The 63,507-nt window shown below is 37.9% G+C and overlaps 1 protein-coding gene across 2 annotated transcripts; it reads right to left on the bottom strand.

The window, feature by feature from the left end:
• Nucleotides 1-3,782: 3,782 nt before the first annotated feature.
• Nucleotides 3,783-45,624, bottom strand: plod2 (procollagen-lysine, 2-oxoglutarate 5-dioxygenase 2). 2 transcript variants are annotated; one of them, XM_026200918.1, is made up of 20 exons: nt 45,245-45,624; nt 28,898-28,989; nt 28,658-28,794; nt 26,572-26,735; nt 24,026-24,138; nt 23,567-23,630; nt 23,115-23,212; nt 20,919-21,020; nt 17,990-18,115; nt 17,773-17,894; nt 16,074-16,178; nt 14,791-14,916; nt 14,351-14,492; nt 12,955-13,017; nt 11,680-11,793; nt 11,362-11,427; nt 9,039-9,143; nt 6,666-6,812; nt 5,337-5,462; nt 3,783-5,253 (listed from the first exon to the last, which is right to left on the bottom strand). In XM_026200918.1, exons 1-20 carry the CDS (start codon nt 45,339-45,341, stop codon nt 5,098-5,100), a joined length of 2,265 nt encoding a protein of 754 aa, XP_026056703.1. In that variant the 5' UTR covers nt 45,342-45,624; the 3' UTR covers nt 3,783-5,097. The 2 variants fall into 2 exon arrangements, with proteins under 2 accessions (XP_026056703.1, XP_026056704.1); XM_026200919.1 differs by lacking the exon at nt 12,955-13,017.
• Nucleotides 45,625-63,507: the final 17,883 nt, after the last annotated feature.

The following is a 63,507-nucleotide window of genomic DNA, read 5'->3' as shown; positions in this document are numbered from 1 at the left end:
ATTTATATTTTTCTCTAGTGGTATTAATAGCTATGCCCTCAATTGCAGAATATTTTCAATGCCTAAACTCCAGCCTGTAAGTAAACACTGTTTGGTTAGTCTGCTGTGTTGGATGGCTGGCACTGGTTTGTGGGCACCATCCTTCATTCTGCCAACTGCTAAACAAAAGACTCCATCCTGCTGCTTCAGAAAACAGGGTGGTTCCACACTGTGATAACTCTAAAGACCCAGATTTACCTCTGCTCCTGCCCGTAATAAATGTGTCAGAGTGTAATTAGAGAAATGGAAAGGGTATTTGTGTGTCTGGAATTCTTCTTAGACATAAATAGATGGGTGGCCAAGTTCCTCATGTGGTCAGGCCTGTGTAATCATTACCTGCCAGTAGCCACTGCAGTTAGAGGGACAAGTCAATTGACCTACACGTTAAAAAAAAGATTCTCTGGTATGTCCAAATCACGATTTTTTGGTGTTGACCTTAAATGGACACCATGAATGTAAAATATTTAATAGCTGTTTTAGGAATTACGGTAGGTAAACCCTTCTTAGACTGATTTCCTGAAAAATGGAGCCTGCTGTTTGTCAGAACATGGAAGATTTGGAAAGTTTTAAAGTTTTTTTTTTTTTTAAGCTTTGAGTAATTTTGGAATTTCATTTGGTGCTGCTGTTGTCAGAGAAAAATGACACAGCATTTTTAAAGCTTTACTCACATAACATGACATGTTCAACCCATCGGCAAATCTTTGACTTTTTTTAACCAGGTATGCTACTTTATCAGAGATAATAAGTAACACAAGGGCAGGAGGCAATACAAATGTAGAAAGTTGCAACATAAATTGCAACTAGATGGTAGTGTCTTCCCACATAGTTACATGCATATACACATTTAAGATTTGTCAAACATGGGGGTAAGTTGGAGGATGATACATTTTCTCAGAAATTGCTCAAGCATGTTGCCAGATAATGTGCACTTGCAAAATTCTTTGTCTGTGCCAAAAATGTAATATATGCTTTCAGTGCCTTTTAAATTTTGCTTAAGAATGCATGAAAATATACAATTAGGATGGCTGTTATGCATCAGTTGTTCTAAGAATGAAATGGTATTCCCCATGTGTTTTCGAAAAGTTTTGCATACAGATGACAACATTGCCATGAATAATGAATAAAACACTGCATTATACATGCCAGGGCAGTAGTTGACGATGTCACTTTGTAAAGAAACACTATGTGCTTGCTCACATGTATTCCTATAGACCAATGGTTCCCAGGCAACCAAACACTGCACACACACCAATTTCAGGTCTTACCCTGTGTTTAATTCAGAAGGGATCATCTCTATGCCTTACCCTCCGGAGTGAGAGCTTTGAAGGGTGTAGGGGACCAAACAACTCTTTCTTGAAGTGCCCTTCTGCGTCATCATCATGTGCCCACACAGAGGTGCCATCATCATCCAAAGAATCTGTGCAGATGATCATGGGAGCCCAACATGTCCATCAGTTGTACCCTTCGAAATCCTTCATTCCAAAGGGCCCTTTGAAGTGGCCAGTTTTGAGCACTTTGGTTTGGAACAACACATCATTATGGCATCCATGATTGTTTTCACTCCGAAGTGCCCTTCAGAGGGTGTTATGTTCCGATTAAAATGCACCGTTATAGTTTCTACAAATGAGCAGATAACTTGAATAAGGTGTATTTGGAAACATGCAAAATGTGCAGTGTTGGGGTGCATTCAGGACCAGGGTTGGGAACCACTGCTTTAGACTGAATATGCAATTGGCATGCGCATAGTGCATAAGGAAGTGTATAAGGAACTTGTGTTTTTAAACTAACTAGCCAGTGCCCATACTAATTCTGTCAAATGGAATGGATATGCAGAGTTTTCGCAAGTTATATAGACTAAAAATCCCTGGATAGACGCTCTCTTAAAATGTGCAGTGTCAAGAAATAATCAATCTAACCATGTGGGCTGATCTGACCTTACACTTTGTCTGCTTTCACCTTTCATACTGATCGTCTTCACTACAGCTTTCCCTCTCAGCTCCGTTTGATAAGTTATCCTCAGCAAACCTGTAAGTTTATTAGCCTTGCGAGTTTCCTGTGACGCTGGTCTGCATCAATGTCATCTTTCAGAGCCAAGTACAGGGGGGAGAACAGCCACAAAGAGATCTTTCTGTACCCTGCTGTTGCACTCGTGTCTTTGACCTACATGCCTTCCTCTTTCGCTGCATTTCTCAGCAGCTTCTCAAATCCACAAACCCAGACGGAAACATTGAACAAGTCAGGGAGTTCTTCCCAGCAAACCCCAACCAAGAGACGAAAGCAAGGATCAGAGGGCATATCCGCCACCTTCCTTTGCTATGGCAACTTTCAAACTTTATGTAGTTTGTGTGGTCTCTGAAGGTGCTTTCACACTGGGATTCTTTGTAACTACAAATCATTGTCAGTCATTCATTTTCAGTGACATTTGTAGCAGATCCAAGATAGAAGCTACTGATACAAGTATAACTGTAATCGTGACTTTTATTTGTTGATAATAAAGATTGTTTAGTCGCTTTGCTCACCTTTACTGTTACGACTTATTTTAAGGTTTAAACTCCGCTCTGATTCCAGTTAAGATGATTCAGCTGCATTGCAGGAACTACAGTACATTCATTTAATTGTTACGGTAAAATTCCAACATCTCATCAATCTCACTTAAATATTGGTTCAAGTATGTGTCACTGACCATGTTTCATAGATTGTGTACAGTAAATCTGCAGTCTGCTTCTTGTTTACATGTTCTCTCTCAACACAAGTTTTAATCTGTGCTGACTGATTTTAAGGACACTTGCATGGTTTGAAAGAACAAGTGTCACGAATCATGTTAGTGCTCACATCTGTACTATATTACATTAGTATGACAATCAGATTGTGAATGTTTTAAAGCATGTCATATTTGCTTAAAGGTATATAGTTCACCTAAAAATGAAAATCTTATGTTTATCTGCTTACCCCCAGGACATTCAAGATGTAGGTGACTTTGTAGTCTGTCAGTTTTATAATGGAGGTAAATAGGTATCACAGCCAAAACATACAATAAAAAATAAAAACATTATCAAAACCAAATTAAACCCTGTGGCTTACACATTGATGTGTAAAAACAGAAAATGAACAGTCTGTGCAAGACCGATATGGCAGATCACAGACTTATAAGTTCATTACAGCCACCTGTCTCTCAAATGGACCATTGACGCTCCCAATGAGAGTCTCAATGATCCATTTGAGAGATAGGTGGTCGCAATGCAATTATAAGTCTGTGATCTGCCATAAAGCAAGAAGAAGAAGACGCCTCAAGCTCCTGCTGCTGAGAACGTGCTCAGGAGAGTTCTGTTCAGTTTCTTGCACAGACCAATTGTTTTGTGTCTTTACACATCAATGTATTTTCAAAAGCTGCAGGGCTTTAATTTAGTTGTGTTTATGTTTTAGCCATAATTCCCATTTGCATCCATGATAAGACTGACAGACTGCAACAATTTGTGTTAAAAAATTATGTTTGTGTTCTATTAAAGAAGCAAAGTCACCTACATCTTGGATGCCATGGGGCTAAGCAGATAAAACATCAAATTTTCATTTTTGGGTGAACTAACCCTTTAAGTGTAAAAATAAATGTTTTAATTTTTAAAAAACTTAGCAGTTAAATTATTGGACTGTTCTTGAACTGGCTTGATAATATTTTTGTTTTATTAAAACAATAATAATAATAAATCAGCAAAATGCATTTATTGTTAACTAAATATAGACAGCCATTTCTCTTTAAAAACATCTTTTATTATTTGCACAATTTCAAAATAAGTTAAGAGACTGACCTGGCAGAAACATTTGTATGGAACAAGAGATTGTAAAGCATTTGACATGTCCGAGACATTTTCAGTTCAGAAAATAAGGCAGTTTACAGTAAAGACACCTTCAGAAAACTTTGTCCACACAAAAAAAAAGAAAAAGAAAAAATCACAAAGGATTAATTTTAAATCCTGACGTTTTTTGTTGTGCAAACATACAAAATTATACTTACTTTGTTGACAGCATATTTTTATTTCATATCATGCAACCCTAGTAATTAGGATTCATGTCTTCTAAAAACATGGTCAGCTGCGACATGGAGGAACCACTGAAGTTATATCATTAACACTAACAGCTCTCCAATTTGTAAAAATCTAGTATTTTACAGTACTTTGAGCTCATTTTCCTTTTTACCTATTTTCTTTTTGTGTTTCTGAGCTTATAGCATCTGAGTGCACATTGGGTCAGGGGTTTGCCATTTAGAGAATCCCAACAGAAACTTAAGCTTTTAGACATTTCATATGCTGTTGAGAAAGAATAGCCCAAATGTTGTCCAGAAAGCTACACTTTGTAATGTTTGTAAGGGTAACAGGGTTGCACAATGTTTGCATCATTCTCTGCAGTAACATAAGAATGATTAAAATGCAACAATAAAGTGCAATTACACTAATAATCTGAATATTTTGCTTTTAATTTTGTTGCAATAGCACTAAAATATTTGTGTATTTGTTGGAATGTTAAAATATAAGAAAACATATGGTGTCCATTTTATTCCAATGAGAATAATTTAAATGCATATCATATTAAAATTACAATTTCCAAACTAGTAACAATAATTTTTTTATTTCTTTTTTTTCTTTTTCTTTTTTTTTTTCCTAGCAGGACTTGAAGGCAGTCATTGTGAATGAGTGCTAACGCTAAACACCCTGAAACAAAGTTATTTAAATGAAGAGTTACTGACTTCACCTGCTTTCTTTTTTGCCCAAATAGAAATAAAATGGTCTAATCTCTCATATAATTTTGATTAATGAAACAATGTCGATATGCATGAAATTCTGCCTGCGTGTGTGTGTTTTGTGTGAATGCATCCATAGATTTGACTAAACTTCTGTTGAACAGAATTTTCTCTCGACAGTAGTAAATGTTTCAAAAGACAGCAAATACAAACAGACACACAACACATAATCCATAATCAGTAAAAACAGACCAACAGTTGAAACTACACAAACATATCGAGGCTAGTAAAGTCCTAGTGTAGAACTTCTAGAACTATATATGAGTCTAAGGATCAACGAAGGAGACTGCTATGTAGCGTGTACCGTTGGTGGTAGGTAGTCCTTCATGAAGGTGGGTGAGTCTACCTGGATGCATGAAGCTCCAACCTTTTCTAGGAGACTCTATGGAACAGTTATATCTGTGAAATCGACAACCTCCACCCTGAAATAGAAGAAAATGAGCTGTGATTCTACAATGCATTCAAAACCTATTTTAGGAAATGTAAGGCCAGTGTATCAACTTGCCTGGAAATCTAAGCCCTTGTTGTTGAGGGCAATATTAATGGTGAATGTTGAGGAATCGTGATGTGGTCTTAGATAGGCTTGTCTGTCTGGAGTGTACTTCACCACAAAGTTCATAATCGCATAACCCTGAAAGAAAAACAAAAGGGAGATGCAATCAAAATCCAACTCTCAAAAGTATCTGACAGATTTGGTTATGTTTTTTTTTTTTTTTTTTAACTTTTTTTTACTTTTTCTTCTGTGGGACAAACAATTGGTGCACTATGTTCAAGTAGGTCTTTTCCAAACAGTAAAAGATTATAGATAAAATGTCTGTTTTGTTCCTCACATAAAATAATTCTGTGGCTTTGGAAGATTTGAAATGGTGCAGTATGGACCATATGGAGTATATGATACTGTACTTTTAACAGACTTGGTTACTTTTTACTTCCATTGTATTGAGAAAAAAAAACCTTAGTGAATGTTATTCTAAATTCTACTTCTGATTTCTGCTGAAAACATAACATCGTATGTATGAATAATGTCATATATAAAATTTTTGCGTCTACTATCCCTTTAATGGATGACCCACAAAGAACTCAAACACATGGTGCCAACCAGAGTTCACATTCCATGAGTCAAATCAACCAGAGGACTAACAGCGCTTATCCAGTTAACAGTGGACAGAGCCCTCCTAAAAGAGCAGAGCAAGAGAGAAAGTCGAAAATTACAGAGAAAAAGATGACTTGACTCATTCCATGAGTCACGTCAACCAAAAACCAAATAAAGCTCATCTAGCTGTGTTTTGGTTGGCTGCTTTAATAAACCTTCAGAAATCATGCATATGTCTAATGTACTAAAAAGATCCCGGTGGCTGACAAAATACAAAATTAGTTTAAACTGGGCAAATTATACAAAATAATAATAATGATAATAATAATATGCCCTACTTCGCAGCTCAGTGATTTCAATTGAGCGTGTGAAGCCATGAGTCAAATCAACCAGACTTGATGAACTTCCAGAGGCCAATCAAGATAATTTCTGGGTCATACTTCACCCCACAAAGAAAAAAAAAAAAACAATGTGTTTAACAATATTAGGTTTTCAATTTGCCCACACACAGAGGGCTCTTATTATATTGACCCTAAATCTTAAGATATTCTAAATTGGGGGTGACATATAACCATGTTCTTTACAGGCTTGCTGCGTTTCATCCTAGCAAGCATTAAAGGATTAAATGCCTCACTCAAAAGTGAGGTCGAGGTTGAAGAGAGAAATTCCTCAACACATGATCAGACATTCTGATATAACAGTTCATTATGACTCTGTCCAGACCCATGCAGACTGGCTCACCTTGGTGTAATAGCCAGAGAAGACCTTGAGATTGACAGGGGAGATGAATTCTCTGATAAAGTGCAGCCATTCCTTATCAAAATCGATCTGTTTCATATGAATGTCATCTGTCGGGACACTCTCGTAGCCTCCAGTGATACGCTTGTCCTGCAGAGAGAAAACACAATGACTGGGCAATCAGTCAATGATAAAAAAAAAAAAAAAAAACCTTGAATGTTATCAGCATTTGTGCTACTGTGTAAAGTCATCTAAAAAGTAATGTCCACTGGAATATAAATAAATAAACATCATATATAATTGACTAAATATTTACACATTCTACTAAGAATAAAAATCAGTCACTTTATTTTAACTGTCCATGTTACAGTGTAATTATACATTTAACTATTGAGTAATATTAATTATCCACATGTACTTACTATGGTTAGGTTTAGGATTAGGGTTTGGCTTATGCATAATTAATTGTTATTATAATAGTAATTACATGTAAAAAAGACACCTTAAAACAGCGGTCCCCGACCTTTTTAGCACCAAGGACCGGTTTAATGTCAGACAATATTTTCACAGACCGGGCTTTAAGGTGTGACGGATAAATACACAAAATAAAATGATATGACAGGCAAAAAAAACTGTGGTAAACTGTAAATATAATAATAGACATGAGTCCACTGTGTATTCGTATGCAACTTTATTAGCAGCATCCTCGTAACATCGCGCCAACAACATAACATGAATAACATACCCTCTGCCCCCTAACCCTAACTGTGTCAAAGTGGCCGGAAGTCATTCATTTTCAATGTGAGCACGGTGAGCAGCGGCGAAGAGTGGCGCGGCGTGACTTGGCCCGTTGAAAGCGGTGAGGAGAGTTGAAATCAGGGCAACTTTATGGTAATGAGCTATGATGCGGTTCGGTGGCAACCAATCGTAATGTAGAAATCCACCGCTTGAGAGGATTCCAGAGAATGCTGCTCAGACCACATCAAGCGAAATAGAGGACAGGTTGATTATTGCTGTGGAGGGTTTGCAATAATCTATGATGTGTCCCTGATTGCGTCCCTGTTAAGGACATAAAAAAAAAAAAAATGATACGTGGGCCAAGGTGTCTGAGATTGTTCATGCTCCTGGTGAGTTCCTGATGTGCAGTAACGAAAAGGAATAATAATCTAATGATATAATAAATAATAGTACACTAGTCCCAGTTTACTTTTAAACAAATTTCCTTGATTATACTTGTTTATACTTGATTATATTTACTTAAGTGACATTTTCAATGCGGGAGTTTTACTTGCGTCAGAGTATTTTAACAGTGTTTTATACATTATTAGGTAAATGATCTTAATACTTCATCCACAACAATATTTAATGACGTTAACTTATAACGTTACCCTCATTGTGGTTAGTCTGCACAAGTTTAACAAGCTTGTTTGCTTTGCGGCCACTTTAAATACAAGATCAGTGTCAGAGTGCTCACAAATCTTTCTGCAGGGCGGCCGGAGCGATTTTTGATGCTCTCGACGGCACTGGTGTGAACTCACAGTAACGCTCACTGACTCTGGTCGCAATGGTGATGTTAAAACATGCATTAAAAATAAGATACACCACAAAAACGAATATAAAGTCCATGAAAATTTTAGCTCATCATAACGCTAAATCAATGGGAGCCTTGAGCTTGTTTCTCTGCAACGAGTCGGTCCCATCTAGGGGTAACGGGAGACAATGACACCCAAAGTGTATTCAGTCTACTCCGTAATTTTGTTTTGGTTGCTGTCCCTGAAGAAAACCCAGATAGGATGTCGGAAATGGCAACATGGTTTTCAGTGCTGTTGTGGCGATCTCAGGGCCCAGAACACCGGCAGAGTTGTTGTCTCAAACATACTTTTAAGGCTGCCATTATTTGTGCCACAGTGTTGTTTTGTGTTGAATATGTAAAAATATATATAATGAGCGAGTACATCATGAATCCATTTTCCAAACCGTGTTTTTGTCTTATCCTGAATTACCACGGTACACCTATAATTATTGTTTATATTCGGACTATTTAATCTGGTTGGGGTCGGCAACGCTGCAGAGTAGCAGAGTACCTGCTTGACTCGCCATAGATGTAAACAGAGAGAAGTAGCTCCTGCTACAATGTTCTTCCGCCAGAAGTTACCGACTGCAGCTTTAATGTAAGTTTATTCTTTCTTGTGTGGCCGGTACCAAATGACCGTTACCTGTCCGCGGCCCGGGGGTTGGGGACCGCTGCCTTAAAAGAAATTGTTACTTAAAAATCTGTTTCTCTTTTCTATTTACACATTTTTTAATATTTTTCATTCATGGCTGATCCCTGTACAAAGTGTGCAGACTGTTTTAAGGCTGGCAGGTTTATCTGACCTTGTGTTTTCCACCAGACCATGAACCATGGTTTTCCATCTCGTCCACCAGCTCATCACAGGCTTTCTCCGAGAGCACAGGGAACCAGAAAACATCAGGGCATGGCTGTAGAAACATAAACAGGTGCTTAGTATCATCAGGTCATTTTTTGCGCTTAAGACCCAGCACAAATTTGGCTATTCAAGCATAACATGCTTTTACACTAAATAATCAAAACTCGTACAAACATCAATGGTAGTGTCTTGCAAAGAACAAATGCTTTTCTTTTCAAAGGTGGCTTCATGCAAAACAATAGTTTCATTAACTTCCTCACACAGTATTCATCTGAAAATCATAACAGAAGTAATTTGCATACAAAAGTCTAAAAGGTACAGTAGCAAAAGCAGCCAATGTAGGGATCAGGTAGATAATGAAGAATGCTCTATACTGTAATATAAAACCAAATCAATTAAACTTTATTAACATTATAAGCATACTTAATGGTGATGCCTCCAGATCATCTGTTCTAGTTCTGTTGCACTAGTTTGTGTCTATTGAGACTGAATCAACAGATCATCCAATCAACCTTCGAAATACTGGAAACCGTTGGTTTGAGTCCTGCCTCCCTTGAAGATTCTTTAGGGCATGGATCTACCACTCCTTCAACTCCTGCTCCTGTAGAGCTACCTTCCTGGTTGATTAAAGGATCTGTGGATAAACAGTCTCAAAAAAGCCAAACTAGACTTTAGAGAATGGTATCTTCAACCTTGCTTCTGGAGAGCTACCGTCCTGCAGACTTCAGTTCCAGCCCTGCTCTAAAACCCGGGCCTGAAAAAAAAATCTACTAAATCCAAACACACCGTGATAAGCTAATTTTGGACCTTAAATCTGCAGTATTGTAGATCAGTGTTTTGCCTCTTTTTTTTTTATATACACAACATTTCTTGAACCCATCATGGACCTATGGATTTTCCTTCCACTTCTTGCCAACAACACATAGTACTGTGATTCTTTTCTGGCTGGACTTCCATCAAGCACAATCAAACCTCTACAAATGATTCAGAATGAAGCGGCACAACTGGTCTTCAACAAGCCCAAAAGAGCCCTTGTTACACTTCTCTTTATCTCCTTGCACTGGCTACTGGTTGCGGATCGCATCAACTTAAAGACATTGATGCTTGCATAAAGAACAGCCTCAGGCTCAGCTCCCAAATACTTCCACTCAATATTATGAATCTACATCCCCTCCAGAAGTGTGAGATCTGCTAGTGAGCGACGCCTCATGGTACCATCACAGAGAGGCTCAAATTTACTTTCCAGAACATTCTCTTTCACCATTCCTGACTGGTGGAATGATCTTCACATCTGGAATGCCGAATCCCTAACAATTTTCAAGCAACAACTGAAAACTCATGTTTTGACACTACTTGACTTCATCATAAATAAATAAAAAATAAATAATAAAAATAAAAATGTATTTTTTCCCTTTCTAGCTTGTTCTCATTTGAACAAATGCTGAACTTGGAATTATAAAACTTATTGTGTCTGTTTGCCTCTTTAAGAAGAACCACTTTATGTATTCTCCAGTTTTAAGTTGCTTTGGACAAAAGCGTCTGCAAAATAACTAAATGTAAATGTAAATGTAACATCTTGGCCTGGTTAAAAGAACATCAGCTCTCAACTCAACCATAGCAAAGACAAAGGTCTTTTTTTTCTAGGAAGCCCATAATTCAGTAACATCGTTCAGCAAGGCCCATCAATGAACATAGCATCCAGATCAGGCAAGAAGCTGAAGGTTTCAACTTTCAACTTGAATGATTGATGACCATTTCAGCTTCGCATACCATTGTAAAGGCTTCACAGTCATGCAGATTTGCACTGTACTTTATCCAAAAGATCAGGTTCTGTCTGGATCCTATCTGAGTACTCTGTACAGCACTTTGTCCAGTCATCTCTATAATATGGAATACTGCAATGCTAATCAAACTTCTGCTATTTTTTCTTTTTGTTTTCTTTCAAAAATATGTTTGTTCACTTGGTCTTCAATCAGACCAGGATTACAGAACAACCAATGGTTCTGCATTTGCTCCCTCCTACCTGCTTCCACTTTTGCAAATCTATGCTTATCCCACAAGTATGAGGTGCGTTTCCCAAAACCATTGTTAGCTAACTATAATCATTAGTTCAATTGAACTATATTGGTAATGATAGGAAACACTCCTGTATGGTAAGTAAATAAACCTTTCCGAAATATTAACTTTAATTAAATCTCCATGGTGGAATGATTATTCTTACTCTACCCAAAAGGCATCTGCTAATTAAATGAATGGGAATGTTTGTTCACCTGCTCCAAAAGGTTGTCAGTGAAAATTCTGGTGTAGTTGGGATGGATGTACTTCTCTCTCCAGTCCTGTGAATAAGAATGAGGATTAGTACTTTTGCCTATTGACTGACCTGCATTGCAAACAGTGCATTCATTCGACAGGTGGACTTAAACCTATATGGAGGTCAACACAGATTTATTGTATATTTACCCTGTCAGCACTCCACATCAATATTGATTTGACAAATGTTGTGACAGTTGTGGAACCTGTTGTTTATGTAGTGTACCAGACACTTTGTACACAGGAAACATTTGATCACAAATCATCTAGTCACTTACCAGTGGGTTTTCAAATATTTGCCAAAGGTCATTGTTATAACGAGATGTGTTATAGTTGGCAGTCGAAATAATCCTTCCAAACTCATGACGATTTGTGACATACATGAAAACTCCCTGTGGCGGACAAAGAAAAGGTAGTTAGATACTACAAATGATGTCTCTAATGCAAAAAGTCGAATGAAAATAAAACAATGTAAAATGAGGAATAAACAAAACACACCATGCAAATAATTTAAAGTCAATGATGAAAACAAATCCCAAATTATCAGCATTGAGGACCGATGTTGGGAAGGGCTGTGAGAAGGATCGGAATGGTGACATAGGGAAGTGCTTGGAAAAGTGCAACTTCAGGAATCAACATTCTTCTTTACTATACTAGAAGCAGGGACAAGGGTTCTTGTACCTAAGTGCGGGAAGATCCAGACTTACTCTCAGTCTAGGCTTTACCAAAACATCTCTTGCACCAGTCTCAAACATATTGGTCTAATTGTTCATTCCAATGCAAACATTCAAATGTAAGTGCTACATAAATACCTAGACTGAGATAAGTCAAGGTAGTGAGGGTAAGTTTCATGTTACTGGTACTAGTGTGCTTGGAAGGGGGTTGCTCTTGGATATAGACGTTACTGCAGGAAAAACTATAATGAAGGAAATCTATTAGACCCTTCATTGGCCTTTCCACCACTGCATAGAATACTGTGTAAAAATGCATGGCTCAATGTATATATAATATCTGGTGCTTTGTCTAGGTTTACCCCATCAGAAAAAAAGAAGATGTAGCTTATCAAACTCATTAGCATCACTTTTCCAAAGGGTTCCGCTTGTTAGGAGAACACATCTGTTAGTGCAAGATGCATTTTCAAAAGTGGCCGTAGTTTTAAATCAAATGTTTGAATGCCTTCCAGCACATCCACATAAATTTATGGAATAGAAAAACCATGAAACAACCGCATTGAGCATGAAATGGGGGTTTATGGTTTTTCCACATGCATAGTAATTCATCTCAAAATGGTTTCACCCAGTCCTCGGGGACAATATGTTTTGTAATCTGACAACAATGCTTGTGATTTTGAGATTACACATATAGTATGAACCCCGAGCAAGCAAATATCAAATGTAAGTAGACGTTTTTCTTCAAAATCTGCCTTATTTACTACAATTGTTAATTTAGTTTGGTCGGGATATCACTTTCTAACCATTTGGAAAAGTGATGCCTTGCTTTAAAACATTTCAATCTTAAATTATGCATGATATAATGATCAAAATAAGAGGAACCTGTGGGGGTCTGAGCATATGGAATGATTCCGGAGAAGGAGATTCTCTTTCTCTCTGTACTGTCTAAAATGAAGGAAAAGCACCATGTAAATTATATAATGAGACATAAACAGAGTAATATACAGAGAGAGAGAGAGATATTAAGAAATTAGTATATTAGGGAAGACAGGGACACAGCACATGTACAATATTAAACTGCATCAGAACAGCAGAGATGCCTGTGCACTCTTTTCTGCTCATACAATTGCTATGCGCTGTCTTTAGGTGTCCTAAGCAGTTAGCTGTAGACAGTTAGAAAAACATCATAGTTAGTTATTAGTGGTGTAGGTTTTTTAAGGAGGAGCAAAAAGCACACAGCCAAACATTCCCATTGGTTCAAGGTCACACTATGAATGTGAAAACTGGAGAAGGGAGAGGATGATGGGCAGAGAACACACTGAATGCTTCACAGAGGCTGCCATAAATGGACAGATGTGCCATGCTTTCACGATAACGCACTGAAATACATAGAATACTTGCCAGTTACATCTTGGTCACAGAGGTGCATCAGATGTTTCAAAGCATTAAGAAATCAGGCTGAATTGTCAAATGCAAACTAATATGGAACAATTGCTGACTTGAACTGCTTGATGATCTACTGAATCTGTATGAGTCCGTATTATGAAAGCCTGTTTCCGCCACAGAGTAAAAACATAAAAAAGCAATTCCTGTTTTTTTTTTCCTACAACCCCAGTTCCAGAGAAGTTTGGATGTTTTGTACAAATGCAATAAAATAAACAATATATGGTTTGTTCATTCTCTGTAACTTTTATTTAATTTACAAAAATACAAAGATTTCTTTTAACTTTTTTGGAGTGTGTTGCAGCCATCAAAATCAAACTTTGTTCATATTAACAAAATACATTTAAGGTGGTGAGTGAAAATTTTGAAATATTTTTTTTGAGAAAATGAACAAATCACAGATTCTTGATTGTATTGCATTTTTATAAAACATATATAACATAACATATATACAGTACAGGTGGAAAAGGGCTTCCATACCTATTCTTCCTCCCTTATTCCAATTACAGCTTTATCAACAAAATCCGTGACGTTTGGTGACTATACTTTTGAAACATTAATTATATATTGTAACAGATGTCTTGGAATCTTCCATTGTAATACAGCATGACTCAATTGATGGAGCTTAAAATAATCCTAAACAATATTAAATTCAAAAACAATAGTTATCATGAATTTACATGTATTATACAGCAACAAATTATATAAAATTACACTGCAAATCTAAATAATTACAACTCTACACTATTATACAATAAATGCTAAGAATGTTGCTGATCTAGATTAAATACTATAACTGCTATAATTATGCAGCTTTGTGTTCCAGCGGTCATACCAAGTCTCTGGCATTCCTGCACAAGGCCATGTCGGGGTCCAATCTCTCCAAGACAAAGACATTCCTCTCTTTGAGCTCATTCCGCAGAGTCTGGCCTCTCATGAGGTAGATGTGGGCCATGAAGGGGATGTTCCAAACACCACTATTTACACAAAGAAAGACAAAAGAAAATAGTCATCTATCACATATTTTCAATACTATTTTAAAATCAACTTTGGTAAAGACACGGCCTGGTGAGCAATGGGCATGCTAAAAAGTAAAATGACTTTGGATAGAATAGATCACTTTTTTAATAATGGACATGCTACAAAGTCATCTGAGTTTGAAAATAGTACTCTTTTTGATTTAGAGAAGAATAAATGCAATTCCGTAATGTTCCAGTAAGATTATATACAGTGAAATATCAGTCATTTCTGGATCAGATCCTCCAAGACACTCACACACGCTTTCCTTGCACGATGTCAATGTAGTCCTCAGACCTCGCATAATAACCATCTAGGCTCAAGGCTCCCCAAAAGTTGGACCACAATTTTCCATGACGGGTGACAAGAGGGCCAATTATTTTTCTAATGTGGAAAAAGGAAAAAATCGGCACAGAAATCAGCAACAGTCCACAAATGTACTATGATAAGCCTAGTATGCAAGAAATAATGCAGTTTTATTTATTTTTATTTTTTTTGCCACCACAAGAAGACACTATTGATGATGCTATTTGATGACCACAAAACACAAAACATGTTTAGATTTGCTGTAGTTTATACTGAAGTAAGTTTCCAGGATGTTTGCATGTTCTCCTTTGTTTCCTATGGATGCTTTCGTTTCCCTCAAAAAAAAAAACCTTTAATATATATATATGTATGTATGTAATTTGGACAAAATAAATTGCCTGTAGGTGCGTCTGTGTGTTAGCCCTATAATGCACTGGCCATCCATTCAGAATGTCCCCTGACTGTAGCCTGGGATGGTGGGAAAGGCTCCAGCATCCCTGTGACCCTACAGAGGATAAGTTTTGTGGAAAATAGGTGGGATGGATGGATTAAAGTTTATGGTAAATAAGTGGTTACCATGATCCAAGTAAGCATATATTCTTGTCAGGTTGTGGAGAGGGCATCCTTTTATTCAGACACATGAGCGCAGTTTTATATGGTATTGTTCCTATAATCTTGAGAGTGACCCTGAAGTAACACAGTCAAGCTCTTCACCTCTGTTGTGACCTTAAACTCAACAAGCATACAGAATATCACTTTACTGAGGTAAACATGTCATTCAAAACACATTAGTGGAAATTATAGTGTTGGTCAACAATGTGAAAGCAAGAAAGTAAAATTCCACATTTCTACAGTTCCCTGATACGATTTAACTCCACAAGCCAGAGGCCGGCAGAAAGAGTTCCCAAGCCTTCTTAAAATATCTGAAAAAGGGCTTCCTCCATACTCATGCGAAAGAGCGCTTAAGGTTGTCACGTTAAATGTGACTGAGTTCAGCCTTGTTTCTTATTTAAAGTCCAGTGGCATTATAAAAGTACATGCGATATAGAGCAGACCGTTTCTATGCACCATGGGAAAACAGGAAGCCACCCGTGCTTATTTTTAAACCTTGAGGGAGTTTAGCTTTAGAGTGGCTTTAGCACCGGAGGGATTCAAGTCTGTTCCCTCAGACAAAACGGTTACTGTGGAAGATTCCAAAGCATTGAAATGCTCGGCATTGATTAAAAGGAAACTACCTGTTTTGCTCAATGAGAAGTTTTAGGGTCTGTCGGTTGGTGAGCATCACATCTGCATCAATGCTGAAGTAATAATCGCAAGAAAGATCCTTCCGGCACAAATCCCTGTTAGAAAATAGTAAGATTGTCAATATTAATTATAGCAAAATTCAGGGCAATGTTGTTTCTGGTGAACAGCAGTAAGACTGAACTGAGAGAATTCTGCTGAACTCTCTCTTTTTTTTCTGTAATGTAAACAAACTGCATTCAAATGTCAGAGATCTGAATAATAACAGACTCAGACAAATAAGGTAGACCAATTAAATACCAATATATGAGCAATATGATGTTCCTCTGAGTATCATTCTTTGAATCTTTGTTAAATATTTGAATATTTGCAGGAAACGAACCAGCATTTTTAGGACCTAGTAATTAAGACAAACAACTTGAATGAAATCACCATGTCAACAGCCACTGATGCCAAACACAGACATGCAGCAAGAAAACAGCACCAGGATGAGCTAAGAGAAACTATGTGTTTACTGCATATCCTGTAGGGCAGCCCTACAATATGTGATGGTATATGACAACATACATCCACTAAAAGTTTATGGACGTCAGTTATTTAAACTTGTCTGTGCCAAACTCATCACCAATTCAACAATCACGTACTGAAGTTTAATATGTGGAGTCACTAACTTACTACTAACTATAATAATAATGACACTAAACTCAACTGTTTTATTCTAGCTTAAGGTTTTCTTTTTTATCAACACTTGAATATAGCTATGTTTCATAAAAAATTATAATTTTGAGCAAAAAGGTGAGAATTTTTATTTATTTTTTTATCAAAAACTACATCTGTATAATATTCAGTACAATTATCAAAGCATAAATCCAGTAAATCACTTCCGTCAACACTTTCAAAGCTTGCGCAACCATAAACCACTTCCTGGATCATCATTTTACGCTGTAATATTATAGTTTTCATTTATATACGCTGTCTATTGTTGATGATCGCATTATATATCATATGCATCTGTTTACATAAGAGATCACTAGTTTTTCTGTCCTGTTCAAGTGTGTTTTCGTTCAGGAGGGTTTTGTAATAATTCAGGTGTGTAATAGCGCCCTCGAGTGTATAACAGTGAAAACACGAAAAACTGTAGTGGAAGCGTTGTCTTCTAAATGACGAGACAACGCATCAATGGCGGTGAAAGAGTTAAACAAGCAGCAACAATTACTATTAGAACCAGCTAGTTAAAGGTAGTTGTAAAAAGTAGCTCAGAAAAGTCAAATGAGCATATCTAGTAGCATTTGTTTACAGATGTCACTTGGTTTGAGGTTGTGATAGTTTTTATGGTAACTGTATGAAAGCAGGAATGTGCAAGCAGATTAGTTTTGGAGCTGGGATGGGAACCTTGGAGACTGCAGCTGTCTTTTGGGGAGTGCTAAACTAAGAGCAAATAGAAGGGTTCACTTCTTCTGTATTTTCTTGGTACGTATCTATCAGAGAGGCAGATTTACTGCTTTGTGGTGAGTCGGATGTTGTCTAAGTGTTTTTATTTGTAAGGAGCTGAAAAGTTTGCAGACATGTGGCAAGGGTTTGCGTCTATCTGTGATCAGGAGCAAATTAGAGCTTGAATTACTCACATTTGCATTGTAATTTGCTTCATTATTTGCATATTTTCGAGAGTTACTAAATTAAAGGGAAGCTTACATTCCCATGTTCCTTGCTTCTCCTTGAGTTAAGTTCTCCTCGGGGCCAACGACTTTAAAACTGCGGAATACATCCTTGTTCGCTTCCCAAAACTTCTGTATGTGCTTCTCATGGTAAACCTCCTGAAGAACAAGATGTGGAACAAGCAAGGTCAAAGACCGACAATCAAATCCAAAATATCAAATGGTTCTCATTGCTTTGTCAGCTAGACACTCACACTGTTATGAATAAAGACATTCAGTTTATCTTTGGGATAATCTAGACTCAGGAGCCTCTCCAGAAACTCTGTCAGGAACGGAGTCGGCTGCTCAATGTATATACCAACAGTCACTTGTGGAAATTCCTGTTTAGACAGAGAGAAAAGCCTAGTCAAACATTACACATTTTTCATGCGTTTGAGTTATTCACAATGTTTTCACTAAGGGTGGGTAATACACCACCAAAACATATCACAGTAAGAGTCTTTGTATTGCAAAGTAGTTGTGTTTTGAAATATATAAATATTTTGCTGAGAATATTATTTACTGTGTATTTTAGTAACTCTGCAAGGTCGTGGAGATGCTGGATCCTATCCCAGTGTCTTGGGCCGAAGGCAAGGAAACAACCCGGATGGATGGCTAGTACACTAATACATACATACTTAATAACCCTGTTGTAGTGATTTTTTTTATTTTTATATATATAATGCAGTGAATAGATTTGACAAATGAAAGATACTTAATCTAATAAAATTTTCTGCCCAGCAAAAACAGTGAAACATTATGTTACACTAAAATGAAACAGCAAAAACTCAAGAGTAAAACAAATCGTATAAAGCTCTTAATTCTGAATGGATGAACTACACATGAACTGCAAAACCAAACTAGTCAAATAGTTAATATACAAATGTGAAATTCCATAACATGCCTTAATATCATGGTTTTCCTTGTCTTGTGTTTTTGCTCTGTATCGTCACATTACTGTTTCTCTCTCACATGTGAATAATATGAATATAGGATAACGGATATATTATCTGCCATGGTTAAAATTATATAGCAAAATAATATACCATCCAGCCTAATTTTTACATTGCAAGAAGCGCTGCTGGAGGTCTGGAAATGTAAAAGTTTCTTTCCCATGACACTGAGTTTAAGGTTATATAGATCTGTCACCACTACTTTTGTGGTTCTTGACCAGTCTACACAGCTCACTAGATGAAACGGAACCTGAGTGGCACCATGTAATTTCCCAGTTCCGACCTTGGCTCTGGGTTTCTGATGGGAGTGTCCTAGAATTCCCGAGCCAGAAGTCTTTAAATTGTTACCGACAGAAGAGCAGGGACTAAACAGGAGACCCAGGGGATTCTGCGGAGTCTAGACCGGTACAGTTTCCTTTAACGGGGCCCTTTCAACCTCAGTATAGGCAGTGTGAGATTCTAAAAACTTTTCCCTTCTTCAAGAACCAACCCAAAACCACTGAGCAGATGAGAGTGGTACGACCCAGCCACTCCCTCGTCCTGACAAACAACAGACTCTGGGCTTCGTCTCATCACCATTTTCAGTGCTTCCTAGAAACAAACCAAATGTGTCTGATGTGTTAAAAAAAGCTTGTTGTTTTACTTGACCAGTCATCTGAGGTTCTAGCAATGATTGCATTGAAAAAGTTCTCCTTCCATTAGTTCTTTATATATATATATATATATATATATATATATATATATATATATATATATATATATATATATATATATATATATATATATATATGTTTTTTTTTTCAGACCAGACAAAGAAAAAAAATATATATATATACTACTCTACTTTTCAATTGCATTGTTTGGTAACACTTTTTCCCTAAATAACCTCCTAATTGATGCTTATTGATAGGAAGTAAGGTAGCTGCTATAGTCGTTAAATTTAGATATGGGGTAGGGTTAATGGATCTGGAATATGGTCATGCATTAATATTTGCTTTTTAAGTACTAGCCTACATACTAGTGATATGGTAATAGCAAAATATGCAAAGAGTTACCCAAAGGTGTTATTTAATGTGTATTAATGATTGTTTCAATTAATTCTTCTTCATAGTACGCAATGTTTTGGAATTGTCTTACTATCCTGAGCTGCATTTACCAAAAGCATCATAAGCCTAAGTAGATGGTAGAACCATTGTCTCCAGTGGTTTCTATACAATCAGCTTATTTCACAATACTTTTGATAAATGCAGCCCTGCACTGATTGTACTGTGGATAGATCGTCTCATACCATGCAGACTGATGGGGACTGATGCTCTTATAGTTTTCTAAGTGACTAGACTTATGATTTCTGTCTGGAGGACCATAAAACAGTCTAAAAATTCTATAGATTTGTGACAGATGGTCCAAGACATAACCAGAGACTAGATTACCCTAGAGATTTGGGATCTTTTGGCTGGGGCTATTGAGCACCTACACAGATCAACCTAAAAAGCTTCTTGCAATGCCACCGAGCAAACAACCTAAACATGTCGACATTAAATGAAAATTCACTGATACAGTTGCATTCATTCTTGATATGAAAGAAAATATCCATTGCTGTATTTCACCGCAACTTCATAACATTCTAGAAATCCTCTAAGACAACCTTAGCAGTCTATGATCAAATGCTGATAAATGTGTCAGTATTATCAGGTCAGCTTGCATCCTGAATTTTGCTCTGGCAAATACTACAACCAAGGAATGTGTTATTTCCACATCTGTAACTCAAACTTATGGGAAAGAACTCAATGCCCTTTTTGCCAATTTTAGCTGAACCCTATGACAAATTTTCGGGACAACCACTTGAAGTTACCCTGTGGATAAAACCCCACACTGAGCCGCCCGCTAAAGAGTGGTCTGGTTGACACCATCACACCAGTAAGTGAAACCGTCCTAAAACCAAAAGCCATTTCCTGCACCACAGCAGTGCACAACTTCCTCTTCCTCAAGTGGATCCTCATGGGCATTTATAATTTAAGGAATGTGTTAAACTAGGAATAGCTAGTTGTTCATTCAGCATATACAGGCATGTTTTAATAGAGCTAGAAATGTTTCATTGTTTCAAATGTGAATTTTAAGATATAACTTTCTGATGCTGAGAGGGAAAAAAAGGAACAAAAACAGCTACTGTTGCTTTCGTTGGATGACTCACTTTAAGCTGAGACAAATCCACCATGTCTTGGTCACAGATGGTACAGCCTTGCTCATAATTCCACACATTCGGGATGTAGTTGGACAAGTAATTGAAGTATATCTGTGGGAGAGAGAGAAAAAAAATACATTTTAGGTATGTTTTTATTTTTATAGTACTATTCAATTATAATAATAATAATCTAAAGCATTAAAAAGAACCTTTAAAATATTTATTCTACAAGGTCGAGATGATGATTTATGATCCAAGATAGGAAATGTACACCCATACTCCATCCCAGCTTCGAGTAGTTAAATCCAATTTTGGTTAGGACAACAAACCAAAAAAATGAATTCTGCTGCCCAATTTTCATGACCTACAGCAACTAGAACTATAATCACAGCTGATCTGTTACTTTATCTCAATTGGGAATTTACAGGACAGCCTCGCAGGGAGGAAAATTTTGCATTGATGTTCATTTTGTATTTAAATAGTGTGACAGATCAAGCAATAAACGTTCCGAAGGGAATGATGTTGTTGTTCTTGCAAAAGCGTGTTGGGTTATGGGAAACAACTATGTTTTATCTTAGATCAGGACAGTGAAACAAATTTACTTGTAACCATAAACAGGTTGCCTCAAATTTTGCTGAAAAAGTAAACCTTAAATATTTACTTTGATGTGATAAAGTTGGGGCACTTTACAGCAACCCAGCCTCTGTGAAACGCCCATGGGACACCACATCAAATATTATTTACACCAACAAACATGCTATATTTACCTTTAAAGTACTGTATATTTGTCATACAGAAGAGAAGGCTACTGTCATGAACTGTAAAACTAAGGGAGTCTGGCAAGACACAATTACAAGATAATTTAGCACTTCTCTCCAAAAAAGTCTTATATATATAATATATGTCATATGTTTATGAATTAAGATTGTGAAGGTATATTGCAACATAATTTGCCTGTACTTGGCCGAAGGAAACCAGCTTTGAGTTTTGATTCCTGGAAGACAAGTCTGTATTCCTTGTTAATTTGTTGACTGGCTGTTGCCAGGACAGCTGTACACTCTTTTGTCATGCTGCTTTCGATTACAGGAAGTTCGACTGCAATAGAAAGATCTTCAGTTTGATCCAGCCTCAACCACAATACAGATGTTATCCAGATGCTGTGTTTCTAATTCATCCCAGGTTCATCCATGTTAGATAGTTGTAGATAGTTTAACGTTTATAGTTTATAGCTGCTAAGACTGAGAACCCCTTAGAGATGTGGGTCATCATCTCAAGTGTTGTGAGGTCAATTGGTTGAACAATACTGACAGAAAACAGGAGTTGCTCACTGATTCCAAATAAAGAGAAGCCATAAACCAATCCACTGGCTTTGCATTCTGGTCATAAACTACTACTGTGTATCTTCAAGCCTTGTTACTTTTATTGGACCTTGTTTGAGTTTTTACGAGAACATGTGTAATCCCCAGGTCATGTTAAAGACCCTGAACGATCTTAGGGATGGACACAAGACAGCTTGAATGAATCATAGAGCAGAAGGGTGAGCTCTGGGTGGATGATTATTCATTAGAAACAACACAGATGGTTGCGTATTAGGAGAAGATGACTCCACACAGTGCTGTGTTTGTTTGATCTGTCAATGAGGTGCAGAAGGAAAAGCTCTGGGTCTGAGTGAGATTACATTATCTCCCAGACATCCAGCTAAAATCTCAAACTCTACAGCTTAACAAATACAGCTGGGCAATGACTGCAAGATTTTTGGCTGAAGTTCTAGTATTTAATTACAAAACTACAATTACTGTCTGGGACAAAATTTTGATAGTAACTCATGTTGTGTTCTAATGGAAAATACTATCAGTTTTGTGCAACATGAGGGAAGTTGGAAGACATAATTTTTCTGTTTAAATTAAACTGAATAAATTCGGAATGTATGACTTGAATGCACATACAATTTAGACATACAAATATGTAAGTTCTACTACTGACAGACATCTGTTTTTCCTACAGTATTTGTGACAACGATTAAACATGCTTTTATTTGGATCAATCCACTGATTGCCACAGTTGAACCAATGTTCAACTGAAAACCCCATTAAACCTAAATTCAGAGGACGCCCAGGACCTAAGTATGTATTAAAAAGGTGTCTGAATAGAAAAAAATACACTGTCCCCATTTTTTACTGACATGAATAGAAGGAAGACATTTACCTTGGTGTTCACATTTCCATGGATGATGGCTGGCAGACTATTGTAGACTGTGTTTCTCACTCGCACACGCTCCGTTCCAAACTTTAGGAGAACTTCATCTAAATTCAGAAATAGATGTGTGCAGTCTTAGATTCAGTACATCTGTCTAATTCTTTTGAGTGTTTAATTGTAAGCCTGGGCCCTGAGACTAGACCTCTTCTCAACTATGCCACATGATTAGAGGCGTTACTCGAGTCTGTGGCACAAAAGGAGATGAGTTACATTTATGGATGTATACAAATCCCTAGTATTAGTGATGCCAAAACCAAAATTGTTATGATGCACAATCTAAATCAAACTCTGACAACAATTTATTCATCAGCTATGCATGATGCAATATATGAAAAATGAATGTTTTTCCATTTTCTTTTTTTTTTTTAGCAAGCTTTATACACCATCTTGGATTGACTCACCCACGGCTCCATTCAAATTCTGGAAAATCTCACACTTGTGGTCCAAGGTCATATTAAGTCTTTCCTAAAATAAAGAACAGAATACAGCAGTGTTTGTGTAAAAGTGACCGTGTGACCTTTGTCCCTGTGTAAACTGTTTATAGTTGTGTATTTTTACCCGGTTTGTTTGCTGTGTTTGAGTGGTATGATACATTCGTAGGCGTTTTATAAGTGCATGTGGTCAAGATGCAAGCACATTTTATGTTCTCACAGAGAATCTCAAGGGAATAGTATAATATAAATTTTGTCATCATGTATGCATCTTCATTGTTCCAAACTATTTCAATCCAAAATTCTACTTCATTTCTCAGAATATCTTATTTTGTTCTCAAAAGAAGAAAGATACTCATATGGGTATGGACCAATTTGAGAGTGAATAAATGATGAAATGATTTCATTATTTATTTATTTTTTACTGACCCTCTGAAGTGGATCCACATAGATCTTTGTGTAGAACAGCTGATCATCGTCATTATCATGAAGGTCCCACTGGTTCACAATCTTCTGAATGTATGGAGCATACCCGATAAGCCCTGTGAAAGACATGCAATGTTTTTATTTTATTTTTTTATTCACAGGCTGTGTGTTGTAAAAGAAAGTATAGGGTTTAAAAGACTATGTTAAGCGTTGACATTGTGGTATGCTTGAATACAATAGTGCCAATTTCAATTACGTCTCCTCCAAGAATGTTAAATCTCACAATTCTGGTGCGGTTCCTCAAACCCTCGAAACAGAGGGAAAAGTCCGGCAGAAGTATCTGACCTACAAGTAACAAGTGTTGTGTGGCCTTGTCTAACCTCAGATGGCACAGACTTCCTACATCTAGTCAAGATAGAGGACTGTAATCAGTATAGGACCTCAGTTATGTGCTTGCTCTCTGTGTTTCTGTAGCAACCTGCATACGGATTTCTCATCATTTTCCTGAAGCTCTGACCACAGATGGAAATTGTAGGGCTTGGCGCCCTAGATACCATCATTTGGCAGTAATTAGGAGCTATGTTAGGTTACCACCCTAGACTATTACGTTTTTAACTCCTAATAACCTTTTTCTATAGCCTACATTCATAAGCTGATCCAAAAGCCATCTTCAACACTGTTTCCAGAGGCTGCAGTAGGAATTATGGACAGTGCCAATCTGTTCACAACCACTATCACATCTCAAGTGATTTTACTGGACATCTAGAATTATCCATCCGCCTAAAAGCCAGACGAAGATAAACAAGGCATCTTTTCAGGCAAGTATGATTTAAATGTTAGTTCATTCGCTAAATTAGCAGATCGTCTTAGTCTGAAGGCGGTCACCTCAGATGTGGTGACACGAATCTTGTTTTATTACAGCGCAATAAAGTAAATCCCTTTGACATAATGCCCAGGTTCGAAAGCAAAAACTAAAGCCAGATGTAAGGCATTATGGCATGTGGTTTTAATCTAGGATCCAGAATGTTTTTCCCACTGATCGAAACAACGCTACCTTCAACAAATCTGAATTTGGGCAAAGCAAGGGATGATCGGAAGGAGACGGGCCGTGCCGTGCAGTCATTCTTATTTCCACAAACACACTGATCCACATGACAATTCTGGTCCAACTGAAACAAAACAGTAGCCACCGCAATCTACGGAGCAGCCGAAGGGATAAGACCAACCTTCAATTTTGGATGTACAGGCTATCGAACAGGAAGTCCAAAACAAACAATCTTGCCCTGTTAATAACATAGACTCAACGCCCTGACAGGACACTACACAAGACAAAGTGACCACCGCAGTCAAAGCAGTAATTGGCCAGATTAAAATAGACGGACCAGGACTTCAGAGTTTAGACGAGAGATGACCACAGGGTTTTTGAGTGAAAGAGGGGCTGACATTACTGTTCTTCAACAGAGAGACTGGGTACGATGGATGGATGCACACGTACACACTCAAATGAAAGCGCTATTCATGAAGACCCCTGAATGAATAGTGCACTATGCCTGGTGGCCCTCAGGAAATTCCACAGGGTGAGTGACCGCCACTTGCCAGTTTACACAGAAAACATTTCCTCTATCTTATTGTAGCGATAATGAAATTCCGCTGTTTGTCCTTCCAGACCTACCAGACAAAACAAACACACACAGAAGTGTCTGGTGCAAACTGCGGTGTGATGATATGGCTAATATGGCAGCTGGCCATGACCTATACCAGTGATATGCTGCCTGAGTCAAATTCGCAAAGAATGACCTCTCAAATGCAGTAAATGTGAAGAACAAATAGCATGTTTACAGACTAAACCAATTTACACATTAAGTGTACACATTCTGACATACCAGTGTCCTTAAACCATATTCAGGTAGCCTATTGTATACATGCTAACTGTTAAAATAACTTGCTTTAAAATGATGTGTAGAAGCTAGAAACGTTTTGTTCATAAACATGAATTATACATTAGGTATTTACAGTACATTTAATAAAATGCAAAATGCATTTACAAAAAAATGAAAAACAAGCTAATTATAAAAATCCAATAACCAGGTACAGTTTTAAGGTAAAAATGTAACCAGATATGTGCACAACGAATAAGCCACCAAATAAGTTAAGGTGTTTACATGTAAAACAAAATGTTTATGGCCTGTTATATGCAAAAATCATGTAAATTCAGATTTGTTTTAGCCCATTGAATATGTAGACCCATTCATCACAAACTTATACCTTAAACACTTTATTCAAGTGAATATAGATGCTTCTAGCTTTCAAGAAAACTTCAATGCTAGAAACCTTTTTGGAGTTTTTATGTATAATCAGTGTAAAATAGTGCATAAAAAAGTTTTGATACTATATGAGAGCTGTGGAAATCCAGTTTAACTGAAATGAATGCGTTTAAATCTGTTTAAATCTTGTTTAAAAATGGCTTTGGGTCTGATGTGTAACTGTGAAGTGACTTTCACATCAAAACATAACATTTTATACAGTTGGTATTTCCTATTTTTACGCACCTCCAGAGTTAAGAAAGCGTTTCCCACTCCGGACAAAAGGATACTTCTCTGCCAGTAGAGGATCTGGCCAGATGATTCCCTCAGCAGCAAACACCAGCTTATGATTGGTCTGCTGGAACTTTCTGAAAATCTCCTCAGGTCCACCAGCAAAGATTAGGTCATAACTAATGAGGGAAAAGATAAATAAATAGGCTGTTCAATCAATCAGCAGTTTTTTTTTTTTTTTTTTACATTCAAGACATACAAACAATGTTTGCTAATCCCCATCCAGTTTATTAAATAAGCTATTTCTAGTTCAACTGAACTCCTGGAAGTGAGGGCAGGGCATTTCGTAGGCATTTAGGTCTTCTATTTCAGACACTATTAATATGCCTGGTAACGTTAGTAACTATAAATGTCATCAGAGGAAGTAAACTGTGAGGAAGGCACCATGGTTTCCTCTCGTCTGGGGAGCACCTGTGCACACAAGTCATTTCCATTTTTCTAGCATGACTTAAAATCCATCTCTGGAATATGTGACACCACTTTAATGTAGCAAAATGGTCTGAACTACACCTCTAAAGGAAATATTACTGAAAAAGATATTTCAGAGACCCTGAACTCTGATTTGCTAGCTTCTTACCTATGTGTTTAGGCTATACATAAGGATAACTATGTCTGTCTTACATCCGTGAATGTTGTTATTCTGAACTTTCTGAACTCTAAGCGGTTTAGGACCTACACGTATAATTCCAGATATGGGTGTGTATAAATAGCTCATTCATAGTTTAGATAGTTCTGCAATGAGGTTTTGATTAGATTTGAGGTGTTTTATATAAATGACCCCTTGATAAAACAGCACTGTATGTGATAGGTACGTGTGAAGTTAACTTCAATCACTAATCTTTTTTTTCTACTTTGTGGTCATAATAATCACTCATTTCTGTAGAACACACCTAGCCCTGCATGACAAAGAAACCCTCTCGCAAACACTTTCATTATAAATTGACGTGCCATATTTTCCCTTGAATGATCAAGTTAAATAACAGCCCATTTATTATGGTTGATTAGCATAAATTGAGTGAAAAGCCACTATTTCAGCAAGAGCGGTGGTTATAAAGGTAGGTCTACAAAATTGTTGAACAAATGCCCAATCGGATTGCCTTCACACAGAGTCTTGCTGTTTCCCATTGAGCTGGCAATGAATACTGTAAGATTTCTCCCACCGAGGCTGTTAAAAAATTGTCATGCATTTAAACCCACGGCACATTTGTTATAATTGATTTATATTGCACAAAGCTATGCATTTAGCCAGCCATTTTAACTATATCTAAACTATATATACTATATAATTGCAGGTCATTATCAAAAAGTATTTTGTTGCAAATTAGAGTCTATTCACAACTAGTCCCTATATAGAGAAAAACGTAATGGTTATATTTCTCTCGTGTACGTGGACCACTATTTTTACAGTACAGTTAATCTGATGCCATTTAAGGGGATTTTCACAAATGAAATCGGGTCCCATATTATATTATGTGGCTGTAACTACTATGTACTTACATAAAATATGCACAGTGAACTTACTGTGGTTATGTTGTATTGCAAAATGCTTTTGCTGATATTGAGGCGGGACAAGGGTAAGGTTAGGGAAAGGTTTGTGGTATAGGTATGTTTAAGGGTGGGTTACGGTGTAAAAGATGGGTACAGAGTGTAACTATACATGTAATTACACAAATTAATAACAGATGTAATTCATTGTAAAAGTAAATATATGTAAAAAAAAAAATTTAAACAAAATAAAAAACTATGTACCCAATAAGTGCATTTTATCACATAGTAAAGTACCTAATATAAAGTGGGACATGAATTATTGGCTGAGCATCCTGAAAAAAAAAAAAAAAAAAAAAGTGCTTCATGATGTAATTTTAATCATTTACACATGGTTGGACTCTGAGAGCCTAACCATCTGAACAGTTTCTTAAACCTCTAAAAACCAATTAAACTATTAAAACAAACCAGCTTTATGGCCAGTTAATATTATCCAACTCCCCAATTTCTTATCTACCCCCCACGCCCCAAAAAAGACCCTAGCCATGCACAATACCTGTCCACAAATAAGATCACCAAGTCCTCTTGGTCAGCCAGAGACTCCATGGCTTCCTTTAGTAGTCGAACCTTCTGGCCTCCACCAATGGATCGACCCACATCCCCTCCCTTCCACTCCTCTCCCATCCCCAGCACCTGTGTTCAGTACATATCAGTTCAAACAGCATCTCAATCAACATACTACATAAACCATGAAGAAATGAAGCATCTACCTAGTGGGAAGAGAGTGTGACCTTACCTTCACATTGAATTTGAAGTAGTTTGCTGACTGCATGAAGCGGTGGAAGCCATCAGTCTCCTGTGTTGCAACAGTAAGTACAAGCAGTTTTTCTGGTGACAAGAAAATTGAGAAATAAAATGTCTTTGTTAGAAAAAAAAGGACGTCTAGCAAAATAAAACAGTATGACCTTTTTCTAAGTGTGGGGGGTGTAAGTGTAGAAACACTACTATTCCTAGACTGTATTCCTCAAAAATCTTTAGATATCTAGGATTCTTTAAGTTGACCAAAACCCTGCCATTCCCTAAAGAGCCTCTTTACCAAACTATATATGTCCCCTTTGGCCTACAGTATGAAGTAGAGGGTGTCTTATTACTCCAAACCAAACCTCAAACCTATGTCAACACTCACAAAACTGAATCCCAAAAGTTCATTCCTTCCTGTTTTGAGAATACATGCACAGTAAAGTTAAAATAACCATGATTTGAAATGGTTTTTGGCAGGACATGTTCTATATTGAGTAGCAGTGTTACATATGATGGTGGTAACAGTGGTGTTGATGGTTAGTGAACAGAAGAGTGTCTTAGTTTCGCAAGCAGCAACTACATTTCCGCTGGACGTGCCAGTGACCAGGTACAGACCCTCTAGTAGAGCAGTGTGGGAAAATAAATTACAGATTGGGGTGTGAAGGGCCGGGTAACTTCAATCATTCGTCATTTCTAGGGTTTGGAAATCAGCCCCAGAGAAATCTTTAATAAACTTAAGAAAAAATATATATATATCAGGATGCGTGTTCATCATCTGTAACTCTCTTAACACAGTGTAGGTTTTACAAATGAAAGAATGCAAACAAATGGCAAGCATGTAGAATAAATCCTCGATTGATTTTGCATATGATGCTGTGGCCTTCAGAAAAATGCTTTGTTCTACATTTAAAAGTAATTTCCAGCGGCATCAGAGTGATTAGTCACAGGATATTTGCCTTTCAGGTGATTTAGGTGATCTTTGCCCACTAAACTGTGTTAGAAGAAACTAGTTTACCACTCACAAAGTAAACACTGAAACTTGAAATGTTTTCTCTATGGTAGGAGCAACGTGGGAAGGTTTCTAAATATCTCTGGTGGAAATTGGGTTGAATGGGAAGGTCAGCGTCCTTGCCTTATTCATTTTGGAATGGAACACATTATTACACATTCACCAATAAAATGGGGAGTTATGGTGGGGGCAACAGGATTTCTCACCTCATGAAATGGCTCAACTAAACCATTTCAGAATAAATTGCTAGTACTCTGTATGTTCTGAGCCAAACATGGAAATATTGTGTTAACAAATAATAATTAAAAAAGCCTAATTACAATTCGATTTCTTAGACAGAACACCCTTACCCCTCTGTCCAACCGTCGGTCTGTGTGAGCAAGAGATAGTGAAGAGGTGCGCAAAAATCAATCCCCCTGCATTCTGTTTCTTCTCATTGAATATTCTGTTTCACTTGGAAATACATCAGAATACTGAAGTAAACTCAGCTGCAACTTCATGCTTACACTAACTTAAAAACCCCCAAAGATTTTCACGCTTAAAGAAAATAGCTTAAAATACTGTATTTTGGATCCCATGTGAACATTTCAGGGTTAGAGGTTTAAACCAGCCCATTTATTGAAGTTGGAACATCAACACTTGAATGATTGTGCTGCATTCTGTTCCAAGGTTTTTTCTTCACCTTAACAAACAATTTTAGGGAGTTTTTCCATAGTCCCTGTTTCCTTTGGCTTGAATTCTGTGGCTCTAAGGTCTTATCAGCATTCAATAGACATATGTTTGCACTATGATAAATCACTAGCATTATAACGCAAATGATCTGCTAAAAAAAAATCAAAACTGACTAATACTTGTTTAAGATTTATTTGCTAGACAGTTAGCAAAGTGGGAGAGATATGGGGGACAAGAATGGTAAAGGTCCATAAGCCGGAACTCAAACTCAGGACGCCCAAAGCACAACAGCTCTATATATCTGTGCATTATCCACAAGGCTATCAGCACTGACCAGGCCATTTACTTTTAAGGGGTCCAGCACCTTCTGTCTGACTGAATTACCTCAACAGTCTGCACTAAACATTTTGAAAAAACTGCAAAGCTTCCAGGGAAGCATATATACAGTATGAGCTAATGTATAAGAAAAGGGCCAGAATATGAATCATAATTCGTCCGAACCCATTACAATGGGTGAGGACTTCTTAAGAAAAACCTGAAACCCTTGGAGACCTTATTGTGTTTCATTGCAATCCATCTGATTTTTGTCTACGTTCCAGACAGAAAGGCCTGGTTCCTCTCACATAAGCTATATGCTGTTCTGTAACATGCTATAAATGTATAATCTGCACATCTGGATGCTTTGACCATAATGTTATATTCAACAGAAGGCCGCTAGAGAGTCATGCCGGTCACGACATGTGCACATGCACACGGCATCCTATACATGCCCAGGTTTCATTGGGCCTTGTTGTCTGAGAAAGCCCCTTTCTGTGAGCAGGTTAGGTATAAAATAACATCTGGGGAATTCATACAATGAAGTGTCTGGACTGTTACTCTGAAATGTGATATCTGCAAGGCTTCATCTAGTTCTTTTTCAATGGTTACATCACGGGTCATGGTAAAGGAAATCTGAAGTGTCTTTAATCATTGTAAAATCCCATAAGCAAGACAAAAAAATCTCTTTATTTTAGTTATTTCTCTAACAGCAAGATTAAATAGTGATCGAATGGTGACTTGCTCAAGACCCCAGTAAACTCAAAATTGATCTTTCTATTAAAATATCTCAATATGAACTCAAACATTTCTTATTAAATTCTTGCACAACCAAATAATCTTGGCTATGTTAGTCACATTATTATAATTATTTAGCTCCATATTCTTCCTTTATCCCCAAAAGTGTCTAATTTGTATCTGTTTTATTTCTATTATGGGTTTTTAGGAGAATTATCTTAGACAATACTGATACTTGAATGAAACATAACTAAGATCTTCATGGCATTTTTAAGGCTTTGAGACAGCAAACTTTTTCCATTTTCCCCTGGGATCTGTAGGATAAATCTCAGATAAATCAATGGTTGCATGTTTGAACAAGATGTTTCTTGGTCAGAACCAACATCCAGATGTCATTATTTCCAGAACACGCCAATGTTTTTTTTTTTATTTTCCATTCTTTGCCAATCTTAAATTTATTACACCTCGGGACTGGTGTTTCTGCATCTGGCATGATTCTTTCAATATTTTCTCCTTGTACTTATAATAAAGTTTCACACTAATCCATTCCAGTGTATAATCAATCACAACATAATATTCATTTGACTCTATCCAATCATGGCTATAAAATCTAAAAAGCCACTCTTTTGCAGAATTTGGAGACTATTTCCCAACATGTCTTGAAATCGAGAGGGGGGGGGTGGAGGATGTTAAATTCTCTCTCTTTAGTCTTCCCATAAGGCCAACAAAAAACCCCACTAATTTCTTTGACCCACAAATAACCTAAACTTTGCTTGAGATATCAAGATAACAGCAAAAAACTGTAAACCTTACTCTAGCCACTGTCTTCTTTTGTGCCGTGCTACAGAGATTGAGAGCTGGATCCAGGCTACCAAACTTAGAGAGAATCAGTTGCTATGGCTACAAATATAAACACAAGTATGTGATGACGCACAGCTCATGCTGTGATGGTCGAACGGCACTGTCTGCAATTATGTAAAGATAAGCAGGTGACTTAGACATTTCACTCAGCTCAAATACAGGATTTGCCAAGAAGATTGCAAAGTTGTTTTGGTTGTTTTTTGGGGGGTTGAAAGGTGACTGCGCAGGTCTTTTTAGTTGCTAATAGGGTGTTCAAAGTGGATCCTTGGTTCTGGTATAGGGCATTTCTGAGTGGTTCTGGATGGTTACTTACTATGTAAAAATAAAAAAGTTTGATCACTTAGAAAAACCTCATTAATGGGCAGTTTCATGTATAATACTTAAAGCATGGTCACATTTACTGTTACTTGGCAAATTTTCACAGTCAAAATTGAGTAATTTGAAATTCGTGTGATGGCAATTTTTCATGAGAGTGGAAGATGTCTCCATGCATATTCTGCATTAGTCATATCACTGTAAGCAGCAGAAAGCTGCTTGGTTTGAAAGTGACCTCTCTGTGAACTGTGCTTCATACATTACTAAACTATTGGCAATAGACAATTGATCTTTTTTGCCCATTTGTGTAATGTGACTATTTTCAGGGGTTTCAGATCCCCAAATATAATTTCTAACTTATGAGATAATAAGATAATAAGCTGTTTCTCCTATTTTTCTATCAAAAGCTACTTTTAAAATGGTAAATAATGATTAATATATCTTGATGGGTCTTTAATATCTGCCATATAGTGAAAGTAAGCTTCACAGGAACTGAGGAAGACATGATTAGTGGTTCTAAAATATCTTCTCAAAGACAGAAACCAAGCTACTGCACAGCATGTAATAACGTTAAGCAGCTGTGAAAAAGCGCTCTGTTAGGATGTATTTTCTTTGATTCATGCAGACTACATGTAAAACAGAAAGAATTACAAAACCAGAGGAATCATATTATGGGAGTGTGCACCCTGTAGGGCAATAATGTGTGTTAATGGAGTCTACAGATTGTGCTTAAAGTAGTGCAAGCAGACATTCAGTGTAGACAGAGAGGTCAGTGTCCAATACTGTGAAGAATTTAATTTATGTATGTTTTTAGAGCTGAAGCAAAAAAATTGTGGAAAAAAAGCTGTTTGGACTATTAAAAGATGGCTATTTTGTATGTACCACATAGGCTGGGCCTACCTGAGGAGACAGTGTTTGACAGATCGGTGTGAACTGCTGAGGTCCAGAGGAATGCTGCTTCAGACAGGCAAGCTGTTTCTTTTCTCAGAGTGGTTCTTTAAAAGTGTTCCTTGCACACAGTGAGGCCCGTCTCTGTAAACTCTCACACTGCACTGGAAGGCCACCGTAATACACTCAGAACTTCTACCACACAGAACACTCAAGTTTCCGTAGGAGACTCAGAGTCAAAAAAAAAAAAGAGAAAGACTCCCCCTTAAAGAAACTGTTTTCTCAACGATATGAGTGGGAAACTAGAGAACACATTTTGTTTACTCTGTGGCCCCCTCAGCTTATCTTCCAAGTAATGCTTGGGGCTCTGGAGACGGAGTGTGTTTAAGAAAGCTCTCAGCCTACAATAACATGGCCTTTCACACTTTTTTTGGTTGGCTCTGGAGAATCAACATACATCAGGTGGGTAAATCATACTGGGGAATGAACTAAGAATGAATTGTACTTTCTAATAGCATCATGTAATAAATAAATAAATTACTGTCCGCATAGTGCCATTTCCCATCTAGTAAGCTTCGTTTTGATTGCTTGATTGTGGAGAATAATGCAGGCTACTTATTTATCTGGGACTGTGGAACATCACTCCACAATTAAAATGCAGGCAATTCAATTGGCTCTTTAAAATGCAGAGTTCTTGACTACCCAGTGCTTCTACACATTTATGATGTTTTTCTCCATTGTTTCATCATAATTTAATGAACTGCTGATACTGTAAACAATATAAAATGTCACAAAATACACATGGCCAACACATGGCCAAATAGTGCAGATTTGTCTGTGTGAGTGTGTGTGTGTGTGTGTGTGGTGTGTGTGTGAGTGTGTGTATTTTATATATATATAGTTTTTTTGTTTTTGTTTTTTTCATAGTACCAATGCCTGCTAAGGCTTAATTCCAAGATAAGCTAGGTCATGCAAACGATTGCGGAAAACTACAATCATATATACACATAAATAAAAGTAAATTAAACAAATCTCGTTTTGATTTGAAATTATTACATTGCAGGGACAATTTTACATTCAGAAAGATCTTAGGACTGGAATTTTAGCATTTATTGCAGAAAACAGGCCTTTAAATTGACTTATTATTATTATTATTATTATTTAAAAGTTAATATTGTATGTGTGTGTGTGTGTGAGACCCTGGACCACAAAACCAGTTTTAAGTGTAATTTTTTCGAAATTAATATTTATACATTATGTGAAAGCTGAATAAATAAGCTTTCGATTGATTTATTGATGTATTGTGGTTTATTAGGTTTGGAAATAATTGAGATACAACTTGAAAATCTGGAATCTGAGTGTTCACAAAAAATCTAAATATTGAGAAAATTGCCTTTAAAGTTGTCCAAATATAGTTCTTGGCAATGCAATTACTAATAAAAAAAAAAAAAATACACTTTGATTTATTTACAGTATGAAATTGACAAAATATCTTCATGGAACATGATCTTAATATCATAATGATTTTTGGCATAAAAGAACAATTTATAATTCTGATCCATTTTTTAAGATTTTTAAATTTTTTGGCTATTGCTAAAAATATACCCCAGCAACTTAAGACTGGTTTGTGTTCCAGGGTCACACACACACACACACATATATATTTTACAAAAAAATTACAAATCCTAAACTGTTATTATTACTATTATTGCACCATCCTGAGCACAAAATTTGACTTTTTTTAGTGCAGTAAGTCAAATTTTGTGCTCATGATGGTGCAACAGGATGGTGCAATAATAGTTATAATAACAGTTGAGGATTTGTAATTGTTTTTTTTTTTTTTTTTTTTTTTTTTTTTAATTAAGCCAAACCTAAAACATCATCTAAATCTATTTCAAACCAAGTCAGTTTAAACAAGTAAATAGAGAAACAGCAGCAAATAAGACGGATAGTAAAAGAGGCGTTCGCACTTAAGGCAGTTCTCGGAAGCATGAAAACTCTACTGAGTCACATAACTGACCTCATTAGGCGGTCTGATCCCTCAAAAGCCAGACTCTACCACAGTGCCCATTCATTCATACCGAAAGTATGTCACTGTGTTTCTCCAGCCGACCAGCACTTCCGAATTGGTGTAGGGAGTACCCTGTTCTGCCCGCTTAACATGAGCATGTTAACACTATCCCAACCAAAATCACCAGAATCAGCTGCCAGAACATAAATACACAAAAATATTTAGAGCTCAGACTTATGCCTCATTACACTGAGAAAACAAAAGCTGATGTCATATCGGAAGAATTCATGTAACCACAGATAGCTGTGACTCGACAACGAGATACTTGTATGTAAACACAGACATGCAGATATTCCATTACCCTTTCTAAATCTTTCTGCCTGAAGCCAGGTGACTGGCAAATGTGTTATCATTTAGCGACCAGAAACCAAATTTGAAGGTTGTGCGCAGAACAAACTGAGGGGAAAAGGGTGGTGGGGCTATTGTAAGTCAGACATTATTTCAGCTGTCCGCAACTAAAATAGGAAAGCTTTCTCTCTTAGGGCTTGGAAATTTCCTTGATTGTTTAAACATGCCCCTGTGTCTATAAGCAGAGAATCTAGTAGTACACTAGCAAGAGGGGATGTGTGTCGATTGCACCCCTCTAGTGCAGCTGTAAATGCCTCAAGAATGGAACATTGCATGACGTCAGCAGCATCTGGTTTAACATGGGCTTGGCCACAATAGTTCAGTTGAGGATTTAACTTACCAGTAACTCTTATTTATTTCCCCATTGGCTGGAAAAACAATCACAAGTTTGAAGAACAAATATATAAAAGGGGGTCACTGGGTTGACATCACCAAAATTGGGCCTGCCGTCATCTTATGCTCACAATTACTGTAGTCACTTCCTGTGCTGAGCGGAGTTGAGAGTTGACTTGGAGTTGGAATGCTATATTGGCCAGAGCAATTACAGAAGCCAAACTTAAGAACAGCTTCAGTCTGATTCTGTAAATCCTTGTAACCTTGTGTTTTGGAGACCGCACACAGTTATAGGGGTTAAATAAGGATATGAAAAACAATGGTAAGCTATCACTGTTGGTTATTCTTAAACTGTATTTAGATTTTGCAGGTTTGGTTGGATTAAAACAAACTCTGGTGCGATTATTCTGTTAGTAATGTTCACTTATATGTGTGAATGCTGTCATCTCAACCAAACATGTGGACCCACCTGGCCAGGACCGAGTGAAATATAAGCACAACCCCCGACCAAAGACATCTATACCAACCAAAAACAGTATGTAATGACACAAGATGCTAACCTAAAAAAAGGACATGGTTTTTCTCTAATCGGCTGTTGCTGGTTACAGTTTGGTTGAGGCATAGGAACAACGGTCTGCTTACAGCAAATCCCCATGTGTGCAACGGAGAAAATCCTGGTGCTTGATTTCTTTACATATTTTCTAAGCCCTTTGTGAGGAATCTATATACAACAAGCACCCAACACATCAATTTTGAATGTTTGGTAAGTTCATAAAAGCTGTCTAATCAACTTGAGACTATATCCTTATGGCTATTGTTTAATATCTTTAGGTTTGGTGTTAAAATGACAGTGTGAATGCTAAGTCTTCTCGTGTCCGCCATAGACCCTCGGCACAAACATCTCAGGTTCCTCGACGAAAACATGAGAGAAGTAAGAAAAAAATAGCATTTTCATTATCAGAGTGGTGCGGATGCAGCCGCCACCACCAACGATGAAGAGGATCCGGCAATGCCCACTCGTCGGAAAAGGCTGAGTCTCTTAAAAAAACTTAGTCTCTTAGCACACCGTTATTTGTGAGTACCGGCAACGTATGTGCCATCAGAGCGTGTTTTTTTGTTCAGTTGTTATGCTTCAAAGTGTTCTTGTTGCATGGTTCTGAATGCTGGAGAGTGTTGCAGAATGATACAATAAATCTGGTTGTCTTCTAAAACTCTTGCTTGAGAAAACAATATGTGGTAGAGAATTTCAAATGTAGAGCTATACAGAAGAACAAAGTGTCACAGTGTGGCAGTTGAGCTCAAGCGCATATGGATGAGAGGGCTTGGACATGTATTAATAATGGACCAGCAACACATCATGAAAGTGACACTTAGATGGACACCACCTGGTAAGAGAAGACAAAGAAGACCAAAGATCACCTGGAAAAGGACAGTGACATCAGAGCTGGCAGAAAAGCACCTCACCTTGGGAGAGGCACAACATGGATGGAGATGATAGTGGCATTATGTCCCTTGTCCACACTAATTTGTTTTCATTTGAAAACGCATCTCCTTTTATGGGTTTAAAGTTTTGGCCTTACGTCAACACTGAGACAGCATTTTTAATCAAGGAAATCTGAGCATTTTGAAAACGCTCTCCAAAGTGGAATCATTTGAAAACACCATTTTCATGTTGTAGTGTGAACTGTGAAAACGGAGGCTTTTGAAAACGATGACGAAAGTTTAGTCATGCGATGCATATTATACCAATAGATATCCGTGTGTTTATACTGGTATTGTGCACGTTATGTGTTATGCTCCTTCCCGCTATTGCTACAGATCTGTTACTTTGTACACTCTTCATATCACAGTTCTGCAAAGATGAAAGCAAATTTACTCATGATTGCTATTTGTGGACAGTTGGGTGTTATATTTGAAGAACGAATGAAATATACAGGAGTATTAACATGACACATGTCATGTACATCACAGATATTTGCTGTTGTCCAGATCCTCATTTGCATACAGCTGAGCTTTCCTCAACTTTTCCGTTGCTCGGATCTTAGGAATTAACTAAAAATTCCCAGAAGTGAATTCACATCGCCATGGGTTTTCCTAAGTTTTGACCAGCTACTCGTCCCAGACCAGATGGTACAGATATGAATGATACCTTAAATTGGATGGCTAATTAAGGTGATGTATATTAGTGTTGGGCGATATGGTCAATTTTCCGATCGTCATATCGTCAGCCCGTGAGATTGATGATACAAGATATTATCGTGCATGGGTGGAGCAAGAGAGAGAGATCTTGTCATAGAATAACTATTTGGTGTTTTAAACGCGTGCAGATGCGCGAGATAGAGCCTATCACCAATAATCAAAAAAATATACTTTCAGACATACTAATAAACTAACGTTAAATATTAAAATACTGTATTTAAACCAGCTAGTTCATATATAGTCAGAAGAAGCGGTCATATCGAGTGTCCAGTGACAAATTTTCCGCATCTGAGCACGAAAGTTATCAGTTTAAATGTTCTGCAAAATCAGCCAACGGTGAAAATCAATAGTAGATTTCATTTAAAGTCCAACAATTTAACACTTACATTGGACATGCACGGACACATTAAATATAAAGTATTCCAAACAGGTAAGTTCAAATATTTGCAGTAAAGTTTAATTGAACTGATTCATTAGTCATACAGCGCTCCGGACCGTGCTCCCCATGGCAAGACCGACGCACCACATCAAAAACAAGAATGAGATGCATTCTTACATAAATGTGGCGTTAGACTCAGTTAGTGAGCGCTCATTTAAAATATTGCACATATATTTGCCATTCAGATTACTTGTTAAAGTACAATGAAATACCGTAATCTGCAAAAGCTATGTATTTTGCATGCATCACATTATGGTGCGGTGTGCATGAAAATAATAAAAGGCGTCAGAGTGAACTTATCCACAGTGGTTCTCAAATAGTCCTTCTATGTCTTCACCACATAGTGTGTGTTATACGTGATCAGTCTTTAAGAGAAGGATTACGTGAGAACCACTATGGATGATAAATTCGCTCTGGCGCCTTTTATTTTTTGTCTTTATTTATTTGTAACGCGAACAAAGAGTTAATATCATGTATGAGAAGAGCGCGTTGCCGTGTACCAGCCATCAAATGTGTGGGACACCAACTCCTCGCTATCTATCCCTTTCATTTCATGGATTTAACGAATTATCAGAGTTAAAAGCGTTTCAACTTCTTAAATGACTAAGTTACAGGCTCTAATCCTCTTTTGCGTGCGGTGTGTGTGTGTGTGTGAAATGCGGTGCTGAAGTGAAATAGCTTGGCAAATTTGATAGCAAAATTATAATAAGGCGCCCAATAAAAATAAAAATAATAATGGTTATTATTGGCTATTATAATCTAATACATTAATAGGTGAATGAGCCTAATATGGTCGATATCTCTGATTATCGTCGATACACAAATCGTCTATTGGCACAACCCTAATGTACATGTTATTAACTTTCAGATCTGATAGATAAAACAGGTGTAAAATCTCACAGACCTACATTAAAGGAACAAACAAGCCTGATCCCCTGACCAGAATATCGTAAATCCCACCAAATAACTTTTTTTTTTTCCACAAAAAAAAAAAAAAAAAAAAAAAAAAAACTGGCCTGTCTTTATTGCATTTAGACTCCTTAAAAATAACTTCGGACATTAAAATGTTCTCTAAAATGATCATCTGTCTATGGAAACATGCATTTTGAATTGTCCCAAGAGCTCATAGTCAATCAAATAAAAGTCACAAGCACAGAAATGCTTATTTCTGACAAATCTGATCAGCTGCCTGCAAAACTTGATTAGAGAATAAGTAAAACCACAGACTAGAGAACAAAGGGTTGTGGCACAAAGTTTGGATGTGACTATACAACTGTACTTTTGTTTGTCTTTTGGCTCGGATAATCATTTAACGGTTTGACAAACACAGCCAACATCCATCTAAACTGCTTATATAAACCAGACTTCTTTAATCAAGTGTGCGGTTGACTGACACCATGTTGCACAAGGCCAATTACAGTCTAGGGCTGCCAGGTCCAGCAGTCAACACTATAGACAAGCATATATGCTCTCTTTTACTGGGACTCGGAAGTCGTAAATCTTACACTGCAGTTCAACTCACAGGCCAATGTTTCATTGTGAAGGGTTCACAGAAGTCTAAACGTGGGTGGACATTGAAAACTCACAGGAGGTGATAGGTCTCCCGCAGGCATTTGAGTAGAGACGACCTCAAGAGACGCGAGGCAGATTGTTCACATTTAAACACTTCAGTTTCTAGGATATTCAGGCTGACGGATGGGTTTAAAGACTGGGTGATGTCATGCCGCAAACGCCAGACGTTTCCTGTGCCGTTCACTCCCTTTCTGTCTACATAAAGGCATGTATTTTTCTTTCTATAGCTTCCCCTGTGTTCAGGACAGCATGCATCATCTAGATACCAACTGTTAATGACTCTAGCTTAATTACTGTGCATAAAGGTACACCAAACCTCAAATCAGGGTCAATTAAGAAACCCATTTAGATTTTAATCTGCTCTGCACCTTAAATTTGGAAATTTACAGCCGCATTTCTTGAGACTGGTATGTGTCAGTGGTTTAATCGACAGCGTGTGCTACGTGGTAGAGTTTAAAGTCAACATAATAGATGGTGTTATTTCTTGTGATTCATCAGTGGACGTAATACCAAATCTAAATTAAATTTTTTGTAAAGGTGCTACTTTTCTAAAACAACTTTTCTTTTGTCTGATGTCATCATGCCCTCTTATTTTACATTTACATTTATTCATTTAGCAGACGCTTTTATCCAAAGACAGTGGAACCAATCAAAAACAACAAAAAGAGCAATGACACACAAGTGGCACAACAAGTCTCAGCCAGGTCAACACAGCACACGTAGCATGGGATTCTAAACAATACAACAAATAAAAAGAAAACAGAATAAAAAAAAGAATATAACAAGCTAGTTAGAGGTCTTTACACATACACACATATATATAATTGCATAATAAATGAAAAGAAAAATAGAAAACAAATATATTAGAAAGGTAGTTAGATTTTTTAAGAATAGAATTAGAATATTGAGTGATAAAGTTAGAGGGTCAAATAAAGATGGAAGAGATGTGTTTTAAGCCGATTCTTGAAGATGGCTAAGGACTCAGCTGCTCGGATTGAGTTGGGAAGGTCATTCCACCAGGAGGGAACGTTTAATTTAAAAGTCTGTAAAAGTGACTTTGTGCTTCTTTGAGATGGCACAATCAAGCGACGTTCACTTGCAGAACGCAAGTTTCTAGAGGGCACATACATTTTTCAGCCACACTCCTGTAATTGGCAATCTAATTGCATTTTTTTTGACAGTTTTAAAGTGTAATGTCTAGTTACTGGTGCTAAAATGTGTTCAATGCATGACTGTGACCACATTTTTATTATGTAGGTACCGATGCATGTTGTTGTGTTTTTATTGCCTTTTCTTCCAACCTGGTCTCATAAAAATACATGCCTCTGGGTACTTTTCTGCAACACCGTTTTTACATAACTTACTGCACGTTTCGCTGTAGTTTCAAAAAGAAATGTCCACTGAGTGGCACTAAGACCTGTAAAACAGTGTTCCTGTAGCTCAACTGGAAGAGCACTGCGCTAGCAAGCAAGCAAGCGCAAGGTTGGGGGTTCGATTCCCCGGGAACACATGATATGTAAAAATTGATAGCCTGAATGCACTGTAAGTCGCTTTGGATAAAAGCGTCTGCTAAATGCATAAATTTAATTTAATTTAATTTAATTTTAATTTAAAACACGGGTTCAATACATGAACCCTGGCAAGTTATTATGACATTGATATAGGTACGTATTGCTGTATTTTTATCACGTAATTCTGGTATGTATCGTGGTGGCTCAGAAGTAAAATATCCGGGACGTGTCACGAAAAGTTAATGCTCTATCGTGTTGGAAATATGCCCTACACAAAACCCAACCCTAAACCTACCCGATAGTGTTAAAGAATGCAAAACTGATTTAAAAACAAAACATTTGTTGATGCAGCATAATATTCTTCAAGTAACTGTGCAAAAATTATGCTTTATTAATTGAAACTGTAAATTTGTGTGAAAAGGAATAAAAGGTGTTGGAGTTTTACTGCCTCTAGTGTTCATTTATTTTGAAAACTGCAGTGATATGTGCTTATTGGTACAGGTAAGTTTTTGCCTTGAGACCAGGTACGTTTATTCAGCAATGTGTTGCGATGCAGAATTCATATGTTCAGGGAGTGTCACTAAATGTCAATGTTCTATCATGTTGGAAAATAACATAACCCCCTACACCAAACCCAACCTTAAACCTACCCGACAGTATTAACAAATGCAGGAGCATTGATGCAACTGTGCTATTTTATCTATTTTAACATTTAAGTTTTAGCGCAGGTTGAGGTGTTTTGTCGAACTAGTTTCACAGGATTCATACAGGAGTGCTTATTTTTTGGAAATACCATACATGGAAGCTTTATATGTGATGATAACATCAAAAGTATAAAAAAATTTAATCATTTTGAGGTCATAATATTCTTCAATAAATTGTGCGAAACTTAGGCTTTGCTTAAATAGAACTCTGGCCTTGTAAATCATAATCTGTGTGAAAAGGAATAAATGTTGTCAGAGTTTTCCTGCCTCTGATGTTCATTTAAACTGGAAACTGCAGAAATTTGTATGTAGAAGTATGTTGTTTTGCCTTGCAGAAATGTAGGAAGTGTCAAGCATTTCCAGCGAACCTGGGTAGCCTGATTGATTAAATTAAGTCCTAGTCTTTCTGGTTTCATTCAAAATTGTTTTTGATTATGGAAGTAAAATATGTCACAAATGGTATTTCATGCTGGGCATCTGTCCATGATGAACAATACAAGCTTCTTATTTATAAAACAGATAGTGTGAAATGGCTTCTTCTTCTTTTCTTTTTTTTTTTTTTGCTATGACAAGGGATGATACTTAAGGTGTCAAGGCTCGTTGATTTGTATTGAAACACCTTCAAATGCATTAAATGTGAAACAGAAGATTAACTCCTTGAAAACAGTGCTTTAGTTGTGTTATATTGAACGCCAGATGTTTCTGCCTCACAGATAGCCTATAAATATGCTGACAAAATACACACCTTTGCCCTCCATCTGTGTGAAACCACAGTCGTACAGTTCTCAAATGTGACACATGGCTGCACTTTGGGATTTTGCTTTTGGAAAGTTTTACCCAGTGAACTTTCTAGAAAGATTCTTCTCAGACGGGAATTCATTAGTAAAGCTTGCAATAAAGTTCTGTCAAAGTTTGATCTCAATGTAATGCTTAGTGTTTAACTGACATTTGAACTCAAGGAAATGAAACATAAAAATTAGCACTGCTTGATTATATTGTGAATTATGACCCAGAGCACAGAGGATTGTTTAGAACATGTTAATGCATCACTCTGTCCCAGAGCTGGCTGGTAGATGGGTTACTTGTATTGCCTTGTATATACAATGCAAAGGCAGTTCTAGAACTTTCAAGAATAAAGATTGCAGCAGTCATGTCTATTTAACTAGCATCTTTATATCCCCATAACTAAAAAGGCACAAGCAACTGTTCTCAAACCATATGTGTTTTAGTTATTTAATAAACACATTTTAGGCTGTAAATGTTTTTATCATCACAAACAAATTACTGTACAACCTAATGCAATCCAGAAAGTAATTAAAAAAGTTGTTATGCTTCAAAGAAATGCTCAACTCATTAGGGTTAATTAACTGTGCATTAACTGTGTGTATTACAATTTTATTACATTTTAGTTATTGCACTACATGACTATAAGCACTGTAGATTGAACAGCATAGTGTTATATCTCACAGGCATAGAGTACATTCCCAAACAGCAAGGCTGTGTGAAAATAGGTCTACCTGACATTCCTCACGTCCCAACAAGAAGCAAGGTGTACTGTAGGGGAATCCGGGGCAAGTTGTCTCACCTTTTTTTCCCAGAATGGGTTATTTATGAAAGTCTTTTTTTTTTTTTAGACACAAAACTTAAAGTCTGGGCTACTAACTGATTAACTAAATAAAAAAAATGAACATTATTGCATGAGTGATGCACATTGTAACACTCTATGAGGTAACCTACCATTAAACAGCCTATTATGGTTTTTCAGTTAAATGTATGGAGTAAAACAGTTATGAAACACACAAGAAACACCTTAAACTTCTTTAAAGTCAACAGAGATTATAATTAAAGTCAAAACTTTTTCCAACAGATGATTTGTTTCATATATGTCAATGAGGTGTTCACTCGTTACGGAAAATATTTTACAGAAATATGACATTGAATCTCAGTTTTCAGAATTCACACACAAACAAAAATGTCCTGAAATGTCCCCTAGTGACAACTTCCCCATGTGACTGTAGCTCTGCTCTCCCCTAACTGAAATGTAACATTTTACAGTAGCCTAGTTTTCAAATATTGAAGATCATTCATGTTCAGTCAAATTGAAATAGCATGCATTTTTTTTTTCCTTCTATTTTTATTTTTTCTTCTATATGTTAAGCTTATTTATATGTGAAAGTTTAATTATTGATTGGTTAATGATTTCAAAGGTTAATAAAGATACATAAGTGTCATCGTCAAATTAGTTAACCGTTTCATAATTAGGCTATTTTATATAACGCGAGCGTTCTAGACTAGTTGCGTCGCGTCGCGTCGCGCTCGGTGAGAATGACGCAGCAGAGTGTGCGTCCCAATGTAACGGACTCTTACCTGCTGGAATAGCCTTATTTCTCTCGATGCTCTGGGAACAATGAACACAGGACATCAGCGTTAAAATAAACGCGTAAAAGCACCAAGGATGTTCCATCGCCGCTTTGGTGAAGTCCTCAGAGACGATGGGAACGAACAAGTTTGCGAAGTTTTGTGTGGTTCTGCTGGTCAGTGCGCGGGGAGTCCTGGAAACCCCCGTGGTCAAGCTCTCTCCTAAGATCACCTAAGTAAAGTCATTTCTAGTGAAATTCAGTAGTAATAAATGTGTTTATTAGTCCCTTAAGAACGAGCTGACTGTGATGGTGCCCTCGATGTTCCCCAGACAGGGTGACAGGAGTGAGTGTGATTGAACAAGTACAGCTGTGTTTGAGCACCCCTCCTCCTGCAGTCCTCAAACACGAGCTCAAATAATGCCCCCTGCACCGCCCTCATTCACACCCAGACTCACGCGCTGCTTTCACTGTAAGAGGAGAGAGATAGAGAATGAGAGAGAAATAAAAAACTATCACGCTAAAATTGAAAATTAGCTCAAATTAAGTCTATTAAAACATATTGCACTTTTGACGACTTTGACCATATTTTGAAGAAAACGAACTGAGGAAAATTTATAAATCTAAGTATGTTTGTTTCTAAAACAAAGATTAGTGCCATCTACCAATAGAATGGGGAATCATCATAAAAAAAAAAAAAAAAAAATACTGTACTGTGTGTGTGGTGGTTGGGGGTTTTCATACATTGTTAGCACCAGATGTCCCCACAGAGACCATAAAACGGGAAATCATATACATTGTGGGGAGCAGCTAACATGGGAGAAACATTATGAGAGAAAAAAAAGAACAAAACTTAATAAACATATACTAATGCTTTAATTGAAATATAAAAGGGTTACATTTAAGGTAGAAAAATTCATTGGCTCTTTATTTTTATTTTTATTTAAGTATGGAAATAAACAGAAGTAAACAAAAAACAAATGTGTGTTTTAGACATACTAAGCAAAAAATATTAAAAGTATGTTTTTTGGATAATACCAGTTTATACATGCACACACACATTTGTTTTTGTGAAAAGTGGGGACATCCTATAGGCGTAATGGTTTTTATACTGTACAAACTGTATATTCTACCGCCCTTCACCAACCCTACCCCTAACCCTAACCCTCACAGGAAACTGTGCATTTGTACTTTCTCAAAAAAAAAAAAAAAAATTCTAATTCTGTATGATTTTTAAGCATTTTGAAAAATGCTGAAATGGGTTATGTCCTCATAAGTCGTCCTCTCCTTGTAATACCTGTGCCATACAGATTATACAGAGTTGTGTCCTGATATGTCACAAAAACAAGAGCACACACACACACACATATACAGTATATAAACATATAAACTTTGTGGATAAAATTGCTAAGATCAGCCCAAATTTTGAGATGTCCTCTAAAGAGAAGGGGTTACAGCTGTTATCAGCTTATTTTAAAAACAAAATCAAATATGTGTTTGTGATATTTAATAACTATGACTATAATTATCATTATAATTATTATATTATTATTATTATTATTACACTATTCACTCTAAAAACACTGGGTTATTATTAAAAAAAGTATGTAGGTACGTATTTCTTTTCTTTTCTTTTCTTTTTACCCAAAATGCTGGATTCAGCCTGGTGTTTTTTATTTTTATTTTATTTACCCAGGTGCTGGGCATTTTGTAAGCATGTCCCTTTTTGACATGGTAGTTTTGTAGTATTATTTGTCATGTACCATGGCACATGAATAGATTAATAATTTACTGTATTATGTTATTTCCATCTGATACCATTGCTGCACCATGGTACAGCCATTTTAACTCTGTAAAACCTGGCATATTGCATAATAATCATTTTTAAAGGAACAGTTTGTTGAATATTTAGACAGAATCTCAATACATAAATATATACAAAGTTGAGATTCATATGTGATACATAAGTGTTTAATGGCTCATATCAGATAATATAGAGTTCATGCTCAAAGAGAAAAGAGAGAAACTCAGTTTCATTAAAGACTGAACAAAAATATGAAATTTTGTATATATATATATATATATACACGTTGCATCTCAAATTAGAATGTCATGGAAACGTTTGTTTCAGTATTTCAACTCAAATTGTAAACACGTGTATTAAATAAATGCACTGAAGTAGTTTAAGTCTTTATTTTAATTGTGATGATTTTGGCTCACATTTAACAAAAACCCACCAATTCAATCTCAACAAATTGGAATAGTTCATAAGACTAATAATAATAATAATAATAATAAAACACATTTTTATTGAGTTGCTGGCCTTCTCTATGTTCATTTACTGTACATGTACTCAATACTAGGGATGGGCTCCTTTTGTTTTAATTACTGTCTAAATTTGGCGTGGCATGGAGGTGATCAGTTTGTGGCACTGCTGAGGTGGTATGAAAGCCCAGGATTCTTTGACAGTGGCCTTCAGCTCATCTGCATTTCTTGGTCTCTTGTTCCTCATTTTCCTCTTGACTTCAAGCTAGTTGTGCTATAAACTTCTCCATCCTTCATCCAGACTCCAGGACCTTGGTTTCCAAATGAAATACAAAACTTGCTCTCATCTGAAAAGAGGATGTTGGACCATTGGCCAAGAGTTCAGTTCTTCTTCTCCTTAGCCCAGGGAAGACGCCTCTGACGTTGTCTGTGGTTCAGGAGTTGCTTAACAAGAGGAATACAACAGCTGTAGCCAAATTCCTTGACACGTCTGTGTGTAGTGGCTCTTGATGCCTTGACCTCAGCCTCAGTCCATTCCTTGTGAAGTTCACTCAAATTATTGAATCAATTTTGCTTGACAATCCTCATAAGGCTGCACTGCTCTCGGTTGGTTGTGCATCTTTTTTCTTCTGCAATTTTCCCTTTCACTCAACTTTCTGTTAACATGCTTTGATACAGCACTCTGTAAACAGTCAGCTTCTTTGGCAATGGATGTTTGTGGCTTACCCTCCTTGTGAAGGGTGTGAATGATTGTTTTCTGGTCAACTTTCAGATCAGCAATCTTCCCCATGATTGTGTAGCCTAAGCCCGGCAAACTGCCGGAACATTGCCATGTCGCCTTCTGTGTGAAAGCAAACATGTCCCGGGATTGATTCCGGCACTGAACCCGGGTCAGGGACCTAGTAACATTGCCGGGTTCAACCCGGGAAGAGCGCTGTGTGAACAAAAGCCAGATCTAATGCCGTATCAAAGTGATGACTCTTTTACCGGCTGTTTTTAAGGAAGATCTACGTTCGTGATGAAAAAATATGTGCAAACTGTAATAAAGCAGAGATCAGTTAGTTCTTCACTTTCTGCGCTGACGCCGAGATCTTTCGCTTGCTTCAGTGAAAGTATAACGTGCCTAACGTTTTTGACTAGTACATTACACATCACGCCCTGATGTCACGTGTCGTTACAGGATCTTTCCGCTTGTGTGTGAAAGCATGTACATATTCCGGGTAATCACTGGCAGTGTGAAAGTGCAAAATCTAGCGAAACAATTGCCGGAACACTTTACCCGTGTATTTGCCAGAATAGCAATGTGAAAGGGGCTCTACTGAACCAAAGTGAGAGACCATTTTGAAGTCTCAGGAAGCCTTTGCAGGTGTTTTGAGTTGATTAGCTGATTGGTATGTCACCATATCAGGATGGTGGGTTTTTGTTAAATGTCAAAATCATCACAATTGAAAGAACCAGAAGACTTAATATACCAAAGACTTAAACTACTTCAGTTTGTGTGTACTGAATTTATTTAATAAATGAGTTTCCCGATTTGAGTTAAATTACTGAAATAAATGAACTTTTCCACAACATTCTAATTTATTGAGATGCACCTGTATATATGTATGTATGTATGTTTATATATATATTTATACCACTTGCATTATGAGAACCAGTTAACAGTCCCCACAAGGAAACAGAATAATAAACTTAGTGAATGCACTAAATGGTGTTTTAATGAAATAGTATTAAAACAACTGATGTCAAAAATTCCTGACATGGAAAAACAAGCATGTTGATGCTGCCCACATACATCCAACCACTCGATTATTGCTGGATTAAAAAATAAAAATTGTGTGTGTGTGTGTGTGTGTGTGTGTATATATATATATATATATATATATATATATATATATATATATATATATATATATATATATATATATATATATATATATATTTTTTTTTTTTTTTTTTTTTTTTTTTTCCCTGCAGGCATATCAATTGAGCTCCATTTATTATACCACAATTACACTTCAATACATTGAAAAGAAAGATCCTTCATGTCAAACAAAAACTATATGGCAGAGTTGGATCTTGACCATGCAATTTATGGATTTTATTGTGGACTCCATCTTTCAGACATATGGTGTTGTTGCACACAGTGTTATAATGTGGTTATCTGGTTCACGTCCAACACTCTTAATAACCACTGATGGATGTCACTGAGGCCAATGTATTCCCATTCATTCTTTTTACAAGATTTAGTTTACTCATGCATGTGTAGCCATGAGCAGTGCAAATACTCAAAATATAGGTTCACCAGAGGTTCATGGTTCTATGTGGGCCATTAAGATGACTTGTTTCAGTCTTTGTCACTGCAGATAGAGCACAAGGAGATAAATGATAGAAGGAAGGAATGACAAATAAAGCAGATATACTCAATACATCCCTTGACATTTCACAGTATGGTGAGACAGAGGGGTTGGTTGGGATGTGTTTGGGGATGGAAGATGGGGCTACTGACATTAACATCTGAAAGCACTTCTGTATTATACAGTGAGAAACACACTGGCTTTGCATTCATCTTCCACATCTGGTCTTAGTTATTTACTGAGAGTCAATATAGATGTTAGAAAGTAAATTGCATGTGTTTTGTGTGGGAAGTCAAATGTACAGTGTGAGATAGTTTTTACATTGTAATAAACTTTAGTCTTGTCCTAATGGATAAGTTGATTCATAGAGGCAGAATACTGCCAATGATTCAAACAATAGCATCATATTCTATAAAATCTGTCAAATAAAATCTTTGTTTACTATTTTAGTAAAAGGGTGAATCTCACGAAACCATAGAAAATAGTTCTATGGGATTAGAATCCCGCCAAATGTATTGCAGTCACAGATCGAAAAATAATAAGCATAAATAAAATATTTAAAAACACGTGTAAAATAATAATGCACAAAACCGAAAAACAAATGCAGTTTTATTAAATAACAAACAGGGCAGTCATGAATTACACAAAACTGAAACATGAATTCAAAATTTTACAAATTGCAAATAAAAATCAGGTTTCCTGCTCATATGTTATTTTTTTGTGTGCTTTTGTTTTTTTCCCCTTTGCTCTTGTTTCCACGTTCTGCGCTTGCATTTCTAAAAGTTGCAGTTTGAGTTTCATGTAAATCAGGGCAGGCTTCATTGGCCACAAGTTCTAGATTGACAGCTGCCCCTCTAGCCAATCAGTTCTCAATCAGTCTAGCCAGGGAGTTGACGTCACTCTAATGCGACTCGTGGCTGCTGTGGCAGGTGTGTGAAGATGGATAACCAGCGTCAGCAGACAAATCCCGGATGATCTCAGGTAATTAGCCATAAATATTTTGTTAGTGGGTGACAGAAACATTCCCTTTGTGTATTATGATATTTTCTGCAAGCACTAGCCTATGTAGTCTGAGTAGGCCTATATCCTGTTAACACGTGTCTTGTTAGTTTGGTTTATTTACCAATACTTTATATTTTAGGCAGTTGGGCTGCATTCGGATCGCTCGCGCTGTACATTGATGTCATACAGTGTTCAGGGTTGCCAACTCTCATGCATCTGGCGTGACACTCACGCTTGGACTTCAGCATGAGATTGAAGTCAGATGAATGAGAGTTGGCAACCCTGCAGTGATCATTCTGTGCAGCTGCTTCAAGTCGAACGTTAATGCTGCTCCTTTTGAAAGTGCGCAGGTGATGGAGATTTACCGCTGATTACACAACCAGCTTAACTGACAAGATGTGCATTAATTATCACACGAAGGGAATGTTTCTGTCACCCACTAACAAAATATTTAAGACCAATTACCTGAGATCGTCCGGGATTTGCCTGCTGACGCTTGTTATCCATCTTCACACTAGAGGCTGACATTGATTGTAAACAAAATCACTATCACGGGATTGGGACAGGACGGGAAAAAATGTTGGTGGGACCTGGAATCGTAATAACACTTTGATCCCCAACTTTCTACACAAATATAGCCTACCTTTTAAATAAATAAAGTATAAACTATAGGCTTATATTTTAATTTTGAACCTAATTGTACTCGCCCTGTGGCTTTATGCTCTCCTTCTGTTTGCTCTGGTGTGGCAGGTAAAGGAAAGATCGGTAACGGCTGGTCTATGTGGTACAGTAGCCTACATCGGGCAGTACATCCAAAAGCCCACTTATCATTCATAGACCTTAAATATAGCTTTTCATCGAAAAGACATATGTAGTAATAACTTTATATGGGTGCTCAATCTAATGTTGACCTACAGAAATGTGCGCTATTGAAGTGTGTGTGGACACTGAACAGCAGGACAGATGGAAGCACCAGTGCTCTCACTTGCTCTTAAAATGTGAACTCGAGCGAGAAACTCCATGTATGAAAAATAAATCTATAGAGAGTGCCACTCTGAGAGAGCAATTTCTATGCTCAAATGAAAAATAATAAAATAGAAAACGTGTGTGAAATGCACAATGTGCATTGTTTAAAACTGCTTTCAGTTCAATAAAATAACAAAAAAATTATTTAACTAAAGTGGGCATGCTGTGATCTGTGCTGTATTTTTTCACTGTAACTGACAGATTCCGGCAGAAATAAATACATAAATAAAACATGGGAGAGGGAGAGATCGGGAGTCATTCCGGGAAATGGGACGGGATTTTCCCCCAGTTTTTTTCATGGGATTGCGACGGGTAGGAACCTCTTTTTGCGGGAGGGGGACGGGAGAGATTTGAAAATCCACTCCTGTGTCACCATCACCCTCTACTTCACACACACACACCTGCCACAGCAGCCACAAGTCGCATTGGAGTGACGTCAACTCCCCCTTGGACTGATTGGCTACTGATTGGCTAGAGGCGCAGCTGTCAATCTAGAACTTGCGGCCAATGGTGACGCTGAAGCCTCCCCTGATTTACATGAAACTCAAACTGCAACTTTAAGAAACACAAGTGCAGAACTTGGAAACAAAAGCACAGGGGAAAAAACCACAAGCACACAAAAAAATTATATATGAGCAGGATACCTGATTTTGTTTGAGATTTGGAAAATTTTGAATTCATGTTTCAGTTTTGTGCAATATAATTTTAAATGCGTTTACATTTTTGATTTACGTTTATTATTTTTTGATCTATGACTGCGCTTTTTGTTATTTAAAAAAATTGCATTTGTTTTTCGGTTTTGTGCATTATAATTTTACACGTGTTTTTAAATATTTTATTTATGCTTATTATTTTTCGATCTGTGAATGCAATACATTTGGCGGGAAAATAATCCCATATTAGTTCACCTCAAAATTAAAGTCCAAAAATCAAAAGAATAGTTTAAGCCTAACTTAAGCCTTAACTTTTTTTTTTTGGTTGTTTTTTTTTTTTACATTATTTTAACATTGTGCATTGTGACAATAATTTCTCTCTAATTTCCACCAGTATAATATATATATATATATATATATATATATATATATATATATATATATATATACTGTATATATATATATATATATATATATATATATATATATATATATATATATATATATATATATATTTAAAATTGTATAATATAACATAATATAATATAATTAGTGCTGTCAAAAGATGAATCGTGATTAGTCATATCTGAACACTTTTTGTTTACATTATATATCTATGTGTATGTCACGGTAGGAAATCCAGTGTTTCCTCCGTGTCATGTTTTGTGATTGTTTTTGTACTTACGTTGTCTCCATGTGCTCGTTTAGTTGATTGTCATCACCTGGGTGTTGATTGTCTCGCTCCAGCTGATCTTCATCACACCTCAGCTACTTATACTCACCTCGCTCTCTCTCTGTTGTCAGATCCTCTCTCATGTCTTCGTGTCCTAGTTGGATTACCGTCTTCCGTGTTCGTGTGCTGGAGTGGATTAAGTGTTGTCGTCCTCGTGTCAGTGTTCCGGTCTGTTCCTGGTTTCAACCATTGACCACCTTCACCTGCACCGCCGACTTCACCACCCAGCTCATCTCACGCCACCGTAGACCTTCCTTGCCATTGCCAACATCCTGGACTCTCTTTCTCAATAAACTACATCTGATCGCCTGCAATTGCTTCCTCCTCTTTTATCTGTCGTTACAGAAGGATCTGACCATCATGGAAGCAGCAGGCGACCGCTCCCCATCTCATCTGGAAGAATTTCTGCAACGAGCTGTGGGTCGTATGGATCGCCAAGACAAGGCGATAGATGAGATGGGTCGAGCCTTCCAAGCAATGGTGACGAAGGTGTCCGAGCTCGCTCTCCAGACGCAACACCAACAACAACCGTCACCCGCTGCGCCTCCCACGCCACCCACACCGCCGATCGTCTCCGGGGGGATTTCCCAGCCCGAACCACGCCTCCCCATCCCGGAGAAATATGCGGGTGAGCCAGAGTTCTGTCGATCATTTCTGTCTCATTGTTCTCTGCACTTCGCCATGCAGCCCCGCACGTTCTACACCGAGGAAATGAAGGTGGCATTCGTCTTATCGCTACTTACGGGAAGGGCTGCCCTCTGGGGGACGGCGGTGTGGGAAAACCAAGACAGCTGCTGTGCCTCGTTCCACGCCCTTTCGGAAGAGATGAGACGGGTCTTCGACTGCTCCGTCGCCGGGAGGGAAGCGGCTCGCCTTCTCACGGACCTACGTCAGGGGGAAAGGTCCGTCTCCGATTACTCGATTGAGTTCCGCACCCTGGCGGCGGAGTGTAAGTGGAACGAAGAGGCGCAGTGGGATCACTTCCTGCATGGGTTGGCTGACCGCATCCAACAGGAGATCCGCGCCGTCGAGCTCCCCACTTCTCTCAATAGTCTGATTGACCTCACCATCAGAGTTGACAATCGACTCGATCAAGCCACCAGACGGAGGGGGAGAACAGTTCTCGCGAACAGACCGGAGGCTCAGTATCAGCGCTCAGATGTTGCGGTCAGCCCACCGGGAGATCATGAACCCATGCAGGTGGGGCGAGCTCGGCTCTCCCGGGAGGAGAGGATCAGGCGGAGATCCCTGGGACTATGTTTATACTGCGGCAGTCAAGAACATCACATCCAGCGTTGTCCGGTAAAAGACCAAGCCCGATAGTAAAACGGAGGCTACTATCGGGTGGGATCTCTGCCAGGAAGACCTCATCTACATCGACACTCCTTCCGGTGAGTCTACGGTGGTCCACCCACGCACTCGAGCATCACGCCTTGTTGGATTCTGGGGCAGAGGGTAATTTCATGGACTTCAAGTTCGCTTGTAAGCTTAACATTCCTCTCACCTCCCTCAAACACCCCATTGCACCCTTTGCTCTCAACGGACACAGACTACCAGTCATCACTCAGACCACCTTACCTGTTTCCCTCACCACATCTGGCAACCATACTGAGGAGATATCATTTTACATCACGGACTCACCTCAATCCCCCATCGTTCTCGGTCACACCTGGCTTCAGAAACACAACCCCAGGATCAATTGGCGCCTTGGATCTGTGGTTAGCTGGAGCGAGGAATGTCATTTGTCTTGTCTTTTGTCTGCTGGTGTTAATGTTTCTGAGTCTGTGTTTCAGGGGGAAGCAGTGGATTTGGCTAGCGTGCCCGCGGAGTACCACGACCTGAAGGAGGTGTTCAGTAAGTCTCGTGCTGATTCTCTTCCTCCTCATCGTCCCTATGACTGTGCGATAGAGTTATTGCCAGGTACTTCTCCGCCTAAGGGCAAGTTATATTCTTTGTCTATTCCAGAGACGGCGGCCATGGAGAAATATATATCCAGTTCTCTAGCAACGGGGTTTATCCGCCCTTCTTCTTCTCCAGCGGGGGCGGGGTTCTTTTTTGTGGGAAAGAAGGACGGATCCTTGCGACCTTGCATTGACTACCGAGGGCTGAACAACATAACGGTAAAGAATACCTATCCTTTACCGCTTATGTCTTCAGCTTTTGAGAGGTTGCAGGGAGCGTCCGTTTTCACTAAATTGGACTTACGTAATGCTTATCATTTGGTCCGCATCAGGGAGGGGGATGAGTGGAAGACTGCCTTTAACACCCCTAGAGGCCATTTTGAGTACTGCGTTATGCCGTTCGGGCTAACCAACTCGCCGGCAGTCTTTCAAGCACTCGTTAATGACGTGTTGCGAGACATGGTCGATCTGTTCATATATGTTTACCTGGATGACATATTGATTTTTTCTTCGTCTGTTTCTTTTCTAGGACACATCATTTCGACTGAGGGTGTTCGCATGGATCCTGAGAAGGTTAAGGCTGTGGTAAATTGGCCATCCCCAGAGTCTCGCAAGGCCCTGCAGAGATTTCTGGGGTTCGCCAATTTTTACCGGCGTTTCATTCGCAATTTCAGCCAACTAGCCGCTCCTCTGACCGCCTTGACCTCCCCTAGTTTGACGTTCAGGTGGTCAGACGCAGCTGAGGCTGCGTTTGCCAAACTGAAAAGCTGCTTTGTTTCAGCTCCCATTCTCGTCACCCCTGATCGCTCACGTCAATTCATAGTGGAGGTCGACGCGTCAGAGGTGGGGGTAGGAGCAGTGTTATCCCAACGCGCATCCTCAGACGGAAAGGTGCATCCGTGCGCGTATTATTCTCACCGTTTATCTCCGGCAGAAGTTAATTATGACATTGGCAATCGAGAGTTGTTGGCAGTCAAACTTGCACTGGAAGAATGGCGTCACTGGCTTGAGGGGTCGGGTGTACCTTTCATTGTATGGACGGACCATAAGAATCTCGAATACATTAGAACCGCCAAAAGACTTAACTCCAGGCAGGCTCGGTGGGCATTGTTTTTCGGTCGTTTCGATTTTACACTTTCTTACCGGCCGGGTTCCAAAAACATCAAACCCGATGCTTTATCCCGTCTTTTTGAGCGTTCCGATCGTACTGCTACTCCCGAGCCCATTTTACCGGGGACCATCATTATCTCCGCGCTCAGATGGGAGGTCGAATCGAAGGTGTTGACCGCCTTAGAAGGGGTAACGCCCCCGGCTCGTTGCCCACCGAACCGATTGTTTGTGCCGGAGGGGTTACGGTCAGACGTTCTCCAGTGGGGTCATTGTTCCAGTGTTGCTTGTCACCCAGGGGTTAGTAGAACTAGATTTCTAGTCAAGCAACGATTTTGGTGGCCTGGTATGGCTCGTGACGTCCACGATTTCGTCTTGGCTTGTTCAGTTTGCGCTATTGGTAAGACTTCCAATCGACCTCCAGATGGGTTACTCTTACCGCTGTCTGTCCCTTCAAGACCCTGGTCCCACATTTCGCTAGATTTTATCACCGCCCTCCCGCCCTCTAGAGGCAATACGGTGATTTTAACCGTAGTGGACCGGTTCTCGAAGGCGACTCATTTTATTCCCTTGCCCAAATTACCTTCAGCCAAGGAAACAGCGGTAGCTGTCATTGACCACGTCTTCCGCATACATGGCCTCCCGACAGACGTGGTTTCTGACAGGGGTCCCCAATTTGTGTCCAAATTTTGGCGAGAATTTTGTAAATTGTTAGGAGCGACTGTTAGTCTTTCTTCCGGGTTCCATCCCCAGAGCAATGGTCAAACCGAACGAGCCAATCAGGATGTCGAGAGGGTTTTGCAATGTTTGGTTTCCAATAATCCTTCGTCCTGGTGTCAGCAACTCTCAGTTGTGGAGTACGCACACAATTCTTTGCCAGTGTCATCTACGGGCATGTCTCCATTTAAGTGTAGTTTAGGGTACCAACCACCTAATTTTGTCAGTACGGAATCCGAGGTTTCGGTCCCCTCCGCACACGCACTAGTCCAGAGGTGTCACCGCACCTGGACCAGAGCTCGCAGAGCTCTGCTCCAGGCTAGGTCGCGCACCAAGGCTAAGGCCGATCGCCACCGGTCGAAGCCTCCCCGTTACGTCGTCGGTCAAAGAGTGTGGCTTTCTACCCAGAATATTCCTATGCGTTCCGTTTCTAACAAACTTGCTCCCAAATTTATTGGCCCGTTTTCTATTACCAAGATTATTAATCCGGTAACCGTGCGTCTTAGCCTTCCTCCGGCGTACAGGAGGATTCATCCCGTGTTCCACGTGTCCAAAATTAAATCGGTGATTTCTTCCCGTCTTAATCCGCCTGCTCCGGTTCCCCCCCCGCCTCGTCTCGTTAATGGGGAGACCACCTATTCGGTTAATCGTATTCTGGACTCTAGACGGAGGGGACGCGGTTTTCAGTACTTGGTGGATTGGGAAGGTTACGGTCCGGAGGAGAGAAGCTGGGTTCCTGCTCGGGACATATTGGATCACCACCTTATAGATGATTACAATCTACAGGTAAAGCAGGCTGGGAACGTCAGGTGACGTCCTAGGGGAGAGGGTACTGTCACGGTAGGAAATCCAGTGTTTCCTCCGTGTCATGTTTTGTGATTGTTTTTGTACTTACGTTGTCTCCATGTGCTCGTTTAGTTGATTGTCATCACCTGGGTGTTGATTGTCTCGCTCCAGCTGATCTTCATCACACCTCAGCTACTTATACTCACCTCGCTCTCTCTCTGTTGTCAGATCCTCTCTCATGTCTTCGTGTCCTAGTTGGATTACCGTCTTCCGTGTTCGTGTGCTGGAGTGGATTAAGTGTTGTCGTCCTCGTGTCAGTGTTCCGGTCTGTTCCTGGTTTCAACCATTGACCACCTTCACCTGCACCGCCGACTTCACCACCCAGCTCATCTCACGCCACCGTAGACCTTCCTTGCCATTGCCAACATCCTGGACTCTCTTTCTCAATAAACTACATCTGATCGCCTGCAATTGCTTCCTCCTCTTTTATCTGTCGTTACAGTGTATTGTTTATATGTATTATTTGTAATAAACACACACACACACACACACACACACACACATATATATATATATATATATATATATATATATATATATACATACACACACACACACACACACACATGTATCTATTTCAGAAAAATATAATATAATATAAATGTAACTTGGGTTTTTCATTGTGTCATATTCGCATTGGTTGTCCAAGTCACGTTCAGTGGACCATCATTACAGTAATATATATTATAAGGGTATATTAATATTATTTCGTAACATTTCATAGTAATGAGTATAACATACAAAAAAAAAAAATATATATATATATATATATATATATATATATAATTGGGGAAATATGTGCATAACTGACATGAAGATAAAGTCTGAATGCAAAGCACCATGATGTTATTCTTGGATTAAATTTGACCTTTAACATGTTTTTGTGGGATAAGTCCTATTTATTTTTATTTATTTGTTTATTTTCCTGTATTTCTGACAAAAATGATGGTTTCTTTTCCTCCCGATATCTGATGATGCACAAGATCCCCCAAACAGGAGGAAGAAAATAAATGCTTCTTGTCGTAATTTCCCTGAAAGGCAAAGACATTAGTTTAAAGAGATGTCAAAGTCTGCAGGCAATGAACGCAGTCATGAATCTCCATCTATATTTCCATTCTTCAAAAATGTCAAGTACAGTGAATGTTTGATGTGGTTGACAGAGTCAGGCAGTAGTACAACCAATAAATGAATCAGGACTAAGCACTTTAACAGACCTTTGGACCCTTTGTCTTGAATCACTCAGTAAGACTATCTAAAAGCTTAGGCCCACCTAGTTCTTTTTCCCATGTGCATGGAGACAACCAAAAATACATATAAGTGTCTTTCTGTGGTACGGGCAGGCCTGGCCAATGGTTTCTTGATTATGATGACGAGTCAACCATCCACGACGACATGATCTCATGGACCTGATGAATCCCTTAGTATACTTACTTCCAATAATAGCTTTTTGTTTCAAATGCGTGCCTTTGGTCGTGCCACTTTGTGTTAATTACAAACTGGCAACAACAGAAGACCAATGCCTCTGATAGACCATGCACTTTCAGTCTGACCACCTCATTTCCACATCTGTGCACTGGTTTGAGTGAAGTTAAGACGGGAAATCCCACATTTCAGCCAAAATCAGGAAGAAAGCTTGACCTCCAGGAAAACACATTTGTCTTCTTGTCTAAGCATCATTCATCTGGTGGAAAGGGGGCAATCTATGCATCCACAGTGGTGCCATTTGCGACATTGAAGACAGTGATATAGCAGTGTTGGTCACGGATATTTTGGAAAGGAAGAATATAGGTTGGAATATATGGAGTCTGATTGGCCACACATGGAGGAAAGTTAATTTGTATTAAAAGACTACCCTTGTGAAGTAGAAGAAGCCTGCTTAATTGTATTGAAAGCGCACTTGTAGTATACTCAAAATCTATTTTCTTTCGATAAAACCTTTAATTACAGATAATAGTATATCAGCTAAATAAAAGGCCAGTATTCGGTTGTACACTTGAACCAGATTTCATTGACAATAGAAGTAAAACTAAAATTGCATATATACTTTAGTCTTTCTTAAGTGGATTTAAAAAAAATAAAAACACTTCCATTCGGTTCAAACTTAGGTACAGGTATAGATATTAAAGTATATTATTTCTTCAATGAGTTCTCTTTTTAAAAGTTTGTACTTTTTTCACCCATAATTAAAAATCTTGGTACTATTTGACTATTTTTACAATATCATTGACATCAAACCTAAAGCAAAGTCGTCATACTAAGTGTTTGAATAATTAACATTTTCCTGAAATAAAGCTGTCATTTGACATTAAACGGCTTTCAATCAATGAACGTTCCTATGGACTATTTTAGTCTTTCTTTGGTAAACAAATAAAGAAAGTCATATGGATTTGGTAAACTATACATTTCAGTGATAGTATGAGACATGGTCGCACAATGGAACCATAAGTTTGACCAAGGAGATGGTTATAAAGGAATGAAAACTTGGTGGGTCCAAGGAGGGGCTCCACTGGATGACTTTAGTTGTCCTCTGGGAGACTTCTTCATCTTATGTTTAATTATACAGGGTAAGCTTCATGAGCAGTCTCTCATTAGAGTAATACCAAAAGTGATCATTAGAGAGGCCAGTCTGAAATAAGATGCTCGGGTATATTTATACACCCTGACCATCTCCATTTCCAGGAGGAAAAAGAGAGGACAGGCCTTTGGAGGAATGTGCATTATAAGCAGGAACTGTATGGTCAGTTCCATGTAAATCTGAGAAAATCTCAGGGGAGCACATCACATGTGGACGAGACCCAAGATGAGAGTCCCGCCACAGGATTCGCTAACTCTGAACAATAACCCAGCTGGAGTGGATGACTAAACCTTGCAGTTTTCATTCAGCTGCACTGTATCTAGAGCCAGTTCTCAGTGTACCATTCCACTGGAGACTATCTCCAAGCTCTGTTTGCACAGATGTTTGTAGGACCTCTGTTTGACTGTGTGGTCTTCACATACAGATACAGGAAATTCCATCCAGTATGTTGTTTCTACAGCTCCTTGTAGTTTGTATATGTAAGCAATGACACAATTAAATTGTTTGCAGGTATGCCATTTCTAAACATTCCTTATCCACAGTCATCAGCTAGCCTGGTGTTTGGAAACTCACACTGCCGTCATTTCTGATTTGTGTGCTTCAGCTGAACTCTATAAATCAAGGTAAAGTGCACAACGTATCTGGAGCTGAGGTAAATGTGAATCTCTTGTTCTTGTGTAGAGGTGTTTCTGGTATTTTAGTATCGGCTAGTGTTGTCTATCGTTGAATTCATTTAATGAGAAAAGTGCTGGATGTGTTAGGTTATATAATTTTTTGAATCATGATACTATCATTCTCTGTATCTCCGACCTGATGTAGACTTAGTCACTTAAGCATATTGCTCTCGGTGGCTTACTGTGAAGTGGGACATGTTGCTGGATCAGTATCATATGTATTTTTTTGGAACAGCATTCTTATAAATCAGATTTTTTCTAAATAGGGTGAAGATTTAAAAAATAGTGATTAGGGTTTGAGAAACAGTTGTTTTGGAAGCAAAGTTGTTCTAGAGCCAACACAATGTGTGTATCCAGGAGGTTTCAATTAGATTTCCTGGATGTATATCCGCTGACCAACCCAGTTTCATAAGAAACTTCTACAGAAAACAATAAAAGCATTGGAAATATGCCTAAATATATTGAATGAGGACTGTAGAGAGAGCACATCAGTATGAAAACAAACCCAGGGTATTTTTTTAACATTCTTTCCACCTATTCCCACTAATTTTAAGCATTGATGTTTGAGAAGAAGTTGGGACTGTTGTTTAGGCATCAGAGTTGTTCTATGAACCAACACAACGTTTCTCCTGTAGGTTTGATTAGAGTACATGGGTATAAGCCCTGACCTACCTAAAATAATGAGAAAACTTTTTTTTTTTCTACAAATCTGTGATTTCGAATATTTTTTGATTATGATTTGATTGTACAAAAAAAAGTTCAAACACCTTAACCACTCCTAAACCTTACCTTCACTGTGTAATGAGCAAATCCTGTATGAAATCATAGAAAAGTTTACAAATGTTTCCCAAAAAAAAAAAAAAAAAAAAAACAAGATAAATTATTCACCAACAATTTGCCAAAATGTAAAATGTGACCCTGGACCACAAAACAATTAATGAGGGTCAGTTTTGCAAAACAGATTTATACATTATCTTAAAGTTGAATAAATAAGCTTTCCATTGATAAAGGGTTCGTTAGGATAAGACAATATTTGGCCGAGATACAACTATTTTAATATCTGGAATTTGAGGGTGCAAATAATTCTGAATATTGAGAAAATGGCCTTTAAAGTTGTCCAAATGAAGTTCTTAGTAATGCATGTTACTAATCAAAAAGTAAGTTTTGATATATGATATATTTACAGTAGGTAATTTACTAATTATCTTCATGGAACATGATCTTTTCTTGATGTCCTAATCATTTTGAAGAGTCATTTTGACCCATACAAATGTATTTTTGGCTATTGCCAGAAATATACCCCAGTGACTTAAGACTGATTTTGTGCTCCAGAGTCACAAATAGTTATGATTGGTCATGATAAAGGGTTGGATATGACACTTTCATGGAATGTTCTCTTTCACTGAGGAGGTGCTAACTGGGCTGCAGTGGGTTTTTTGTGTAGTCAAACTACTGTATACTGTAGGTTTATCTGTCTATCCAAACACAGATTTTTTGCACAGTCAATCTAGTTTTCATCGGGCTTTCTAAATATGACACATGTCTGAAGGATATGCAAGCATGTCTGTCTTTCAGACCATGCTTACAACGCTGAGGCTAATTGTGTACAAGTTGGGTGAAGCCAAGGTACAATTTAGGTCTGTTAGTCTATTGTGGAAATTCATTTAATAAGAAAAGTATTGGATGTGCTAAGTTGTATTAATTTGAAGGATAATACTATTATAATGAATGTACTTGGACTCGGATTTGGACAACAAAAAATGTTTTTATTTATTTTACATGTTTGTGTGCATGTATGTATTTATTTATGCATGCATGAATGAAGTGCACTCAAACCCAGACTACTATGTTCTTGGTCACTTGCATTGAGTGACATATATTGTCTATTTCCCATACATGCCCTGAACAATATTTCTAAATTGTCTAAAATGTTCAGGTTTTGGCTTTCTTTTCCTATTGCTTTCATACTTGTTGGATGTAATGGCTGAAAAGTAGTTTCAGCAAAGCCAAAACGCAGACATTTTAGGCAACTTAGAAATCCCGGCCAGGGCATATCCAGGAAAAAGAGAACATGCGGTCAACCTACCTAAACCTGACCCTCAACCAGCAGATCTTAAGAAAACATACAAATGAGATCACAGAAATTCATATGAATTCACCACCAATTTGCCAAAATGTTCAAATTTTTATGAGTGGCCATGGTACTATGTTGGCTTTGACACTTCAGGCAATGTTCTCTTTCAATGAGGAGGTTTGAATGCACAGTTATAATTGCGCTGCTGTGGTTTTTTGTGTAGTTAAGCTATAGTTTCATCTGTCTGGCTAAATAAACTTGACATAACCTGTAATCAAATGATTGAAGGATTTGCAAGCCAGTCTGTCTTGCAGAGCATGCATACAAGAGTGAAGCCCATAGT

This window comes from Carassius auratus, chromosome 24 (assembly GCF_003368295.1).
Source record: "Carassius auratus strain Wakin chromosome 24, ASM336829v1, whole genome shotgun sequence".
Classification (NCBI taxonomy): Eukaryota; Metazoa; Chordata; class Actinopteri; order Cypriniformes; family Cyprinidae; genus Carassius; species Carassius auratus.
The sequence above is the reverse complement of the archived record's forward strand: the minus strand, read 5'-3'. Positions and strand labels throughout refer to the sequence as shown.

Excerpts from the sequence above, each read along its gene's own strand:
- plod2 (XM_026200918.1), bottom strand. The coding sequence starts at position 45,341 with ATGGAACATCCTTGGTGCTTTTACGCGTTTATTTTAACGCTGATGTCC. Across the intron at positions 18,116-20,918 it reads TGGATTTGTCTCAGCTTAAA|GAATTTCCACAAGTGACTGT; the intron begins GTGAGTCATCCA and ends CTGTCTAAACAG. Across the intron at positions 5,463-6,665 it reads TCTCTGGCTATTACACCAAG|GGTTATGCGATTATGAACTT; the intron begins GTGAGCCAGTCT and ends TTTTTCTTTCAG.